The sequence below is a fragment of the Linepithema humile genome, chromosome 4 (genome assembly GCF_040581485.1).
Source record: "Linepithema humile isolate Giens D197 chromosome 4, Lhum_UNIL_v1.0, whole genome shotgun sequence".
NCBI classification, from domain to species: Eukaryota; Metazoa; Arthropoda; class Insecta; order Hymenoptera; family Formicidae; genus Linepithema; species Linepithema humile.
In genome coordinates, this window is record NC_090131.1 from 9,407,066 (window position 1) to 9,457,924 (window position 50,859).

The 50,859-nt window shown below is 30.5% G+C and overlaps 2 protein-coding genes across 6 annotated transcripts; both read left to right on the forward strand.

Annotated features, from left to right (window-relative positions):
• The first annotated feature begins 24,717 nt into the window (after nucleotides 1-24,717).
• Nucleotides 24,718-39,073, forward strand: LOC136999213 (uncharacterized). 5 transcript variants are annotated; one of them, XM_067352695.1, is made up of 14 exons: nucleotides 24,718-27,764; nucleotides 28,432-28,584; nucleotides 29,585-29,707; nucleotides 30,487-30,609; nucleotides 30,702-30,800; nucleotides 31,493-31,594; nucleotides 31,681-31,794; nucleotides 31,890-31,982; nucleotides 32,742-32,813; nucleotides 33,507-33,587; nucleotides 34,221-36,143; nucleotides 36,254-36,336; nucleotides 37,162-37,374; nucleotides 37,651-39,073. In XM_067352695.1, exons 1-13 carry the CDS (start codon nucleotides 27,632-27,634, stop codon nucleotides 37,252-37,254), a joined length of 3,192 nt encoding a protein of 1,063 aa, XP_067208796.1. In that variant the 5' UTR covers nucleotides 24,718-27,631; the 3' UTR covers nucleotides 37,255-37,374; nucleotides 37,651-39,073. The 5 variants fall into 5 exon arrangements, with proteins under 5 accessions (XP_067208796.1, XP_067208797.1, XP_067208798.1 ...); XM_067352696.1 differs by having other exon boundaries at nucleotides 24,718-27,731; XM_067352697.1 differs by lacking the exon at nucleotides 31,681-31,794.
• Nucleotides 39,074-44,000: 4,927 nt separating this feature from the next.
• On the forward strand, nucleotides 44,001-48,902 carry LOC136999250 (uncharacterized). The gene is made up of 3 exons (XM_067352826.1): nucleotides 44,001-44,046; nucleotides 47,847-47,956; nucleotides 48,164-48,902. The coding sequence occupies exons 1-3, from the start codon at nucleotides 44,001-44,003 to the stop codon at nucleotides 48,293-48,295; spliced, it is 288 nt and encodes a 95-aa protein (XP_067208927.1). The 3' UTR covers nucleotides 48,296-48,902.
• The last annotated feature ends 1,957 nt before the right edge of the window (nucleotides 48,903-50,859 follow it).

Consider the following 50,859-nt stretch of genomic DNA (forward strand, 5'->3'; position numbering starts at 1 on the left):
TAATATCCAAACATCATCCGTAATATTCTTAACTACATCAAAGATTGCTAAGGGAAATATTAATAATATTTTTCTGATTTGACTTGCAGTGCCTGCAATTTTAGTTGAATCTCTTATAAGAGGAATACTATTACGTACATTTTCGTACAAAAACTTCATTTTTTGCAATCTATGATTTAGAAATTGATAAGGAAACCAACCTTCTTTCACAAAATATTTTATACAATATATAAGATCATATGAAACGATTCCTTCAAAAAGATCATGTGCTATGCAGGGTGGTAATCCTGGATTACAAATGTGAAAATAATTAAGTTTATTCAGAGGCGAATCATTTTTTATTCCCTTTACAGCTTTCATGATATTTTTTGCTTGTGTGACACACAAATTGTAATTATTAGAGTTACGCAGGTAACGGGGCGGATGGATTGATTAACGCTAGGCGATTATGAGTAGCAACACGTTTTAATTATATACTCAATACATGTGCAAGCACGTTAGGCGGGAACCGACTAGAACTGGGAGGGGACTGCGCGACAGAAGAAGTAAGTAAAGAAAAGAAAGGTGCGCAGCCGTGCTCTCGAGAACGTAAAGGTAGGTCCACATTTGAGTCTGTTCGTTGATCGTACAGAATTGCGCTAACACCTCCGCTCGATCCACGATCAATGATGCTCCGTGGGAACGCTGAAGTCCGGAAATCTCCGTACACCTCATATGTTTGGGTCTAGGAAGACCCTTGGTCAACATGTCGGCTGGCATGTCGCTGGTAGAAACGTGGGCCACCTTCAATAGTCCTTGGTTCAGGGTCTCGCGGATAAAATGGTGGCGCATATCAATATGCTTGCTCCGTGAGTGAAAGACAGGGTTTTGAGCCAGTTTCAATGCCCCCATATTGTCGTTGAACACGGTGATATTGCCAATTTCAGAGAATCCGAGTCGTTCTAGAAATTTTCGTAAGTAAATGGCCTCCTTGGCGCATTCGGTTAGACCCATGTACTCCGCTTCGGTGGATGAGAGGGCGACCGTGGGTTGTTTCCTGGAATCCCAGGATATTGGGCTGCCAGACAGCTTGAACAAATAGCCGGTATAAGATCGTCGATCTTCGGAGCAGCTACCCCAGTCGGCGTCCACAAATCCTTTGATGGGCTTAGAGTCTCTTCGGTAGACTAGTCCAATGTCCCTGGATCCTTTGAGATATCGGAGGATCCGTTTCGCAGCAGTCCAGTGCTCGTTGCCATAGCAATTATTAAACTGTCCTAGATAGCTAACAGCGTAGCTTATATCGGGACGTGTGGTTACTGCCAGGTAGGTTAGAGCGCCTACGAGCTCCCGATAAGGAAGATTCGTTTCTTCTTCGTCAGCATCCAATTTTTTCTTTTTGGTGAGTTTAACATTAGTGTCCATCGATGTGCTGATAGGGTTACAGTCGGTCATTCCAAATTGTTTGAGTATGTCGTCGATGTAACCTCGTTGATGCATGGTAGCCTCGTTTTGAGTAACGTTGAATTCTATGTTGAGACAGTAGCCCACTTCGCCGAGATCCCTTACATCGAAGTGTTCGGTGATCATGTCGCGAAATTTCGCGATAATCTTGGGGTTACGAGAAGCGACTAAGATATCGTCGACGTAAACCACGATGGCGATGAAGTCTTCTCCTTTTCCACGTGTGTAGAGGCAGGGATCAGCGTCGGAGGGAATAGCGCCGAACTTCTTGAGTGTGCTGTCCAACTTGGTGTGCCAATTTCTTCCGGCCTGGCGGAGACCATACAGCGATTTTTTTAAGAGGCATACCTTGTCTCCGTTTTGCAGGTCTTGGAGCATTTTGTTGGCTTTGTTTGCCAGATTACGGTCATTTTCCTCCTCCGAAATAGTCCTTAGAATTCCGGCTAGTTGCTTAGGAGGTTCCATGAAAATCTGTTCATCCAACTCGCCGTTTAAATAGGCGGTCGTTATGTCAAAGTGATGCATTTTCATGCCTAGGCGAACCGATAGTGCGGTGATCAAACGTATTGTTCCTTGACGGGCTACGGGTGCGAAGACTTCGCCAAAATGTAATCCAGGTTGCTGGTTGAATCCCTGCGCAACTAGGCGGGCCTTGCGTCTGTAAAGAGAACCGTCTGAATTAAATTTGTTTGTTAGAACGATGCGACTTCCAACGGTAGTGGAGTTTCTTGGACGGTCCACAAGTCGCCATGTTCCGTTTTGAATTATAGATTTAATTTCGGACATCATGGCGTTGTGCCATTCCTCAGCTTCCGGGCTCGTCAGAGCCTGTTTCATTGGTATCTCGGATACTAAAGCGATTTCTTCTTCAGCGTATCGGACATGGGTATTGGCGGATGAATAGACTTTGCGAGGTCTTCCTCTTTGTCCTGTTCTCAAGACTTTTGGTCTTCCTCTCCCCCGCGATGAAGACTGCGGTAATTCGGGTGCGATTTCATCAACGTGGCCGTCTTCATCGGATTGTTCTTCGACGGGTTGTTCCTCAGCGGGTTCCTCAATGTGGGGGAACAATTCTACGTCGATGGATTTAGACTCCGTGTTTGTTGTTGGTCTCTCTTTGGGATTGCCTTCTGGCGAGAGGTCGAGATCCTGAGGGAGTGATTTATCATCCTCAATGAATTTGACGTCACGTGATATGGTAACCTTGTTTTCATCAGGCAGCCATATTCTGAATCCTTTGGACTCAGTGGGATAACCTAGGAAGATGCCTTCTTTGCAGCGTCGGTCCAGCTTTCCTCGGCCTGGTTCTGTGTTCAAACAGTGGACTCGACATCCGAATTCCCTGAAGTACTTGACGTTGGGAAAGTTTCCGGTCCACAGCTGGTATGGCGTTAAGCCATCAAGACTTTTAGACGGGCATCGATTCCGGATATAGTTGGCGGTGTTGACCGCTTCGGCCCAAAATTTGGATGGCAGGCCCGACTGTGCGAGCAAGCATCTGGCCATATCCAGAAGAGTGCGGTTTCGTCGTTCCGCGATCCCGTTCTGCTCAGGGTTGTACGGAACGGTAAATCGTCTGGTAATGCCGTTGTCTTTTAGTAGCTTGTCGAAATCTTTACCTGTAAATTCCAAGCCATTATCGGACTGAAATGATTTTATCTTTTTACCTGTTTGTCTCTCAGCGAGTGCGATGAAATCTCTGGTCGCCTGAAGGGCCTCATTCTTGTGACGCAAAAAACGAACTTCGCTCCATCTTGAATGGTCGTCGATGAACTCGATGAAGTATTTTGCTTTCCCTATTGATTCGACCCGCATGGGGCCGCAAACATCCGAGTGAATTAGGTCGAGAAGCTTCGAAACTCTACTGGATTTCTTGGGGAATGGTGTGCGAGTCATCTTTCCTTCGAGGCAGATTTTGCATATGAAATCCTTGGCGATAGTTTTGAACTTTACACCGTTGATGGTTCCTTGTTGCTGTGCCTTGACGAGGTCTCTGACGTTCAAGTGGCCAAGTCTGCGATGCCACAGCTCGACGGTTGAAGGTTTTTCTGACGACGATAACGCGCAGCTAGGTTTAGAATTATTCTGGCCTGATTCGCGCACGAAATATAAGCCGCCGACTCTGTCCGCGGTCAACTTGATATTTCCGTCTCTGTCGATTATTGTTGCGTTTTCCTTCGTAAAATTTACATTGAAACCGTTGTCCGTTATTTTGCTTACCGACATCAAGTTGGTGCGTAAATCCGGAACGTGCAACGTCTTGCTCAGAGATACGACTTTGCTGTCGCCGTCTACGTCGGCTGTGAACTTCACTTTGCCTTCGGCAGTCGTTTCGGTCGAAGCGCTGTTCGCCAGATTTAGTTTTCCGGATCGAGAAAGATTAACTTCGTGGAAAGTGTCTAAATCGCTGCACAGATGAGCGGTCGCGCCGCTGTCCAGACACCAGGCTCGGCGCGATTTGATTTCGTCGGACTGTAACGCAACGTCAACGCGTAATGACACTTCTTCTTCTGCACTTTTGGCTGATTGACTTTTGATGGTCTTCGAACGACACTCCTCGGCTCTGTGACCTATTTTATTGCACTTGTTACAGCGAGGCTTACTTGTCTTTCGATCGTCACCTTGTGTATTGTCTCTAGGTTCGGACGCTTTGTTTCTGCGTGTTCGGTTTCTATTTTTATTTACGTACATTGCCTTAGCGCCAGAGCTGTGTGTCTCGCTCTTTCGCGCCTCGTTCTCTTCCACGATTTTTATACGTAAAGTGTCCGGTGTAGGCAATTCGTCGCGAGATTCGATTGCGCATCGAAAATTGTCAAAACTCGACGGTAGACTGTATAAAAGCATCGTTGCTAAGACGTCGGGATGTATATCTACCTGCATGTCTTGCAATTTGTCGACTGCGTCGTAGAATTTGTTTATATGCTCGCGAACGTCGCTACCTTCCTCCATGCGATGGAGCATTAATTGCTTAAGTAGCGTTGCTTTCCTGGCGGGTCCTCGTGATTGGTATGTCGTCTCTAATTTTAGCCAAACATCACGTGCGGTGGTACAGCCTTTGACTTGTTTCAATTCAGAACTGCCGATCGCCAGGATGATATCGGACTTTGCCTTTGCGTCGCCTCTTTCCCACGCTTTCCGCGCGGCTTCCGATACGGGATCGCCGGCCACGACTTCGGGCTTGGCGGACTCGCCGTTTACATACGACGACGCGTCGTTCTTGATGAGGAGAGCTTCCATGTGAAGCTTCCACGTATCATAATTGTCCTTTCCTAGGCTCTCAATTCGCGTCACGCCACCGATATTCATGGTCGAAGAGGTTATGCTTCGCTGAATCCGATAATTTTATTGTTTTAATCACGGTGCACCTGGGCCCATAACCTATTAGAGTTACGCAGGTAACGGGGCGGATGGATTGATTAACGCTAGGCGATTATGAGTAGCAACACGTTTTAATTATATACTCAATACATGTGCAAGCACGTTAGGCGGGAACCGACTAGAACTGGGAGGGGACCTCGCGACAGAAGAAGTAAGTAAAGAAAAGAAAGGTGCGCAGCCGTGCTCTCGAGAACGTAAAGGTAGGTCCACATTTGAGTCTGTTCGTTGATCGTACAGAATTGCGCTAACAGTAATTATCTGAATTTCTGTTTATATTAGTACATGCATACTTTGATTGGAATTCATTTTGAGTTATATCACAAAAACAACAAAAATATTCAGAATTAAAACTTTCGGTAAAACCACCAATTTGATGGCTTCCTAAATTATCTCCCAACATAGCAACAACAGTGCCAACAAAATTTATTGTTTTATTACCAACATTAATATCTATTCCTTCATTTTCTAAACATTTTAAATCATTTATAAGATATTCCATTATTTTTTCCCAACCAAAAAATGTTACATGTTTTTCATAGCATAACATAACAAGCTGTATATTATCAACTTTTGATCTGAGGTAAGGGGGTAAATTTCCTAGCACCATATATACGCCAACAAGTTTAAATTTTTTTTTAGCTGAACCCAAAGGATTACATATTTCAAATGCATCTTGATACAATAAAATTTGTAATGTATATTTATTATTACGAAAGAAATTGTTGTTTTTTAATACACTACCATCTTTAATATCAAAGAGCGCATTACTATTAGAAATCTGAAATAAATTTAAACAAAAGTTTTGAATATCAGAATTTTGTAATAAAACCTTAATAGTTTTCAAAATTGGAATATAATAATAAAAACATTGTTTGTGATTGTTATCAATTCCTAAATTAATTTGTACAGGCATCACAATGTGAAAATTTTGTTGAAAATATATATTTCTTGAATACGTATTTCGAAGACTACCATTAATGGAATTATGAATATTTTCAAAAAAAGAATGACTGTGTTGAAACATATCTTTAATTTTATCTTTTATATCATCTTGAATATCACTTCCATTTAAAGACTTAATAAAGTGTTCATGAATAAGTTTCAGTATAGATGACATACCATTTATTACAGCTTGTAGAGCAAATTCTGTTAGAAAATATTTTGCAGTCAAATTTAAATATAATTGTGAAATAGCTTTTTTAGTATTTTCTATATCACCAAAAACTTGATTTGAAGTTATCTCTTGAGAAACAAGATTGAAATTGTTACTCACATCAAAATTAAATTCTTCGTTATTAACAATAAACTGCTTATCAAAATTGTTTTCATTATTATTATATGAATGATGTCTACATATGTGCACTGCATAAGTATTGACTGTCTTGAAAATTGTGTTATTTAGAAGACAAGATCGATATCCACAACAAATCCCAATTTTACTTTGCCTAATATGATTATATAAATGTTTATGAAAATCTACTCTATTTGTAAAATAATTGTTACAGTTTTTTTCTTTGCAACAATAAGTAACACATGTTCTTTCTTTATAATTTTTTGTGTGGCATCTAAGAATATGTTTTTTAAAATTAACATATTTATTAAAATGTTGCCCACAGTTTTTGAACAGACAAATAATTTTTAAATAAGGCATGTTTTTATGAAAAATTTGATGCTTGTTATACAAAAGAATGGATGAAAATGTACTGTTGCACATTACACATTTGAACATTGTTCAATATTTAATCTTCAAATAAGTAAATAAAGAAATTTATAATTGTGTAGGAAGGAGTTTGTGTGAAAGGAGAAATAAAACTGGACTGAGATAGGATTCATATAAGGATATTTCCTTTCAAAGTAGTAACTGCAACATATTTTATATGAAGAATTATTGAAAAAAAAAAAAATAAAATTGAATGTCACACAAGTGAATGATATTACAATGACAATTATAACATTTGTATACATGTTTTGAAATCAATTAATAAAACATATCATATTATGATCATACCTTGTCCTTGGCAAATTTCTTTTGTAGACTCACTCAACTGTTTGAAATGTTGCTTTAGAAAACGTTATATGAGGAAATAAACAAAACGAAGTTAATAGTTAGAGATGATCTGCTCAAGGTTATTAGAAGAATCCTCTTTCTTTTATTATATATCACTGCAAATTTTAAGTTAAAAATATGTCAGATTACATAGCACAAACTTGAATTTTAATAAATTTAAAAATTAATATTTATAAAATTAAAAATACAAAATTATATGTATGTAAAACTGTGATTTTTCAAATAATTTTTACGATTGTAAGTTGAATTTATGTAAAAACAAAAAAATTCTATTTAAAAAGCATGAAAGATTCTATTAATTTACAAATATATATGCAAAAAATTTTTTGTTTGAACATTACAATATAAAAAATAATGATATTATAAAGATTTAACGAAATTACAATAAACAGCTATTCTTTATAATGTATATGTTTCGAAACTAATTATTAAAATATTTTACTTACCTATCTTGTGAGACCAAAAGATTGCGTGATCGAACAAACAATAACGATTTAGGCAAATTGAACAAAGACGATAATCTCGATGAATGTTATACGGATGTTCTCTCTCTCTCACAGAGAAATATATAAAAATTCATGCACTTCGGGATCCGGACAATCGGACAATGCTTAGGGCTAGAAAGTACAATGGCTAATGGCTGGATGCAATCACGCACGAACACGAACTGGCAGCTTTTCGATAATCGTCATTTCGACGGTTTAGCCAATTCGTTACTAGTACGTCAGACTTATAACACGCATGCGACAACGCTGCTTACGCGATCGCTAACCAATCAACTACGAGTAGCTGCTGCGCGCCTATCTCGAGATATTAATGCCATCACATCGCGCATATTCTGCAGCGAGATATTACCATTATATTTTGGTAATATTACAAAAATTAGGATAATTACATAAAATATTTGAAATATTATATTATTTATGTAATTTTTCATATAAAATAAGATATATTTACACAATAATAGACAAATCTACATAATTTTTGTAAAATTACAAAATTTCTGTAAAATAATATAACTTTTTTAAAATTACATGATTTTGTGTATTTACTGCATTATTTATGTAATTTTTACGTCTATTATTTGTGTAAATTTACCGACTTTTTTTACAGTGCAGATATGATAGAGCAGTTAAAAATATGGAAGTACCTAATTCAACTTGGGAAGAGCATTTTGTTAAAAAAATATATGCAACATGTTGTAAGTAATTAAATATTATTTTTACTTTTTTGTGATTTATTTTCTATATGTACGATTGATACTTGTCTTTACTTTTATAGCACGGAAAATCGTGGTGCTTATTATATGTTATTAATTTTTCAGCTGACTATACAGTGGCACGAACAAAATTAAAGCTGGCCGAGCAATTATCCGATATAAACTCACGTACCGACGAGGAGAGAGAGGGAATTTTTAAAAAATCACGAAAAATGAGAGCGGCAAAAGCACATGATTCTAATTCTTACGATTATGATTTTGAAAACGATGAAAACGATGAAAACGATGAAAACGATTCTAATGAAGCAATGTTTTCAAAACCTCCAACTGACAAGCTAACAGATTGTAAAGAGAGATCGAAAAAGAAAGCAATTCAGGCAAACAAAGGTAACAATACAATAAAATATGAACAATAGAATTGAGCATTTTTCCAAATAAGAAAAATTTGATAACGAATTGAGTTTTATTATTGAAGAAAAATTAATTTCCTATTTGAATACAAATTTTTTCGTCTATCTCGAATAAAATTATATCTCGAACGAAACTTATATTTATGTTTTACAAATAAAATTTTATTTTAATTTATTTTCAATTTAAAAAAGATATTCGACATATACTAATAAATATATTTATTGTAATTAAAACATTATTGTGTATTCTTAATTAAAACTTTAAAATTAAAAACTCATAAAAATTTAAATAATAATATGAAAAATAAAATTAAAATTGAAAGCTAAAGCGTAGCCAATGCTACATGTTTTTGCAAAATATTTCTAAAGAAAGAATAAAAACAAACGTTTCAGCCTCAATCAGGCCTTCCTCAGTATAAACAAAAAGTAAAACATTTTCTTCATTTTAAATATAAAACAGTAAAAGTCAAACGACTTCTAAAATGTAATGCATTAAAATAATAAAAATAAGCTTTTTATGATTGCAGATTTGAAGATCACTAAAAGTTTTGACATACAATCTGGAATATCAGAAAACATAGCATCTTGCTGTTCTTACAACGTTGAAGAGGATAATTTTTGTAAGTAATTTTTATCAAAATAGAAGACAACAGTGATTTTGTTACAAAATAACAATAATAATACTAGAAAAATTCAGAATATGCTGTATTATATCATTTATTTTTTTATAATTAGATGAAGATTAATATTAATAATTTTTCACATTTTGTATTAAAAATCTTTTACTATTAAAAAAATTTAATTTATTATGTAACGTATAACAAATTTTGTATTATCTCGCACATTAAAACAATATTGAATACATAGAATAAAGCAATAATAACATTTTATTGGAATAACAATAGTTAAATTTTTTGTATTATTTTTAGCTTCACAATGCAGCACAATTTTGGGTTCAAAGTCTCATGATTATGAAAATGTAGTCCGACATAGTCTTACAAATTTAAATGTAAATAATAGCAAAGGTTTGTAAATTTCTATATACTTTCTATTATATGTACGCTAATAATTTATATTTTTTTACGAGTATCTATTATATAAGTATTGTTGCGCTCGCGGAACGATATTTCACGCACACGTCAACGGAACTCGCGAAATCAAAGAAATACAACACAGCACTTCAAATAACAAAGAACACTTTAATATATAACACAGAACTCGACAATTAGTATCCGAGAATACAATTAAAATATCGGAGCCGTCGCACACGTCCGCCCGAGCAGACAGCACCCGAAAATCTGACGTCTCATAGTTTATTTACAAACAATCCATAGTGACGTCTAAAAAAAATTACCATGGAGATTGTTTATAATATTTCAGCTGCTAAGAAACAGCTTCTTGAACGGTTGCACGACCGATCGATATTATCGATCGGTCTCTCAGCTGACTGCACACAGCATCAGCAGTGAAAAAGCACGGGCGTAACACTGCCCCCCTTTTTCAAAATTGTCGTCCCGACAATTGTTTTGATTAAATGGGCTGACTGTAGTCTTCATGTCTTCTAGTGTTGACTCCAGGATAACATTACGACTTCCTGCCCTACCCTGAGCTGCTGCTACAGGTTACCGAGCGTCGAAATTCCCAATCAAACACTTTCAGGATCATAAAAGATTCTGTCGTTGAACCCTTTAGCGTCGATTCCAGGATATTTATATGGTTTCTTGCTCTACCCTGAGCTACTTTTGCTGCAGGTTACCGAGCTCGATCTTCTAATATCCAATCGACTTTCTTCTCAAATTTTTCTGACTTTTTCTGCTTTCCAATTTCTTATTTTTGAACAAGAGAGGGGTATTCACCGTGGACCCATCGCCCTAAAAAGGACTTCTCAAGCCCACTGCTTCGGCATTCACCCTTCGGCTCACGGGAAAACCACGGCTCAAAAACCGTGAGCGAAGCAGTCTTCTATGAAAGCTTAAAAATTCTTTTCTCTTTTCCACTTTTTATAACTTTGTCTTTAATCCTTTTTCCAAAATCCTTTTTCCATTTCCTTTCTTCAAACCTTTAAACTTTGAAACGGTACGGTGTTTTACGCGGAATAGCTCGTCGGAGTCAGGAGTTCAGTCGGTTGGGGGCACGTAAAAGAATGCTCGGATGAAATGAGTAAAGCGAAAGAATAAAATAAAATAAGATTTATTTCAACTGATGAAGTCTGCTATATACAAATCCGCGTGGATACAGAGCGTTTGATATCTTTGTTTGAACGCGGGTTATAATTTTATCTTGGTGGTGTCGAACAATGTGTAACGGTGGTCGTGCGGTGATGAGCAAGTGTCGGCGCAAGCGCGGGTGCCGCAATTGTCTCTAGGCGACTGCGAGCGCGTGGATCGATACGTTCGGGCGGCGTCGATGGTCGATCGACTGATCGATATGCTCGGGCGCGTGCGTGGTGATTTCGATGTTCGCTGTTGATTCGCGATTGCCTGCCGGATTTGAGGACCCGATTTTAAGAGGATGAAGACGGGAGCGAAGACGCGCGTATTGCCCGCGTCTCGAAATGGCTGGTGTTCTAATGTGGAGCCGAGTATTCCCGGTGGTATACGGGTAGGCCCGTATGTAAGAGTGAAGCCGAGTGCGCTCGGTAATATACGAGTGTGCTCGTATTTAGGTAACGAGACCGAGTATGCTCGGTTATAATACGAGTGCGCTCGTATGCGAGGTAACGAAACCGAGTATGCTCGGTAACGTGCGAGTATGCTCGCACGACGGAACGGAGGACGGTTCCTGGCGGCCGAGTATGCTCGGCAGGAATACGAGTATTCTCGTATCGCGGTCTAGAGCCGAGTATGCTCGGCGAGGATACGGGTGTGCCCGTAACGTAGAAGCGGTTCCTGAGGCCGAGTATGCTCGGTTGGTGCACGAGTATGCTCGTGCTCGTGAGGCTGCTGGACATAGACTTCGAGTATTCTCGAAGGATTACGAGTGCTCTCGCAACAGGACGTTCACTGGCGAGCAGTGAACGGGATCTGGTGGAAAAGCGTACAGCCGGGCCTCTTTTATACCCGGCTGCCGCCCGACTGGCGAAGGATCGGCAAGCATCGGCGGTTTAGCCGGCGGACCCCCACCTGGTAAATTTCGAAAACGGTCGGGTGTGGGGGGCCGTCCGGCGATTGACCGTCGGTGTTTATACGAAAAGTTTATCGGCGCGCGATGCGCCCTTTTTGGCTACGGACGATGTTCGGTCCGTAGCCGTGACGATGCATGCTGCATCGTTACAACTTCTTTCTTCAAATATCTTTTCTCCACTTCCTTTCTTCAAACATCTTTCCTCCACTTTTTTTCTTCAAATATTCTTTCTCCTTTTCCTTTCTTCAAACCTTCAATCTCCTTTCTTCAAATATCCTTTCTCCATTTCCTTTCTTCAAACATCTTTCCTCCACTTCCTTTCTTCAAATATCCTTTCTCCTTTTCCTTTCTTCAAACCTTCAATCTCCTTTCTTCAAATATCCTTTCTCCACTTCCTTTCTTTTCAGGAAACTCTAAACAAAAAGAAAATAAGCAGAATCAAATGAACAAAATTAATTTCTAAACACATAAAGAAATTATTTCTCTATTTTTTTTTTTTTTTTTTAATTTTATTTTTATTTTCAATTCTACTAAGGTTCCGTAAACTTTCTTAATTCAATTTTTGTCTCATATAAAATGGAGCCAATCTATCGGCGTGGACTATTTTACTTTTATGTCTAAACGATTTCCGAATTCCAAAAACAACGTCACTAAGTTTTCTAATTATTCTATAGGGACCTTCCCAATTACTTTGTAACTTAGGAGCTCTTCCCTTTATTCTTCGAGGATTATAGAACCAAACATTCTGCCCAACATTGAAATGGATTTGTCTAACCCTCTGATCATAATGCGTTTTAGATCGAAGTGATCGTAAATTCAAACGTTGCCTAGCAATGTTATGAATATTCTCTAATTTATTTTTCAATTTTCTAATATAATTTCCAACTGAATTTTCCCTCTCCTGTTCTGGAGGTTTTCCTCGCAATAAATCTAATGGCAACCTCAAATCCTGAGCAAAATATAATTCGGCAGGGGAAACACCGGTGGTCTCATGTTTTGAAGATTGATAGGCCATCAAATACATCGGAATACAATTATCCCAATCTCTCTGATTCTCTGAAACAAATTTAGAAAGATAATTTAAAATTGTTTGATGATGACGCTCAACTTGCCCATCTGACTAAGGATGCAAAGCAGTTGTCCTAGTTTTTCTTATTCCTAATAAGCGCGTCATTTCCTGAAAAATTCTTGATTCAAAACTTTTTCCTTGATCTGTGTGAAGTTCCAAAGGAACTCCATGACGAGAAACTACCTGATTTACAAAAGCTTCCGCTACAGTATTAGCTTTAATATTCTTTATTGGAAGAGCTTCAACCCATTTGGTAAAACAATCAATTATTACCAATAAATATCGATTTCCAACCGAAGTAGTAGGAAGAGGACCAAGTATATCCATCTGAACTCTTTCAAATGGAACTCCTACATTATAAATTTGTAGTGGGGATTTTCCTTTTCCCGAAGGACCCTTCTTTGCTACGCAGATTTTGCACGAACGGCACCAATCTTCCACATCATGTTTACATGTAGCCCAATAAAAACGTTTTCGAATTTTTTCTAATGTTTTGTTAACTCCAAAATGTCCACCAGACGCGGAGTCATGAGCTACTTCCAATATTTGAAAAATACACTTCCTAGGGACAATAATCTGGAAAACCACAGATTTAAAATTTGAAGATTCCCATTTCTTAAAAAGAACACCATCTTTCACAACTAATGCATCCCAATAAGACAAATAAATTTTTGCTGAAACATCCAGCATAGAAATTTCTTGTCGAAGAGGACGATTTCGTGATTCTTTCCCTCGTAGGAAAACCGAAATAACGGGATCTTCTAATTGTTCCCGCCGCCATTCTTCCGAATTATCTTCCCCTAAAACTATTCGAGCAACTGCATTTTCTTTGGATTGTACTTTGGCACAATAAATACATCCCAATTCCTCACAAGGACGTCTTGATAACCCATCAGCATTTTGATGTAGTCGTCCCTTCCGATAAACTATTTCGAATTCATATTGTTGTAACCTTTCTAACCATCGGGCTAGTTGGCCTTCCAAATCTTTAAAAGACATTAACCATCGAAGAGAAATATGATCCGTCCGAATTAAGAATTTTCTTCCATATAAATAATGATGAAACGACTTCAATGATTCGACAATAGCCAACAATTCTCGTCGTGTTACACAATAATTTCTTTCTGCTTTATTTAGGACTCGGCTAAAATAGGCAATCACTTTCTCAGTACCACTCTGAACTTGTGACAAAACTGCTCCAATTCCGTGATTCGAAGCATCAGTATCAAGAATGAACTCTCCCTGTTCCATAGGAAAAGAAAGGATTGGTGAAGAAATTAAATTCCGCTTTAACTTTTCAAAAGCCTCTTGACAAGATTGAGACCATTCAAACTTGACCTGTTCCTCGGTGAGTATAAACAGAGGTTTTGCTATCAAAGAAAAGCCTTTTACAAACTTCCTATAGTAGGAACAAAATCCCAGAAAACTTCGAACCTGTTTCTTAGTTCGAGGGATAGGCCAGTTTTCCACGGCAGTAATTTTCTCGGGATCCGTGGTAATGCCTTGTTCAGATACAATATGTCCCAAATACTTAATTTTCTTTCCAAAGAGAGAACACTTTTTGGGATTAATCTTTAGATTTGCCGAACGTAAACGAAGAAAAACCTTTCTTAAATTAGCCAACATTCCCTCAAATGAATTGCTGAAAACAATGACATCGTCAAGATACACTAAACAGATTTTAGATAAAATATCTCGTAAAACTGTCTCCATTAATCGCTCAAAAGTAGCTGGAGCATTACACAAACCAAACGGCATAACCGTAAATTGCCATAATCCGTTCCCTACGGAAAACGCCGTCTTTTCTCTATCTTCAGAACGAACTTTTACCTGCCAATATCCACTCTTTAGATCTAAAGTGGAAAACCAAGAATTTCCTGATAATCGATCTAAAATATCTTGAATACGTGGCAATGGATAAGAATCCTTGATTGTGACAGCATTCAACTTCCTATAGTCCACACAGAATCTTAATGTTCCATCCTTCTTTTTCACCAAAACCACAGGAGAAGTCCATGGACTTTGAGATTCTTCGATAACTCCTTGCGACTTCATTTCCTGAATAATTTGATTTACATCTTTCCTAAGATGTATAGGAACTCTACGAGGAGCCTGTTTTATAGGTCTAGAATCATCTATATTAATAGCATGTTCAAGAACCTCACAATTTCCTGAAATTAAATTCTCTGAAAATACATCTTGAAATTCATTCAAAAATTCAATAAAAATGTCCTTTTGAGAAAAGTCTAGATTCTTAGAATTTTCCTCAAAAAATGTTTCCAAGAAACAGGGAACTTTGTTTCCAGAAGTCATGCGCGAACATGGAAATTCAACAACATCTTTAGAATATTCAAAATTCCCGAAGACAGGTTCAAAAATTTTTTCCAAATTTATTTCTTGAAGAAAATCAGTGCCTAATATACAGTCATCTGAAATACTTGCAACCAACATTGGAACATCTAAAGAATACTTTCCCAAATCTACTCTGACAATAACTTTGTAACAAATTGAAACAGTCTCTCCCGTTGGATATTTAAGAAAACAATTATTTACTTTAAATTGCCGTTTTGCCCCTTTGATTAATTTTTCATTTAAAATTGAGACATCGGAACCCGTATCTATTTTAAATTCACAATTTTTACCATCAAGTTTACCATTATAATAGAATAAATTTTTCTTAATGCTATTTATCCTATAACAATAATTATACATTTTTTCCGGGGCAGTCATTTTATTAGTCGAACCTGCCCCGCAAAGCTCGACTAACCCTTGTTTTCCGCAACAAATGAAGGACACTCTGACCGGAAATGTCCCTGAGCACCACATTGCCAACATTCTTTATTTCGCGGCACAAATTTATTTTTTTGATATTTATTAAATTTATTGTAACTTTCAAATTTCTTTTTATCATTATCATTCTCATCTTTTTTAGATTCATTTTGTTTATTGTATTGAAATTTTTTAATTGATTTATTTATATTTTCTTGAAATTTAACTGAATTAAATTTATTTGTTGAAAAACTATTCTCCTGTATAACTTTCACAGCCATAGCTCTTTCTATAGCTAATTTTAAGGAAGTTACATTTTCCAATTGTAATGTGCGCTTTATAAATCCGTCTGACAATGCGGCGATAAATTGTGCGCAAGCTATTTTATCTCTCACTTCATGAGTGCATTCCGGATAAGCCAAGCGAGATAATCGTTCAATATCCGCCCCCAGAGTAGCCAAATCTTCCAAAAATTTTTGTTTACGATTCGTGAACTGTGTATAACAAGTCTGTGCCAAATGAGTCTCCCCAAATCGCAATTCTAATTTTGACTTTAATTCTTCAAATTGAAGATTCTCGATTTCCAAAATTCCGTATAAAACCGAACGCGCTTTTCCCCTCAAGCACGATGCCAAAACTACCGTTTTTAATGAATCATTCCATGAATTTGCTTGTGCTATCAAATCGAATTGTGTCAAAAATTCTCTTAACGAACCCGTTCCGTCAAACGTGTCTGGTTTTAATTTATATCCCAAATTTACTGACACCGAAATTACGGACGCGCACGGAACACCTCTTGACGCAGAACTCTCACCCATATCACCATTTCCAGTAATAATATTGAAACGACTTATCTGGTTAATTTGTTGCTCCAATCTGCCCAGCGCCTCATCCCGCTGCCTCAATTCTAATTGAACTCGCTCCTGTTCTTGTCTCCGCTCCTCCCGAAGCTGTCCGAGCTCCTGCAAAATTATGCACAGCGTCTCCGATTCAGCTGACGTTGATGGAGTCTGGGAACGTGTCTTTCTCGGCGAGTGGACCGTTGACATGATGATATTGCTCCGCACTGCACTGTAATACTCGTTTCTATCCCGGACGAGCCCCCAAAAATGTTGCGCTCGCGGAACGATATTTCACGCATACGTCAACGGAACTCGCGAAATCAAAGAAATACAACACAGCACTTCAAATAACAAAGAACACTTTAATATATAACACAGAACTCGACAATTAGTATCCGAGAATACAATTAAAATATCGGAGCCGTCGCACACGTCCGCCCGAGCAGACAGCACCCGAAAATCTGACGTCTCATAGTTTATTTACAAACAATCCATAGTGACGTCTAAACAAAATTACCATGGAGATTGTTTATAATATTTCAGCTGCTAAGAAACAGCTTCTTGAACAGTTGCACGACCGATCGATATTATCGATCGGTCTCTCAGCTGACTGCACACAGCATCAGCAGTGAAAAAGCACGGGCGTAACAGTATATAAGTATATAAGTATATGCTTCGAAGCGTTCTTTCTCTTTCTCTTTTTATTAAAAGAAAAGGTACATTTCGAAGCATTTGTAGCGTCTAATCGATCGTAACCCAAATTGTGGAAATATTAACGATAACATTATTTCATCAGTTTTAGATGTACAATGCGCAGAATCTTTGGTCGACACCAGATGTGTTTATAATGAAAATGTCCCCACTAACAGAGGGATCATTAATTATAGTAGAGGTAAGTATGAAATTGTATAATGTTTAATGTTGAAAATTTCAAATATGAAATTATGGAAGTTTTAATGTCGAGGACTTCGAAGCGGTATTACATATTTTATTATTTCAAAAAAATTTATTTTTAAATAATTTTAGTTTTCACATTTGTAATTTGTTTTGTATTTTTAACATATTTTAGTTTGTACAAGTATACAGGGTGTTTTATTTTAATCTAGCCAGGCGAATATTTCAAACGCTGTTGAGTTTAGAGAAAAATGTTTCAGACAAAAGTTGTAGGGTTCGGAGGGGGACACAAGATGGTGGGCTTGAGTTTTTGATAAAGGTGAAATTGAAGGTCATATAAAGGTCAACTTTGTTTTTTTAAATGAAATGTATTTTTTATTGCATATTCTGAAAGAACATAAAATTCTGCATTAAAATTGTCTGACACGTTTTTCATGAAAATCCATAATTTTTGAGGAAATTTAGCAAATTTAACAACCCCGAAAGTAAGAGGCAAGGAGACTCATGTAAATCAAGCACCCCGATGGAATCAGATTTTTGTCACGTCCACGCCGTTGATTCCGGGTAACTCTAAGAACGAGAAATGTTCATGAACATGTACAAATTGATGCATGATTCTCTTTACGAAAAACAAACATTTTCTCTTTAATTGCTAAATTTCCTAAAATTATGGATTTTCATGAAAAACGTGTCAAACAATTTTAATGCAGAATTTTATGTTCTTTCAGAATATGTAATAAAAAATACTACATTTTATTTAAAAAAACAAAGTTGACCTTCATATAACCTTCAATTTTACCTTCATCAAAAACTCAAGCCCACCATCTTGTGTCCCTCTCCAAACCCTACAACTTTTGTCTGAAACATTTTTCTCTAAACTCAACAGCGTTTAAAATATTCGCCTGGCTAGATTAAAATGAAACACCCTGTATATCCATATACATATACTGCGTTCGGCATTATAAATCTGAGATGCGAGCTAGCAGATGGCAAGCTTGAATCACATGATCTTTGAGCAATCTGAGCACCGATATTAATTCCGAACGATACAGAGCATAGAACTGTCAGAGTTATGTGAAACTGTTATTTAAGGTTATAAGATTACAAGATCTTTTTATGTGAATGTTTAACATATCGTCAACTATATATTTTTCTGTTTTTTTGACATTAAAGATTACAAGATTATAAAAGATTTAAGGTTACAAGATTGAAACTAGAAGAAAAATTAAAATTGGATATTTATTTTTTAATAAAATATAAAAAAATAAAAAATAGATGAAATGGTTTTTATTATTAATTTTGCTCAAGACATATTTTTTGATGACAATGATGATGAAGATAAAAAGTTAAATATTGCTAAAGTTTATCAATATGCAGAAGAAATTGTTCCTCGGTTTTCAGATAAGACATTTTAAATGCATTTTCGAATTACAGCGGATACTTTTGAAGATCTGCTTGTAAAAATTCATAGCATTGAAGAAAATAATACACATGTTGGACACAAACCACTCCCGTTAGAAAAACAATTAATGATTACCATTTGGTGCTTAGCAAATATTGAATCTTTCCGGTGCACCTACATAATATCATATAAAGACTTGAATATTTATAATTGAAAGAAAACTTATCTACTTTCTTATACTTTCAGATCAGTAGCCGATCGTTTTGATGTTAGCAAAAGTACTTGTTGGGACGTACTATACAGAACTTGTAAAAATATATTACAAGTTAATAACAGATATAAAATTATATCATGGCCAAATAGAGAACATGCTCTAAGAATAATGAGACAATTTCAAGAAATTAATGGCTTTCCTAGTAAATATTATAAATCTTTTATTATCTCAATTTCAAATTTTTTAATCTTTTTTTTTTTAGGAATCATCGAAGCCATAGATGGATGTCATATTCGTATATTAAAACCAAAAAATAATCCAAATTCTTATTGTAACAGAAAAAATTATCATTCTATTCTTTTACAAGGTGTATGTGATAACAACAAATTATTTCTAGATATTTATACTGGAGAGCCAGGATCTATTCACGACATGAGATTATTTAGAAAATCTGATTTGTATAAAAGAATAAAAAACTCATTAATTGATTTTCCTGAAGATAGCCATCTAGTAGGAGATCTGGCTTATAAGTTATCTTCATATTTATTAGTTGGCTTTAAAAATGTTGGTAGATTAACTAATAGAGAGAAAAATTTCAATCATAAATTATCACAATGTCGTGTAGTAATAGAGAATGCATTCGGATATCTTAAGGGATATTTCAGACACTTAAAATATCTTGAGACTATTAGACTTGATCTAATTTGCTTACTAATTATTTCTGCATGTATTATGCATAACATTTGTAGTTTAAAAAAAGACTTGCCTGAAGAATTTATAGATGAAATAGAATTAAGAGACGCAAGAGAAGATGATGAGTTTCTGGCAAACATTAATGAAGATCAAGGACATGACAAAGCTTTATTAAAAAGGAGAGAAATTATGAATGTTCTTTCTATTCAAAATGTATAGTTGAAATATTATTTTATTTATAAACGCAAAATTACAAACATAACTGTACTAAAGCTTGTTAAAAGTTAAAAACAAAAAAACATTTTATTTTACTTATAAATTTTTATCATTTTTTTAGTTAATAGGTACTTAAAATTCGTAACATTTAACATTATTATAAGAGTTTTTTTTAGTTACACGCATATATCTAAATATAAATGCATATCACACATGAAAATATCACATATTAAATGTTACATATAAATATATACTAACAGTAAGTGTTAACGCATACATGTTATCCTATGTATAGTCATGGAAAAAATAAAATTACTATATTATTCATTATTCATTTTGTTTAAGACTATTTTGTTTACAAAAATTCTTATCTAATAAATCTTTGTTATCTTGTACATACATACATAAAGACTTATTTTTAAACATAACAGAAATACATATTTGACAGAAGAACATAATAAAATTAAAAAAACATTAAAGTAAGATATTTGTATGTTTTAAGGAACTTTAGTTAAATCACAGTATGAAATTTCATAGAAAATTTTTACTTACTACAGTATTATAAGTATTATATTATTATATTATTATTGTAATAGAAACCCTTTTTAACTATACACTCATCAAAAACAAAAAAAATAATGCTGTTCCAATTTAATCTGACGATCCTTTTCTAGTATCTTTAGTTTTATTACGAAGTATCTCAATGTATTCATTGAAATAATTCAAAAATTCATCCTGCCTGCGCATTTTTTCTTGGTGTCTTCTTTCTATAGCAGAAGTTGCTACTGAACGTTTTTTAGAAAAAGAGGACGTATACGTAGATTTCTTTTTATCACTAGAGGAGCATTCTTCATCTGTATTAACTACTTCACTTGTACTTTCATCAGTATTGCTTAATTCTTTCTTAAGTACCAGTCCTTTATTACTACTACATGTAGCTACAGGTGTAATTTCTGATTTATTGTGAAGTATTTTATTCATTATCTCAAAATATTCCCATCGTCTTCGATTTTTCCCTGATGTTGTATTATGTTCTTTAATATCTTTATATATCTTTAACAAGCCTTTCCATTTTGTATCACATTGTTGCTATGTGAATGAAATATCTAATTTATCTTTAAGAGTTTTGGATATTTTCATCCAAACATACTTTTTCAATGAACTTTGAAATTGGTCTTCATATTCTTCAACTAAGTTAATCAATGCCAAAGTGGATTCAGTTGTCCAAAGTTTCTTTTCTTCAAGATTTTGTAGATTTTGTTCAGATGATTGATTTTCATTCATCTGATCACTCATCTGTTCTACATTTTCTTTATTTGCTTCTATACGAACAGATTAATAAGTATTATCTGTAAAATAAAAAATAAAAAATTTTTAAATATTTAAAATTAAAAAAATATATTAATCGGTTCTTTAGTTTTATCCTAAAACGTAAGATGAATAAAAAGCTGTTAAGAACCTAAGCTAGATGTTCGTGCTCATTTATTTATTTACATCAATATATCACAGACGTTTCGGCCTTGGCTTAGGCCTTTTTCAATGTGATAAAAACGGTTTTGTTACATTAAAATATAGAGCGTGAAATTAACATAATATCTTATTTTAATACAGTTTTTTACTATAATCTAAAAAGTAACGTTCGCATTATCTATTCTCATTCACAATTTGAGAATACTTCTCAATTTTCAATTAGTTTCTGACCATAGTTCGTTTATATCTTGACTAAGGTTTTTAACACTCTTTTGTAAAGTCTTAACTAAGTTGAAATTGAGAATTGACACATGGCTACCCATACAACAATTCGACGTTCGATGGATGTCTATAGGACGTCCCACTCGACATGTACGGACGTCCAGATGACGTACCAGACATGTTCCGAGAACGTTCAGTAGATGTCATTTGTACGTACAATGTACCGCCCTTAGACGTCTTCTGTACGTCCTTAGTACATCCTTTGTACATCTTTAGAACGCCGTCGTATGTCGTTGGTACGTCGTTAGTACGTCATTATCGTGACGTTACTACGTCTTCTATACGTCTTTAGTACGTTATTGTTGTATTTTATTTAGTAAAATATATTTTCATGTCAGTAAAAATAGTGTAATTAAAAGTAAACAAATATTTTATAATAATGACAAAAACAAAATTAAAACGCGCATATTTGTTTACATTTTATACTATTTTTACTGACATAAATCATTTTTCAAAAAAAAACGTCCGTAAGAAATCCATTATGTTACGTTACAACGATGCACTAATGCCGTACTACGAAAATATGTTGTTTAAGTATGGGTATATACTTGTACTTAAATGCATACAAGTATAAATAACGGACACCAATGCAATTAAACTATAAAATACTTTTTTTATTTTAATTGAAACACAATATTTAAATAGAATTTAAATTTTTTATTATGAAACGCATTACACATTCTTCTCCTGTTTTTTTAGGCGATCTGTCGCTCGCCGGAACCAATCAATTATTGTTGTTTCGATCGCACGATCGTCGATCTTTTTGTATCGGTGTTCCACAGCCTCTGTAAAAGGAATAGTGACTATATTACAATTACGTACAATTATGTACCCGGGCATAATAATATTGCACGTTATACATTATATATATATATATATAATATATATATATTATATACATATTATATATATATATATAATGTATAACGTGCAATATTATTATGCCCGGGTACATAATTGTATATATATATGTATATAATTGTATATATATATATATATATATATATATATATATGTCAATCGGCTACTCTGACGACAATTTTACATAAGAATTGGCTACTTTGACGACTTCTGGCTACTGTGACGACCGTCGTCGAAATTTTATCGATCAATCGTATACCTTGACGACTGTCGTCATAATAACTATATCAATTAATCGATCATTTTGGCGACACTGTATAGATTGACGACATTAAATCAGCGATTTCGATGACAGTAAACGAAAATTGTATAAATATATATATATAGCTTGGAATTTATTATTTTTAGTTTTATTGTAAATATAAACTGATTATGTAAAAATTTCAATTCGATACAGGGCAATAAAAGAATATATAATTATGATTATAATGATAATATAATCGAATAATTTTATGAACAAGAAATTGAAATTGAAAGCAAGAAAACAGCTATATAATGTATAAATATAAAATATGTATAAAACACAATTTCGAAATATAACTACAAAATTTCTAACTTATTTTGACTAACTTACAAAAACATTCATGCTTACATGGAAATGTTTTCTCCAATAAATAATACTTAACGAGAAATACCTCATACTGCACAACAAGATTGCAGAAACATTGTGACAACGTTTCATTGCAATATTGCAACATTGCATAAATGTGAAATATTGTTACAAGATTGCTGCAAGGTTGCAGCAACGGTAAAATGTCCGCTTTCAGAAATATTACTAAATAACAATGTATCAATATTGCAATAAAATATGTATGCAACATTATTTCGGAAATGTACGGTCAGACTGGATCTTTTATGCTTAACATTTTTCATGTGAACTTATGTACATTTTTCACTTAGCAAGCTATGCGCCGGTATTTTTGATTTTGAAACTTAGTCTCAAGATCAACAAAGTAAAGCCTATCTCAGATATTAAAGCCTATTATTGAGATTGAAGATTAAAGATTGAAATTTCATTAATCAGAACAAAAAAAATTTAGCTCCTTTCATTCCGATCAAATTTCAATCTTTAATCTTCAATTTTCAAAGCGTAGTTTGATACAGACATAGTGGCACGTAAATTGCTAAGTGAAAAATGTACACAAATTAACATGAAAAATATTATTAGACATAAAAGATCCAATGTGACCGTATAGTGATAAATTTTCTATTTATTTGATTATTATCATTTAGTTTAAAGGTAATAAAAATATAGATATACAGGGTGAGTCATTTTAAGTGACGCACTGAAATTTCTCAAAAATTATAGGAGATACAGAAAAATGGTTCAGACAAAAGTTGTTCAGGACAATGGAGGTCACCTATTTGTGCTAGTGACTTTGACCTTGAAGTCAATTTTCAAGGTCATTTGAAGGTCAGAGTTATTTTTTAAAATGAAAACCCCTATTTTTGATTCCAAAATCTAATAGCTGGTGTCAAGAGCTTTTCAAAACACTATAATGAAGTTATTTTTCATTAAGTACTTTTCGAGTTATGAGGCTTGTAAATTACAGTATTTTGACAAAATACAAAATATCTTGTAAAACATTCAATTTTTGGGAATCTTACCTTAATACTTTTATGCATAAAATAATGAGACGAATCAATTGATATAAAGAAAACACATTGGTTTTAAAAAAAGTATGCAGTTGCATGTTGCAAATTACATATTTTTTCTTGAAAGCAACTATGTGTTTTCTTTATACCAATTGATTCGTCTCATTATTTTATGCATAAAAGTATTAAGGTAACATTCTCAAAAACTTGTTTTACAAGATATTTTATATTTTATGTCAAAATACTGTAATTTACAAGCCTCATAACTCGAAAAGTACTTAATGAAAAATAACTTCATTATAGTGTTTTGAAAAGCTCTTGGCACCAGCTATTAGATTTTGGAATCAAAAATAGGGGTTTCCATTTAAAAAAATAACTGACCTTCAAATGACCTTGAAAATTGACTTCAAGGTCAAAGTCACTAGCACAAATAGGTGACCCCCATTGTCCTGAACAACTTTTGTCTGAACCATTTTTCTGTATCTCCTATAATTTTTGAGAAATTTCAGTGCGTCACTTAAAATGACTCACCCTGTATATTATATAATATAAATAAATATTTATTTTATTAATAATATTGCATTATATTAAAAATAATATTAAATAATGTTAAATAATATTTGATTAAAAATAATGCATTATTAACATTTTTTTGTATACTACTTATTATATTTCAAGCAATAAAAGAACATAATAGGGCATTGTTTTTACAATATTTTTAAAATGTTGCTGTAATATTGTTTGAATGATATTGCAAATTCATATCCGTATAATATATCTGCAACGTTGCACTGCAATGTACAATATTATAACATTGCTGCAATGTTGCTGCAAGCTTGTATGCTGTATGGGACATGTCACTATATATCAAAGCAGAATATGTGAGAAATGTGTGATTTAACATATGACGTTATTTTAACGACAAAATGATATATCGCTTGATTAACAAAAACTATTTTATATAAATCAATTAGTAAATATACGCATATAAAATTAACTTATACTTAAATACGCAATTCTCGATAAGAATATTAATTGTTAAAAAAATCATCAAAATTAGAAATTTTTTAAACTTCAAAATTCTCGTTACTTTATTATTATATCTAACTTTCTGTCGAAATTACAGTAGCCTACAATAGCGTTCGTTTAGTACAGCGACACTTTATATGGAACGACTATTTTATAACGACACTTCTAGTTTCAGTGAAAGTATTATTTTATATGAATCAATTATTATTAAAAACATGTATGTGATATTTACTTGCGCTCAAATACATATTAATATTAATGAATAATATAAGAATATTAATTCTTAAAAAATCATCAAAATCGAAGCACTTAAAGTTTCAAGATTCTCATAAGTTACGAGAAACCATGAAGCATAATATAAACAGTTAATTACAACTTAGTACTTATTATTTTACTTAGCAATAAACAAGGTTAAACTACAAGTAAGGCGATCCTGGAGCCGTCTGTTTTACCGATTTCTTTAAATGCAATTTTATTTCTTTTTAGCTGTTTAGAATAAAAAATTCTTTTCTGTAATTAAAATACATATGCTAATGCATCGATGACGACTCAATTTGATCGGATTTTTTATTCCATTTAGCCAAAAAATAGAATAACTTTTGTCTGAACCATTTTTCTGTATCTCCTATAATTATTAAAAATAGAAGGTAAAACACATCGGATTTATTTTCAGCCACTGTAAAGCGTATCTACAAAAATGTTGTTAAAAAAAGTTGTTTTATATAAAGTGTCGTCATACTATCCAAACGCTCTGAATTCTCAGTAACGTATTTATCTGAAATATCCGACATTATTTAACATTCATAAATATAAAATAGAAATTATTAGAAAAAATATAGAAATTTTCTATGTAATATAACAAGTGATTTCATAAAAAAGTATAAGATTCATATTATATGCTGAATGTGTAACATTAAAAATTTATATAACTATCATGCAAGCGCCCTGTATTGCTATAGAGGTTGATTACGTCAGACTGTGATGTCACAAAATTTCCTATCGTCTACTTTCATACATATATATGAAGATTCAACAGCAAGAAATTCTACAAATACCATTTTTGTAATAGAGAAAAAATTTGTTGATTAAAAAAGCAATCATTTAAAATACAGTCATTTATTTCAAAAGTATGCTCAATTTCTACTTCGCATTGCAAAAGAATTGCGAATTAAAGATTACAATTTAATTAATCAGAACGAAAATAATCATTAAAATTATATGATTATTGAATTTTAATCTCAGTTCGCAATTCCATAATTTGACACGAGTTTTAGTTCGTATTTGATTTTAATTGGTTTATTTGGTCTATTGGTCTATCATTATTATTTATGAAATATAGTTGTTTATTTGGAAAGTGATGTAAATTCAATTCTGAAAGAAATAGCAAATTTGGTTTCTTTCAACAAAATTTGAACTTGTCCTTAAAAAGAATTAATATAGATAATTAATTACTACAGCAAAAAAGAATTAAAAATTAAAAATTCTTTAAATGATTATAATTGTAAGCATACAAGCGTCATAATTATATTTACATTTATTACAGAAAAGAATATCTCAACATTTACAACAAGATGTATTGTATATATTCATTCAAATATAAAATTCTCTTTTCTGTCTCGGCACTCACCATTAGGGCTATTCTACAATAAGCCGTAAATCGTATAGTCATAAGAAATTGACCAATTACAGACAAATCACATAAGAATTCATCGACTGTGATTGCTCAATTTCTTATGACTTTACGACTCACGGCTTATTGTAGAAAGCCTATTAGTCTTAAGAAATGATAATCACAGTCGATTATTCTTCTGTGATTTGTCTGTGATTGATCAATTTTTTAAGATTAAGACTAAGATTAAGATTAATACCGAAGCATAAATTAGTCATCAAACTGTGTGATAATGTATAAAGATATGTTTGTTTTTAGCTAAGATAGTACACTGCCCGTCAATGATTCGCTGGGTAGTGCAGTAGCCCTAACTTATTAGTCTAAGCCTAGATCTACAATAAGTATAGCCGTAAGAAATTGATCACTCACAAAACATAAAAGAATAATCGACTATGATTGGTCAATTTCTTACGCCTTAAAGCTTATTACATCTATTGTAAATTTAGGCCTATGGCGAATTCCCACTGAGCGCGTCACGCATCTTGTTCTATTTTATTCCATTCCATTACCATGCAATAAAATGAGATGCTTTAATTGGTTAATTTGTGACGCTGACGGATGACGCGACGCGTGACATATACGCTCAGAACATATTTGTCAGTAGGAATTCGCCATTAGGTCGATAAGTTAGAGGTTAGAGCTACTGTACGACCCAGCGAATCATAGACGGGCATTATACGTGAAAAACAGAGACGATGATACCTTATAGATACTATCTCTCTCGACATCAAGATTATCAGGCAGAAACAAAGGCAACGTTCGTATTAAACAGTAACCTAGCAATAAACAAACTAACTTAGCAACGATTATTTTTTGTATAATCGGCTATGAAACATGTAGAAACGTGTACGTTCGCGCTTTAACCACATTCAACCATGCTATAAATATTATCCAAAGAGTTGTATTGAAAATAGAAATTCTAATATGTACGCCTTAGTAAAATTTCATGATGGTATTTATCACGTGTGCAAATCAAATCTTATTACTTGTAAAGGCGTTACAAAAGCTACATACAGTGATAGACGTAAGTACCCAGCAAATATTATAGCGAAAAATGGTAAGTTGGAATTTTTTTATATTTTATAATGTATATTTTATATACGTTTTCAATGTTATTATTATATGTAAGTAATATCAATCACCATTATACGGTGGATATCAATGTTTTCTAAACTGAAATTGCACGCATATCAAAATATATTAGCACATGCATGAAAATGATATAGAGAAATGATGTAGCGAAAAAGCAAGAGCTGAGTATGCTCTGATATGTGCGTACAATTTTAGATAAAAAGGCATTAGTCTCATTGTGTTACTTGGTAATTATATTATTTATAAAGAAAATACAGAATTTTACAATGTATATAATAGCAAATTTCTCTAAATCCAATATTCATATTTTTTCATTATTGTACGAATAATCATAATTTTAATGTCTAATTATTTTTCTATTTGTTTTCATTCCAAAAAGTATAAATATCAATTCAATTCTTTAACGATGGTTTAAGAATGACTAATTAATTGCAATTGATTAATTAAAAGATTTTTACTTATAGTAGAGAGAGAGAGAGCTTCATCAAAGCTTTATTTGTTTTAATATAAAAGTCACATGTAATATTATTTTAGTTTGAAGAAAAAACTTTATAAATATGACATATTGAATTAAAAAACTGAATTATTATTATTAAATAGATTACTATTGAATATCTTTTTTATCATTACAGATAACAAAGCTATATTACACGAAATAAAACAGAATATATTTGCAAATAAACCACGTGTGTTTTGTAAAAAAATTTATTTCCAAAGTAGAAAGAGAAATACAAAATACAAAAATTATGATTATGAAAGGACTACGAATACCTGCGTATTCAAAGGTAAGTACAATATTATTAATTATTGCATTAATTATTTGACTTTTTTTCATAAGCATTAATGTAATGTAATATTTATTTACTTTAAAAATCATTACTTCTGATACATTTAATTAATATCATCAATTATTTAATATGTCAATAGTAATATACTTTTTTTCTTATGTTAGATATTAACACAACGACTTTTATGAATACATGAATACAATGAATACAAAAACGTTTCTACTGTACATGCTAAAATGTAATGCATATTTCTTTTTTATTTTTGTATTAGATATTAACATTTTCTAAATTCAGAGAAATTTTAGCAATTATACACTTTTTAACAATATATTCATGTTTGAGTATTCATAAAAAACTGAGAATAATGTTTCGCAATGTTCTTTTTTTTAAATATATGTTTGTTTTGTATTATAAAGATTACTTAATAATGCTAACTTTCAAATTATTTTTTAATAATAATCTGTAAATTATTATCATTTTCTCAAATAAAGAAAACGACAAATCGGAAACAGAAATTAAGACCTACAATTATAAAGACACTAATGTCTTAATATCTTTTGGTACGATTAATTAATATTATTATCTATATTATCAGTATATTATCAATATATTATTATCCATTATAACTTTATTCAATATTTCATGATATGGATGAGATGCATATAGGCCGGTATTCATAGTCGATTCTAATATTTAAGACCGTTTTAAGTACAGTCTTAAAATGTGACAGAGCCCTATTAGCGTCTTAAAACATTACTTAAGACGATCTTAAAATAAGAACGGACTATGAATACCGATCATAATATACTTTTTTTTCAAATACAGTCATTATGAATGCATAACCAAATAAAACGCATGATTGAAAGTTTTTTTTATCACAAATTTTGTAGGTGTATCAAAAAGTTTATATCAATCTCTTTAAGTATGTTTCTATAAATGCTAGAATGTATATTTTTCTTTTTTCCAATTAATAAATCAATCATCGACGAAAATAAAGGAAACGACGAACTGGAAACATCAGATATCCCAGTGATCATTGAAAAAAATAGAAACAATTGTTCAACTGAAACTGAAAGCAAGGAGAGTGGTATTGAAATGTTTGATGTTCCAATGCATAACAGTGAGTGTTCAAAATATTTTCATCTATTCCATGTATTAAAGATTGGCATAAATGCATTAACATTTAGCAAATTTAGAGTAGTTAGAAATTTTGGCAATAATCCACTTCCTAATTACACATATATATGTTTGACTTAATAATTTGTAAGAATAAAAATAATATTCTATAAAAGTTTTGTAAAATATTCTGTAAATATTTTGTAAAACTTTTTTTCTAATATAATTTCTTTCATACTAGTTTCTATACTAGTTTTTCATGATAAATGTTACTTTTCAAGGCTAAATTTTAAAATTATTTTTTAAAGTAATATTGTAATTATTGAATAAAGTAATATTTTAAAGTAAAATTATTTTTTAAAGTAATATCATGTTAAAGAGTTTATTCATTGTTTCATGACATATACGAGATAATATAATATAACAAATTTCGACAGTCACTTTCTAAAGACATATTCACATGTTTCATTATTTATAATTTGTAAAAATAAGACTAATATTCCGTAAAAGTTTTTTCTTTTTAATATACATATATATGTGTTTCGCATGAATGTTCACTAATACTAAATTTAATTTTTTTTTAAATAATATTTAAGTTATTATTGTTTTCTCCAATAAATAACAGTAATTAATACATATTAAAACAAAACGCATATAACTGAAACTTAATCATAAATAATTTTGTAAGAGCGTATTAAAAAATTTATGCCAGTCTCTCTAAGTACATTTCTATTACGAAAGCTAGAATATAATGCACATTTTCTTTTTTGCTATTACATTAAGATATAGATAAACCAACCATAACAGTCACTGATGAAAGTAGAAGGTATGACAGACCAGAAACAGCAGAAATAGAAATTAAGGATTGTGATTATCTAGACACCAGTAATGTTCCAACATCTTCTAGTACGATTAATTAATATATTTTATCCATTACAATTTTATTCAATATTTCATGATATGAATGAAATACATAATATACTTTTTTTCTACATCAGATATCAACGCAGTAATCATCGAAAATGGAAATAGTTGTCCAACTGAGATTCAAAGCAAAGATAGTAATATAGAAACGTTTGATGTTCCAATACATAACAGTGAGTATTCAAAATATATATTTCCATGTTTTCTATATATTAGGCTGCATTAACATTTACTAAATTTAGAATTATTAAAAACTTGGCAATCATAAACCAGTAGTCATATATATAGTCGGTTCTTATATATAAGATTTTCTTAAGTATAATCTTAAAACATAAATCAATCATATACAATTTTTATAATTTTATTAAAATTATAATAATACTAATCTTTCAAACAACACTGAGCCAGTGCTGGTAGCTCTGGCAACCAGTATTGGACCGTTCGTAAGATCAACACTGGATCAGTGCAGGCTAACTACACTGAACCAGTATCGTTTATCAGTATTGGGACAAACTTATCATCCGACGCTGCGCCAAAACTGAGCCAGTAGTGTTGCCAGTACTGCAATTCAGGCAATCATTACTGGTCCAGTATTGGGCCGATTGCAAAATCCTATATGGGTAAGGACGGAGCGGCAACAGAAAAGAAAGATTGCTATTATCAGGAGAGCACTGATCTTCGAGCATCTTCTAGTATAATTAACGAAAATAAGAGTAACGATAGACTAGAAACAGAAAAAAACTGTTCTTATAAAAAAACCATTGATCTTCCTACATCTGGTATATTTAACTAATTATAGATTATATCTGCAATTACTATTTGATTATATGAACAAAGTACTAATATATCTTTTTTCTTATATCAGATATTAATACAATTTTGAATAAAAATGAGAACGTATGTCACAGTGAAATACAAAATATAGACTGTAATATTAATGGAATTTCAGATGTGCTTTTACCTTGTGGTTAGTATTTTTAATATTATGAATTATCTATAATCTATTTTATAAGTTTTAAAGAAAGATAATATATTTTTCAATTTTAATATTAGATTTGGTTAGTAAATCAATTAGTAAATCAGTAAGCATCGATAAAGACATAAGCAATGAAAGAACTGATAAATTCAATGAAGTCTGGCAAGATGTTGAAATTTTATTATCTTGTGGTAAATTTATTTTCATATTTTTCATAATACTAGTTACTTCTGAAAATTATTTTGATGATAACTACTGATTACATCATTATAATTGTTTTTGTTAGAACCTTTGTCAGAACCTGCAAGTATACAGACATGTAATGCAGTTGAAAATAATCTGGAAATTGACAATATTAACATGGACGTCTCATTAACAGGTATGTTTCTTATTTTCTAGTTTGGGAAGTAACATGTTATTGTAACGTGTTATTGTTACTTTATTCTTTCTGAAACAGTAACATACTTATATTTTTTTTAGTAACAACGAATTTAACATTTTCTTTTATTGTTACTTTTTACATTTTGAACCTATTTCTGATGTATTGTTTATGTATTTAATCTTTAATTAGTATATTATTTTTTATATTTAAAATATCTTAAGTATAAAGATAATCATAAATCAATCATATATTAGTGTAGTTCTATGATACATTAGCTGCATATTTTAAAAACAAACTGTCTTTACTTTAAATTAAAAATTCACATTAAAATTTTTGAACATAAGATCAACAGTGCAAAAACGTATAAATTTTGCTATATTTATAAGTTTAATGAATCAACAATTTTTATTTGCATTTTAAGCATTTTAAAATATTTCTCTTTAAATTTGTGTGGTATTTTGAAATTAAGATTATATTGCTTTTAATAATATTTGAACAAAAACATTTAAAAAATAAATTTTTAAATTTGATATTGGTTTAACATTTAAAAAATAACGATGACAAATTAAAAGTAACTTTTAAAAAGTAACTTTCCCAATTTTGATTGTATTATAATTGAATATGTTGAATATTACAAAAAAAATTAATGAAGCTTAATATTTCTTATGCAGTAAGTAATACCTGAATTCATTATCACTTGCTGTTATGCATTATTAAATAAGCTTATTTGTTTTCATTCTATTTTTTTGTTTACAGATTTACTTAACATATCTCCATCTACATTTATTTTAGATGATTGTGTTAGAAGAATATCTTTTAATACTACTGGTATGTAAAAGTTAATTATATTTAATATTTTTGAGGAATTTGTAAAATAGTAGAATCAGTCATTTATAGGATTTAAAACTAAATATTTCAAAAACTATATTAATATCAAAATAAAACAGAATGGAAGTTATTTTTTAATATAGTTCAAATTGAGATTTTACATTACTCTTACAATATATCTTTCGCGTATTTTCTTGTAAATGTAAAATTAAAATTAACAATGTGACCACCTAGTTATTAATCACTATTTTCATGTAGTTATAATTTTGATTGCTAAGATTAGGAATGTTTAGATGTAAAAACACATGAATATTATTATAGGAGCTAGATACAAAATATAGTAAATGATCCTGACATCCTTTTTGAAGTATTAAATTTGTTACAATGGACATCATAAACAATATATATTTTTTGCAATAATATATGAAAATTTATGTTATAACAATTGTCTTTATTATCTATATTGAAAAGTAAAAACCTGAGTATGATATTTCGATAATAATAAAATGTTTTCCTAACTTTAAATTGCTAATATTATATATGAGATATCACAGATTGTTTGCAAGTTTCTAAGCAGTTTTTATTATTAAAATATATCATATTTTATAATTAACTTTTTAATTTTAAGTATTTAATTTTGATTTTAATTTTATAACAAATTATACGTATATTTTTAAAAATTTATATTTGTAGATGATACGTGTAATTCTATTACATGTCAAAATGTGAGTCAAATAGGAAATGAAGCAAATGTCCAAATATCATCAACACTTGGTATGTAAATTGTAAAAGCTCTTTTTGATTATTTTTGTAAATTTATTAAGATTCTTGGTCCTTTATTATAGATTTTAGCTTTATGATAAAAAAAGAGAAAATTTTATGAAGAATTCTTATAAGATAGTTCAAATAAAAAGATATATTTATAAGATAAGATTAATTTAGACTTTATAAAATACTCAGAAAACTTTTTTCTTCTGTTTTGATAAATATCAATAAAATTAATGTGATATATCTAATTAAAAACCAAATAACACACAACTTTATATCTGTTTGTTATATTTAGTACAGTTCAAAAAAGTTATTAAGCAAAAGAAAAATTTTCGGAAATATAAATTATTTTTCAATTATGTGATTTTTTAATGTGATTTTTAATTTTATAGCTTATTATCGATTTATTATTACAGTTATTGATTACTAAAGCAAAAAGAAAGATTTTTTTCTATACTTTATTAAGTTATTTAATTAATTACAAATATCATTGTATATATATTTTTATTTCAAGATATATTTTGCAAGAATTTTGAACATGAATTTTTTCGCTTTTGATGTCATGAGTTGAGATAACTAAGGTAATGAACGAAATGAATTAAACCCAATACTTACCTAATCTACATCTTTTTTTTACAGACGTTGAAAATGGTAAAGAAAGTAGTGAATCAGAATATGTACCATCAGAAGATGAACATTTATCGGATAATGAACTGCCACAAAAACGCAAATCAAGCTTAAACACAACTGTAACTTCAATGTCAAGTTTAGATGCCTCGCAAATTAATGGTAATGGATGCAACGATGAAAATATGTATGTAGAGACTTCTAATGCAAGATCTCCTAAAAAAAACTATTGTATATTTTGTTCAAAATTGCAAACACAACTTGCACGACATCTAGAAAAAGTACATCGTAATGAATTGGATGTAAAAAGGTTTACGGCTTTACCCAAAAATAACACAGAAAGGAAAAAAATTATAGAAATTTTACGAAAAAATGGCAATTTTAAATTTAATACAAATTCGACATTGAATAATGGACAACTTATAGTATCTAGACGTCCCAATGAAAAATATAACAAGCTCGCCAGAGATTTTATTGCTTGCTCAAAATGTAAAGGTTTCTTTGCAAAAAGTACAATACGTCATCATTCTCGAACCTGCTTTGGAAAAGATTTTCGGAAGAATAAATGTATTATGATAATGGGTAGAAAAATTATGTGCAGGTTACATTCTTCGGCAAATGAAACTTTGAAGAAAATGGTATTTCCAGTCATGCGTGAAGACGAGATTACACGCATTATAAGATATGATGAATTATTGATTTTATTTGGAAATAAACTCTGCATTAAATACAAATCTCAACATCATCATGACATGATACGTGCAAGATTGCGTCTTCTTGGCCGCTTCCTTTTGGCATTAAAAAGTATAAATAAAAATATAAAAAACTTTGAATCGCTATATCGTCCAGCAGTATATGATGACTGTATCCATGCGATAAATATAGTTGCAAGATATAATGATGAAGAAAAAATATATGAAGCTCCTGCAGTGGCGGCAAACTTATCCACTTTAATTAAACACATTGGAAATCTTCTTATCGCAGAATGTATAAAGAGGGAAGATTCAGAAAAAAAGAAACTAGTTAAAGACTTCTTAAAGTTATTAGTTGTTGATATTGGGACAAGTGTAAATAAGACTGTTATGGAAACACAATCAGCTCAGAAAAGACGTAAAAAAGTTATTCTACCATCATTGGAAGATATCAAAATATTATATAAATATTTGGAAAAAAAGCGAATTGAAGCTTTTACAACACTACAACAATCCTTTTCTTATCATAGTTGGCTTTCTTTAGCAGAAGCTACACTAATATCTGTACTTGTATTTAATAGACGACGGTCGGGAGAAATGGAGCGAATTCTTATTGAAGATTTCCAAAGTTACGAAAAACTACATGAAAACGTAAATACCGACATTTATACATTATTATCAAAAAAAAATAAAAAAATTGCGGAAAAATATATTCGATTCTGTATTAGGGGCAAATTGGGCCGTGGAGTGCCCGTTTTATTAACAAAGCAGTTATTTGAAAGTATTAATTTAATTTTAAAATTTCGCAAAGAAGCTGAAATACCTAAAACAAATCCTTACGTATTTGCATTACCTGGCTATAATAAAAAAAGATTTAGACATCTTAAAGCCTGCATTTTATTACGAAAATTTGCAGAAGAATGTAATGCAAGTCAGTCTACTACTTTGCGTGCTACAGAATTGCGGAAGCATGTGGCAACATACTGTATTCAATTAAATCTTGATGAGATTGATGTATCTGATCTTGCTACATTTATGGGTCATTCTGAGAAAATACATAAGGATCATTATAGACAACCATTGGCAAGCAGAGATATATTAAAAGTTTCACAATATTTGGAAGCAGTTCAAGGAAATAAAAATATTTCAGATGACGAAACTTCAACAAATAACAGTTCCGAAAGTGATGAAGAAGCAAAACAGAACAACTTTAATAGCTCAAATAAAGAAAATATACATTCAGGTAATAACATTTTACATTTGTATTTCTTATGCATAATATTCTATTTCTATACAATATATATACATATATATATATAATTCCTTTCAAATATTCACAAACATTTATTTCAGACACAAATTTATATGACTTACCTGATGATATAATACATAATCAACAAAGGAATAGCGATGGAAAAAAAAACAAAAACGTTCAAGTGAGTATTTTACATTAAATATGTGAAATTTTAATGTTGTATGTTTTATTTTTCTAAGAATTGTTTAAAAATGTTTGCAGAGTCTTGTATCTTATATATACAGGGTGATTCAAAATAACCTGATGTCCTTGCAATGCCATATTCTTGAGCGAATTCTGAGACAATTTTTCCTTTTACAAAATTTTGTCCGAAGCTTAGTTTTCGAGTTATAATTGAAAATAGTTTGCTACTTACGAGTCCGATAGTTATAATTGAAAATAGATAGCAACTTACGAGTTCGGTACAACGGACAGACAGAGACGGTGTAATGCGTCATGAGACGATAGTAAACACTTGACAGTCTCATTATACGTTGCGCGTCCCTGCCTGCCTGTTGTACCGAACTCGTAAGTTGCTATCTATTTTCAATTATAACTCGAAAACTAAGCTTCGGACAAAATTTTGTAAAAGGAAAAATCGTCTCAGAATTCGCTTAAGAATATGGCATTGCAAGGACATCAGGTTATTTTGAATCACCCTGTATATATATATATATATATATATATATATCATAGAGATTATATAAAAGTTATGAGTTATAAGAGTTACAAGTTATAAGAAATTATGGCACAAAAGTGTTTGTAAATCTCATGTACCTATTTTAGTATAATGTTTAACAACATTTCTTTTTAAATTTAATTTTCAGTATACTTTTTATTTTATTTTTAGTATAATTTTTTCTTTTAACATTTCATTTTTTTCTCAAATTTATATATCATGATTATTATTATATATTATTTATACGTATATAAGTATCACTTTAACAATACTGGTTTTTTTTACTAGCATCGCCATATGGAAAAACTAAAAGAATTCGTTGGTCTCAGAAAGAACAAGAAACAGCACTTCATGCATTTGCTAAACATATGGAAAATTTAACATTACCCTCTTTGAGAGAAATACAAGAAGTAAAGAAACAGTACACTTCTCTTGCACAACGTACATCCCCACAAATAAAAACGTGGATACATAATAAACAAAAAGCTTTTCGTAAACAATGTGAGTATGTATTATGTTAATACTTAAAAACATTTTTAAAATAGAAAATTAATTATTGTTACACTATTAATGTGACAAAAGTAAATGCAATTAGTAAATTATATGCAGTTTTACTAATATATAATTAACTAATTTATGCAATTAGTAAATTATATATTATGTTATTTTCATAGTTATTTGCTAATTATTAGAGCAAGGAAAAGTATATCGGTATATTTTACAAACATACTCAATTGATTGTAAGTATTATTTTATGAATATATCTTTTTGTTTCAGGAATTTTAATATCTTTCTCAAACTTTTGATGTTCTTCTGATGTCACAGACCTTCTTGCTTTTGATGTCTGTCATATACTTATTCGCTTTTCTTAAGTTAAGACTGCATCAGTGAACAAAAGTATACCTATCAATAATAAGTTTATTTGACTTCAAGTTGGAGTTTTGAAATTTCATGAATATTTCTAGCGATATTAAAAAGATACGTATATTTTAAGTTTTATTCTATTAAGTATCTTTCAACTAAAGAAACTTTAAGATATATATGGATGTGCAATGACAAATGCAATATCTGTAATGTTATTTAATTTTGATTATAATTATGTAATTTTAAGTTTATGTCTGTCTATAAGTATATCTATATATTGCTGCTATACGTTAAAAAGGATGAAGATACTTAAATGATAATTGCTAGAGAGTGTAAACATTTTATAGTATTTTTACATACTTTTTAAGTCATTACTTTAAAGAAGTGCCTTTATTTAAAAACTAAAATAAGAGTGATAAAAAGCAATACTGTCTTATACTTTATATAATCAGCTATTTTAAAGCATAAAAGTTGTTTAATTTTGATTTTAGTTTATTATTCAAAACTATAGAATTATTCAAATTTACTATAGAATAACAAATAAATGCAAAGTTTCTTTACTAGCATTTGATAAAAAGTACAAATATCTAAGAGATTATATCTTTAATTTAAAGAAAACATGGTAACTATAGTACATTATTCTTGTGATATACTAAGTAAAATATGTCAAGTATAAATTTATACTGATAGAATGTGATATTTCATGTATTACAATAATTTTCACTCATATGTAGGAATATAATAATTTAAGTTCAATTTGTGATTAGATTTATTTGCATACGAGGATATTGTATCTATCTATGTATGAATGTAATCTTTTGAACTTATGAATGTAATCTTTTGTAACTTTGATGTTTATGTATTACTTTTATATTATAAGCAGTTATTCTACATTATAAGCAGTTATGTTCTATGTCTATTTAAGTCTTGTGTCTAAACAATGCTATTAATCGTTCAGATAAGGAAAGAATTGACAAATCGCATTTTAACTATTCAGACTAATGTGATTGAACAATTGTTTTCCATTCAAAATCTTGGAGCGATTTCTAATATTGCAGATACAAGGTTTTAGATATAATACTTGCCTGATAGAAAATGATTTTATATTGCATAATTTATGAAATTTCTTATGTAATTGATGTTCTTTATTTTTCTTATATATATATTTTACACTTTGTAAACATTACACTTATTTTTCTTTATTTCTTTATTAATTTGTTTTCTATCTAAACATATAAAACAGAAAAAAAGATTACATTCAAAATGTTATAAAAGAAAATAAATATTCTAAAATTATACTTATCTGAATAAAGAAATTAAGATTTAAAAAATCAAACAGATTTGGTTTGTGCTTATAACTTTATGAGTAACATTGAGGAAATCAAATAGATTCGTTCCATAAGATAAAACCTTAGGATAAGTAATATTCCAATTAGTAAATTCTTTAAATTTGAAGACCGGTATTCATAGTCCATGTCTTATTCCTAGTGAAAATATTTTCACATAATATTTTTCAAGAAATGTTTTTAATTTATAAAGAACTTCAAAAAATTCTGTAAACTTTTTCAAATTTTGTAAGTTTTCTTCAGAAATTATAAAATAAAAAATCGTAGAAATTTTAAACTATTTCAGAATTTTACATAAAAAACTTATATATAGAAAGTATTCCAAGAAAAATTTCAGTTTAAGGCGTTCATTTTAATTGCACTAATGTTGCATTGAAATTTCATTCCTCATTCCTTTAATGCTTCAATGATACATTCTATTAATTCAAAAGATAAGAAAAGAGCATTTTTTTCTATTTAAAAATTTTTCTTTCTTCATTATTTATTAAAGTTTATATACAGTCATATGCAGTCTAAAATAATGACAATACTGCAAATCTATATTTATATATAAATAACACGCGAAATATGGATTTTCACTACTATCAGAGTATATTTCGAAATACATTTATATTATTAATTTTAGTTACCTAAAATGCATCTTAATACAGCGTCCAATAATAAAATAGAAGTAATATTTAAATAAAATAAAAATAATATTTAATTATATCAATAGGTTCCTTTTTTATAGCTAAACTATTATACTCTCTTTGTATTTAAAGAAATATGTATATATTTAATATTTGACAAAAGCAAGAAGGAAAATTTCAGTGCAACAATAGAAAGCAAGTTTATTAATAAAATCATCAACATTATTTCGAAATCATCAAAAGAAGAGAGAAAGCAATGCGGATCCGCATTTTACGCAAGTTACGCCTCATGTACACAGATGCACTGACACGTATCAACATGTCCGTTAAACTGCGCAAAACTATATGATTAAATTCATAATTCATTATTATGATAACTATTCAGTTCTAATTAAGATTTTTGTTTATTTTTGTGTAGTAACAACAGTTAGGGCCTATCTAGATAAACTTGCATAGTCGCATAAACATATGCATAAGGAAACTGATTGGTCCATTTCTTTATGCATTTGCTTATAAACCAATTAATTTCCTTGTATATGTTTATGCGACTATGCAAGTTTGTCTGGATAGGCCCTCACTAGATTATGAAACATAAAAGTATATAGAAACTGATAGAGAGGCAAAGAGAGCACGTCTTGTTATAAAAGATAACATATTTTTCTCATTTAGATAAATGTGTGAGACAGAATCAACAGTACCTATCAGACTCTAAGGTCGGTATTCATAGTCCGTTCTTATTTTAAGATCGTCTTAAGTAAAGCCTTAAGACGCTAATACGGCTCTGTGATTGGCTTATGACATCTTAAGACTATACTTAAAACGGTCTTAATTATAAGAATCGACTATGAATACCGGCCTTAACTCTCTCGGCTCGGCATTATTTGCTTATTTCCTATTCGGTACTAACTCCAATATGTTATACAGTTTGCTTTATTTATCAAAAATGGTTTGTTGCATAAATATAAATAATACAATTTAAAAATTAAGCATTCTTTCTTAAAATTTTTAAAAACTGTATTTTGAGATCAACAAAAAGGAAAAAAGATATAACGGTACATAGTGTGCCTAAAAAACAAACAGACTTGAAGTATATGTGAATAAGGCTGCGTTCGTTATGTTCACTTACGCGCTGAAAGCATCAGTCTGTCTTTCTTGTTCATTATGCGTCGAAGAAAGATAGAATGATGCTTTCAGCATGTAAGCGAGCATAACGAACACAGTCTAAAACTAAGGGTTGGTTTATAATAAAGCCGTAAGCTGTAAGCCGTAAGAAATTGACCAATCACAGATAAATTATGGAAGAATAATCGACTGTGATTAGTCAATGGTGTCAAATGATGATGCACCGTAATGTGATGAAATATTTTATTTGAGAGCAAGTAAAAATATTCAAAGTATATATTAAAACATGATTGATATCTCTGTTTGTGACGTGTGGTGTGATCTGTAAATAATGAGTGTAATTGTGTATTTAATCATGTCATAGGACTATAATAATTAATGAAAGCTAATTAAAACTTTGAGTGAAGTAATAAAACACTATATTATTGCGATTAAAATTACTGTGCCATGCAATACATAACAGTGCTGCAAATAAAATACATTAGTGCTACAAGATTCTGATTTTGATTTTAAGGTTATCTGCTTACTGTTTTTATAAATATTTAACAAGACATACATGCATGTTGTGTAGTATTAATAATAATTCACATGTGGAATTGTCACTGCTGCCAAGAAGCTATTAGAAGAGAATCCATTTTCAAAACACAAGATTCTTTCCAGAGAGAATTTATTATTATTAATTTCTTCGCTACTAGAATTCTGTGTAATGTTGTGGAAATATCAACATCTATTTATTCATCAAGATAAATTCTAATTGGACATTTGCTGTTACGTGTTGTGCCATATTAGTGAACAATAACAGAAAATATAATTGTGAATTTAGCTGTATAACAATACTTCTCAATAATTAGTTTCTTTCATATTCTTTTAAATTTGAATGGAGCATTAGAATTCTGTATTGTGTGATAAATGACACATTACGATATTTATGCAATATATAACAGTGCATATAATCTCTCTATATAATTTGTCAGCGTATATACATATATGTCTTATTAAATATTATTAAAAATAGTAAACAAATAACCTTAAAATTATAAAAATCTTATGCCACAAATGAATTTCATTCATGCATTGCACTGTTATATATTACATAAATACCGTAATAACTATCATTTATCACAACAATATAGAATTCTAATGCTCTACTTAAATTCAAAACATTATAAAAGAAACTAATTAGTTATTGTGATATTGTTACACAGCTAAGTTCACAATTATATTTTCTGTTCACTGATTTTTATTGTTATTTTTATTTTTATTGTTCACTGATATGGCACAACACGTAACAGCAAATGTCCAACTATAGAATTTAACTTGATGAATAAATAGATATTGATATTTCCACAACATTATACAGAATTCTAGTAGCAAGGAAATTAATAATAATAAACTCTCGCTGGAAAGAATCTCGTGCTTTGAAAATGGATTCTCTTCTAACAGCTTCTTTGACAGCAGTGACAATTCAATATGTAGAATATTACACATCGCACACATATACATATATGTTTAAAATATTAATAGAAACAGTAAGCTGTTCATTTTATTGTGTTAATATTAATTATAAAAATCCGTTTATGTTAATTATAAAAATCAGAATCTTAGCATAAATGTATTTTATTTGCAACACTTATTTATTACATGAACACAGTAATATCTTTTAATTGCAAAAGTGTAGTGTTGTGTGTATTACTTTACTTAACACTTGAAGTAAGAAGCTTTAATTAATTATTGTAGTCCTATGAGAGACATGATTATATACACAGTTACACTCACTATTCACACCACATCAAAAACAGAAATATCAATCATGTTTTAATATGTACTTTAAATACTTTTACTTGCTCCCAAATAACATAACATATTTTATCACATTACAGTGCATCCACATTGCCTTACAATGAGTCTTATTCACATGTACTTACTTAAGTCCGTTTATTTTTGCAAGGCATGCTATTTTATTGTTATATCTTTCTTTCTCTTTCTAGAAGTTCGCTTTTTTTTAAATTTTGATAGAGAATATTAAATTTTTAAATATGTTATATTATTCGTGTTAAATAAATTATTTTTGATAAATAAAGTCAGTTATATATAACATAGTTAGCACAATAGAAGAGGGAGCTAAATAATACCGAGAGAGATAGAATATAATATTGCTGATTTTGTCTCACACACTTTTACTTAAATAAAAGAAATAGAAGTTACACTGCAATTATTTTATTGCATACATCGAAGCATATCACTTTCTGACATATGCATTATAAAATTTTTTATAGTATGGAACATCAGTAAATTTGTATAAACAATTAACTATAGATTGCTATTTCTGCGAGTATAAAATTACAATATTACATTGTTTGGTTTAATACGGCGATTTGACCATATTATGTGAAAGGATATATATTATTTATGTATATAAATTTCTGTATATACAGGGTGGGCCATTTTAATCCATCCACGCAAATAACTCCGAAGGTATAGGTGATAGCGAAAAATAACTCGTACAAAAATTGTAGGGTTCAAAGGGAGCCAACCGTTGATAACCTTGAACTTGACCTCGAAGTCGATTTTCAAAGTTATTTTAAGATTAACAAGTGTTTTTTAAATAGAAACCCCTATTTTTGATTCCAAAATCTAATAGCTGGTGTCAAGAGCTTTTCAAAACACTATAATGAAGTTATTTTTCATTAAGTACTTTTCGAGTTATGAGGCTTGTAAATTACAGTATTTTGACATAAAATACAAAATATCTTGTAAAACATTCAATTTTTGGGAATCTTACCTTAATACTTTTATGCATAAAATAATGAGACGAATCAATTGGTATAAAGAAAACACATAGTTGCTTTCAAGAAAAAGTATGCAGTTGCATGTTGCAAATTACATATTTTTTCTTGAAAGCAACTATGTGTTTTCTTTATACCAATTGATTCGTCTCATTATTTTATGCATAAAAGTATTAAGGTAAAATTCCCAAAAATTGAATGTTTTACAAGATATTTTGTATTTTATGTCAAAATACTGTAATTTACAAGCCTCATAACTCGAAAAGTACTTAATGAAAAATAACTTCATTATAGTGTTTTGAAAAGCTCTTGACACCAGCTATTAGATTTTGGAATCAAAAATAGGGGTTTCCATTTAAAAAACACTTGTTAATCTTAAAATGACTTTGAAAATCGACTTCGAGGTCAAGTTCAAGGTCATCAACGGTTGGCTCCCTTTGAACCCTACAACTTTTGTACGAGTTATTTTTCGCTATCACCTATACCTTCGGAGTTATTTGCGTGGATGGATTAAAATGGCCCACCCTGTATAGATTTTTTATATTAATTTTTGCACAAGCATTTTTTTTTATGTTCTCTAATTAATTCTTATAATAAGTATTGCATAATTGATGGAATATTCGCATTTAAATTTTTTATCAAAAAATGTGTTTTAATTGTTTCATTTAATACACAAATAAGCACATTTAATTATTTCATATAATATGATAGGGTCGCCAAACTAATCAAACAATATATCATTGTACATAATTTTGGACTGTCGTCGAAATAGCCAATCCATAGTTAATTGCTTATACATTAACTTTCTGACGTATACATTGCAAAAATTTTTGTGATGTATACGTCGGGAAGTCAATGTACTCTAATGTATACAATAATATAGCGTATTTGTCACTGTCGTCAAAATAGCCAATTGACATATATATATATATATATATATATATATATATATGTATATACATATATATATATATTTATTTTATGAATATATTTAATAATCATATATACATATATTTTGTAATTGCATGTAAATTAAATTATGATTAGTCAAAAATTAATTCTGATTATAAAAAATAAAAAATTTTGAAAAATCTGAATTTTTATTTATTTTTTATTTAATTTAATTTTTATAAATTTCACTTACATCTATTTGTTAAAATGTATTAATTTTTGATTGTTTATTTAAAAAAAACAAATTGTTAATAAATTCAACATTTTTGTATAATGCATTTAATTTTTACGGAATGAATTGTAAAGTATTGTAAAATATTAATAAATTATTACTAAAAATGTTTTTATACAATAAATTTTCATGTATTTAAATAAAATATATGATATATTTATTACTTAATTAAAAATGTACAGTTTATTTTTAAATTATAATGTAATCAATGTAATTTGTTATTATTTTAATTTATTTAATTATTTACTATTTACAAAACTTTAATTTATTTGAATAAATTATATTATATTTTTATTACATGATTTAAAACGTACAATTTATTTTTTATTGACATATTTTTAATAAATCCAATTAAAAATCGATTTAATTTTTATAAAAATAATTTCTATTTCTTCAATTTTCTTAAATAAAATATATAATATTTAAATAGCTGATTTTTAAACCTCAATAAAACATAAATAAAAGTTCTTATATAATTAATTAAATTCAGTTTATTTTTATATAATTAATTTCAATTTATTTAAATAAAATTTATGACATTTATAATTGATTATTATTGTTATGTATTTAATTTTTATTAAAATAAATTTGCAATTTTTAAGTAATCCAATTTTTGTATTTTTAATTGATTATTTTAAAATGTTAAAACTATTATATTAAAAATTTTTTGTATTATTAAATTTTTTTATTTTCAACTTTTTATTAAGTATATATATATATTAAATATTTTTATTATTTATGATTATATATATGTATAATACACTAATAATATAATATAGTATATATAATATAAATATGTGTAAGTTCGCACGAATTACATTATTCTCTGGGAACGGATGTCTTTTGAGACATTATTATGGACGTCTTTGGGTCATACCACAGATGTCCTCGGGCCGTACCACAGACATCCTGGGGACATTTTATGGATGTTCCCAGGACATCTTCAAAACATCTTATCTCTCATAAAGATGTAGACAATATTTTGGAACGTCCATAAAACGTTCTCTGGACGTCCTTTCGACGTCCAAAAACTGACGTCATAAAATGGACATCTGAGGACATATGTGGTACGTCCCAAAGACGTCCATGTGTTGTGTGGGTAGAAAATGACCATCCAATTTTTCTTAATCAACTCTTATTCTTATTGGGTCTCCTTTTACATTCACTGACGGTATTTTTAATAAGTAACATATAATTTATACCGCATTGATCGCCGGATTGCGTTTTGTTATATATCATCGTTTCAACATGCGTCGGAGAGAAATTGTGAATGAGAATAGATAATGCAAACGTTACTTTTTAGATTATAGTAAAAAACTGTATAAAAATAAGATATTATGTTAATTTCACGCTCTATATTTTAATGTAACAAAACCGTTTTTATCACATTGAGAAAGGCCTAAGCCAAGGCCGAAACGTCTGTGATATTATATTAATGTAAATAAATAAATGAGTACGAACATCTAGCTTAAGTTCTTAACAGCTTTTTATTCATCTTACGTTTTAAATATTTATTTGTATAAAATAATAACTTAGGCCCCCTATTTTTTATCTTTTAATAATAATCATTGGTTGTGTGTGTGTGTGTGTGTAGCTTTTTTTACCATATAAAATGCGCAATGACATCGATCATTATTGTTAAGAGAGAAGGCCCCCCCCCCACCTTATTTTATTACACTTATTTATATACAACAAAAGTTTCGGTCTAAAAATTAATCAACAAATTCACATTCTTCGCTTTCAAATAATGTTATAACCTCGCAAATTGTCAAGGAAAAATAAATTTAAAAAAACTTACCTTTTTTATTATATAAATATTGTTCACCATCATATTCTATTATTTCATAGACATTGTTTGTGGATGCAGACATACCCTGAAAAGCAGCTACTGTAGGTTATAAATTTTAATTTGGCGCTTAACATTATATTGGCTGTGTTCCATAATTCACTGCCAGTACTGAAAATCTACAGTTTACGTTACGTATATTGTAGATTTTCAGTACTGGCAGTGAATTTCGGAACGCAGCTATTATCTCTGCGAGCTCGGTCTTTGAATCCGAAGTAAATCGAGGAGCTTGATTCGCTCTAAAAATGTTAATACCGAACGTAGATGAAATGACATCTAGCAGAAAGATATGAATTGCCGAACGATTTTCGAGGTGAAAGAGCAAACAGATGTCTCTGATTTGCAATCCCGAACGCAGCTATAGAGTGAATGAGGCACGTGAGACTTGTTAATAAATAAAAAAATTAACCTTTTACGATAAACGTTTTATTTCAAAATTATGATTTTAAGGGAGACAAATAAAAAACAATTTTCGAAAAAATTAGATCCTTTATGTTAAATAAAGGCCATCTTCATTTTTTTGAAATAAAATGATACGTTTTTTTACATAAAAATAAATTTTTTTTATTATTTGTGTACGAAATTATTACAGTAGATTTGTCGAAGAATCAATAATCTGCGAGATATTTTCTATTTTTTTTCAAAAAGTGGTAGACTTCCTTAAAGAAACAAGAAATTTGTTCTCTCACACACACACACGCACGCACGCACGCACGCACGCACGCACGCACGCACGCACGCACGCACGCACGCACGCACGCACGCACGCACGCACGCACGCACGCACGCACGCACGCACGCACGCACACAAATGTTGTTTAAATGTGTTGCAGGGTCTGATTTTGAACGTTTTGTTATACAAAAATTCCAACATTTGAAATTGAAAGTAAGCAACGTCCTAAAACAAATCGAAAAAATTAGTACATACTAATTCTCCATATGTGAGAACAATGTACTAAAATTTTCGTACACTTTAAGTATCTCGAACCAGAGATCGGTGTACAAATTTAACTGTCTCACGTAGACTAATAAATTAATTTCTTTAAGAAAAATTAAAATTTTGCACTAACATCCCGCGACGGCTCTCAATGCCTTTCTATTATATTATGTAATAGTTATCATTTGAGCCTTTCCTTTATATGAATTAAATTGTTTCAAATCGAAAAAGTTTTACACAAGCTTTCTAAGAACGTTCAGGACAAAGAGCAAAAATTGACATTTTCCAACATTTATCATTAAAAGATGAGAACGAATTAGAAGCTTTGGAATCCAAACTTGATAATGATGTTTCTTACCGGAATAAAATGGTAAATATAATTACTTTAATATTAAAAAATATTAGTTTAAGAGAAGAATAATTTACGATTGTATTTAAGACATTGAAAATTAAAAAAGTAATCAAATTCTTTAATTGAAGAACGCCTAAGTAATGTCCACAAAGAATTATTTAAAAAGCTTTACTTTTGATTGCATGGAACATAAGTATTGTTAATAATCATTTCAACTTATTCCAGGTCAAACAGTTAGCACGAATAACAGGGCGAGAAATTAAACATTCCTGTTTATCTGTATTGAGACAAATAATGTCAAATGAAGTTGCGGTGCTGTACAGCTGGCATGGTGCCAAAAAAAAAGAAATTTTTTGAAGCTAAATTTATGTCAAGTAATTTTAAGTAAGTAAAATATTAATAAACAATTTTTTCTTTGTAATATCATAAAGTGCAAATGTCATTAAATGCTATCCAAATTTGAAAAATATGTTGTAAGTATTTGTAGCATATATCTTTTAATTGTATAAAAAAATTAACAAATACTTTTGAAATGTATAATAGTCATATTAACATTTCTCAACTATATATATTACATTTAGAAGTAATAATAAGTATTAGAAACGTAATTAAAAAAAAAAACTGCATAACTTTTTATTAAATTAAAATTATATTTTATTACAGATTTGTATCTTTTATTTATGTTGAAGACGTTATTTCAAAATGTTTTTTTTTTTTTTAGGTATTATAAGAAACGCACATGAATCTGCAAAAGATGAGCACATATCTGGTCCCATAAAAATATGGTTAGCACATGCAAAAGAGCACATGGACAGAGAAAAAGGAAAAAACAAAGAAAGAGATCAAAAGAATGGAAACGATCCTGAAGAACTCAAAGAGGGCGAGCAACTTGATTAATGTTCTTATGCGTTAATTTTTTTTTTTAAATTGCTTTTAATTTCTTGTTTCTTCCATTGTATAAAAAGTGATGGATACAGCTAACGAGTTATCGCATCGTTATACTTTTCTTGTTATTGCATAGCTTGCAAACAGTCTACATTTTTCTGTATTATTACTTTTATGCAAACGGAGAAAATGAAACAGAACTATGTAAAGAAATTTTTGTTTCTTCTGGAATATGTTACATCGTTATTGGCATTGATTATTTATGTTATGTTTATAGATTGTGTAAAAAGTATTAGTACCTCTTGTTATGATGTTTTGTGCATTAAATATTCTGTTTTCACGATATGCATTTTGCAATATGTATGGAAAACATAAACGCGTGATTTGCTTAAATCTCGCAACTTAAAATCTTTCTCTTCTCAGTTGCAGCGATAATTACCGCTACAACAGCGGATATCTCTTATTTACTATTTCTTTTAGATTATGGTACTTTTATGTTTGTGCGTTCTACCAAACGGTGCTAATGCTGCGCATTTGTTATTTAAAGCTCATAACTATAAAATAAATGTAATGAAATTATGATTTTTAAAATTTAAGGAAATATTATAACTTAAATAAAAAAAAATTTTTTTAATTGTGATACTACTTTAACCAGTTGAGTGGTAGACTTTTCCGAAAGATTTGTGCCAAAAGTGGTAAGAGCCTAAAGTTAAAATATCGAAAAACGGTGAAACATGGGTTCAAGGTTTTCGAAAAAACAACTTTTTGGAATGGGTGTGGATCCCCCCCCCCCTACCCCCTGGGGGGTGGGAGGCAGAATGTAAAATGTTAAATGGCACTATGGGTCGAGTGGGAATCATTTGAAAGGGCGTTTCAAGACAAGAACAATGATTTTTGAAAATGTTTACTACGACTTTCCAGTCAAAAGTGGAGGTGGATCAAAAAAGGGGGGTGGACTTCCCAAAAGTTATCACCTCCGATTTGGCTTATATTCAGCCTAAATACTTATTTTATCTAGTAAATAATATTCCCAAATGGATTTTTGGCGCAAATGCCACCTCCGCCCCCCAGCCCCTCTCAAAGGTTAAAAAATAAAACTGTTTTTGTTAATTATTTCAGAAAATATTCATTGTACGGAAAAAGTTGTCAAACAAAAAATGAAGCTCATAAAAAGCTCTACAAATAAGGTCTTATACATATTTTATCTAACTTTAATATTTTAGTCGTTTTAACAATCAACAATCGTCATATTGGATCCGCCATTTTGAATTTTACAATTTTGACAACAGATTCGAGTTCAACAGCTCAAAAAATCTTAGGATATCAAGTTTTATGCAAATCTGTTAAAAATTAGTGGAGTTATTTAGAAATGTACATATATGATACATTACCACGTTTGGCACTTTTTTTTTTGTACATATATGATACATTACCACTCAACTGGTTAAGGAGTGATGTAAGCATAGAGTTAATTTCTTTATGAAAAGCTGCGTTGCGTTATTCATTCCCATATTGTGTCGACGCATTCAGATCTTACTATGACATGTAATCAATCATTATGTATCATTATATATATTTCACTAATCTTATTCTATTTTTTATGTTTATTTTATATTGTAAGTTTTATGTAAATATTTTTACGCTTACAGTCGTAATTTTGAAATAAAAATATCAATTAATAAGAAATTGACTGATTAATTAACCTAATCTAAATTATCGTATACAATATATGAGCGCGCGCGCGCTTCAGCGCTTGGCTGTGTAAATGTGTGCGTGTATATGTGATCTACTGCTACATTCCCATTTTTATTCTATCTTGATACTGTCCTTAAACTATAGACCTTCCTGTGAAATTATATGGAAGATGGTACCGCGGACATACGATGATTCCTAGAATGTACCACGTACATCGCAGTACATTTGAGAATGTTCTGAGAATATTACAATTATACTTTTGCGATATTCTCAGATTGTTCTCAGTATCTACATGTGCTGTTAGGGAAGAGGCAACATATTATGAAACTAAAACATCTGAC

Excerpts from the sequence above, each read along its gene's own strand:
- LOC136999213 (XM_067352695.1), top strand. The coding sequence starts at position 27,632 with ATGTACGCCTTAGTAAAATTTCATGATGGTATTTATCACGTGTGCAAA. Across the intron at positions 29,708-30,486 it reads TGATGTTCCAATGCATAACA|ATATAGATAAACCAACCATA; the intron begins GTGAGTGTTCAA and ends TATTACATTAAG. Across the intron at positions 32,814-33,506 it reads AATATCTTTTAATACTACTG|ATGATACGTGTAATTCTATT; the intron begins GTATGTAAAAGT and ends TTATATTTGTAG.
- LOC136999250 (XM_067352826.1), top strand. The coding sequence starts at position 44,001 with ATGACTTTGAAAATCGACTTCGAGGTCAAGTTCAAGGTCATCAACG. Across the intron at positions 44,047-47,846 it reads CAAGTTCAAGGTCATCAACG|GACAAAGAGCAAAAATTGAC; the intron begins GTTGGCTCCCTT and ends AAGAACGTTCAG. Across the intron at positions 47,957-48,163 it reads TTTCTTACCGGAATAAAATG|GTCAAACAGTTAGCACGAAT; the intron begins GTAAATATAATT and ends AACTTATTCCAG.